This window comes from Oncorhynchus mykiss, chromosome 19 (genome assembly GCF_057628025.1).
Source record: "Oncorhynchus mykiss isolate SJ-2025 chromosome 19, ASM5762802v1, whole genome shotgun sequence".
Lineage (NCBI taxonomy): Eukaryota > Metazoa > Chordata > Actinopteri > Salmoniformes > Salmonidae > Oncorhynchus > Oncorhynchus mykiss.
This window is the reverse complement of record NC_143040.1, coordinates 74,115,529-74,187,617: the sequence shown is the minus strand read 5'-3', so window position 1 is coordinate 74,187,617 and position 72,089 is coordinate 74,115,529.

Below are 72,089 nucleotides of genomic sequence, written 5' to 3'. Positions count from 1 at the left end.
GGACCAGCTAGATCTACTGTCTCTATTACGTTATGAGAGACCAGCCAGATCTACTGTCTCTATTATATTATGACAGACCAGGTAAATCTACTGTATCCATTATATTATGACAGACCAGCCAGATCTACTGTCTCTATTATATTATGGCATACCAGCTAGATCTACTGTCTCTATTATATTATGACAGACCAGCTAGATCTACTGTCTCTATTATATTATGACAGACCAGCTAGATCTACTGTCTCTATTATATTATGACAGACCAGCTAGATCTACTGTCTCTATTATATTATGACAGACCAGCTAGATCTACTGTCTGTATTATATTATGAAAGACCAGCCAGATCTACTGTATCTATTATATTATGACAGACCAGCCAGATCTACTGTCTCTATTATATTATGGCAGACCAGCTAGATCTACTGTCTCTATTATATTATGAGAGACCAGCCAGATCTATTGTCTCTATCATATTATGACAGACCAGCTAGATCTACTGTCTCTATTATATTATGACAGACCAGCTAGATCTACTGTCTCTATTATATTATGACAGACCAGCTAGATCTACTGTCTCTATTATATTATGAGAGACCAGCCAGATCTACTGTCTCTATTATCTTATGACAGACCAGCTAGATCTACTGTCTCTATTATATTATGAGAGACCAGCCAGATCTACTGTCTCTATTATATTATGGCAGACCAGCTAGATCTACTGTCTCTATTATATTATGAGAGACCAGCCAGATCTACTGTCTCTATCATATTATGACAGACCAGCCAGATCTACTGTCTCTATTATATTATGACAGACCAGCTAGATCTACTGTCTCTATTACGTTATGAGAGACCAGCCAGATCTACTGTCTCTATTATATTATGACGGACCAGCTAGATCTACTGTCTCTATTATATTATGACAGACAAGCCAGATCTAATGTCTCTATTATATTATGGCAGACCAGCTAGATCTACTGTCTCTATTATATTATGAGAGACCAGCCAGATCTACTGTCTCTATCATATTATGACAGACCAGCCAGATCTACTGTCTCTATTATATTATGACAGACCAGCTAGATCTACTGTCTCTATTACGTTATGAGAGACCAGCCAGATCTACTGTCTCTATTATATTATGACGGACCAGCTAGATCTACTGTCTCTATTATATTATGACAGACAAGCCAGATCTACTGTCTCTATTATGTTATGACAGACCAGCCAGATCTACTGTCTCTATTATATTATGAGAGACCAGCCAGATCTACTGTCTCTATTATGTTATGAGAGACCAGCCAGATCTACTGTCTCTATTATGTTATGAGAGACCAGATAGATCTACTGTCTCTATTACAATATGAGAGACCAGCCAGATCTACTGTCTCTATTACGTTATGACGGACCAGCTAGATCTACTGTCTCTATTACGTTATGAGAGACCATCCAGATCTACTGTCTCTATTATATTATGACAGACCAGGTAAATCTACTGTATCTATTATATTATGACAGACCAGCCAGATCTACTGTCTCTATTATATTATGGCAGACCAGCTAGATCTACTGTCTCTATTATATTATGACAGACCAGCTAGATCTACTGTCTCTATTATATTATGACAGACCAGCTAGATCTACTGTCTCTATTATATTATGACAGACCAGCTAGATCTACTGTCTCTATTATATTTTGAGAGACCAGCCAGATCTACTGTCTCTATCATATTATGACAGACCAGCCAGATCTACTGTCTCTATTATATTATGACAGACCAGCTATATCTACTGTCTCTATTACGTTATGAGAGACCAGCCAGATCTACTGTCTCTATTATATTATGACGGACCAGCTAGATCTACTGTCTCTATTATATTATGACAGACAAGCCAGATCTACTGTCTCTAATATGTTATGACAGACCAGCCAGATCTACTGTCTCTATTATATTATGAGAGACCAGCCAGATCTACTGTCTCTATTATGTTATGAGAGACCAGCCAGATCTACTGTCTCTATTATGTTATGACAGACCAGCCAGATCTACTGTCTCTATTATGTTATGAGAGACCAGCCAGATCTACTGTCTCTATTACGTTATGAGAGACCAGCTAGATATACTGTCTCTATTATATTATGACAGACCAGTTAGATCTACTGTCTCTATTACGTTATGACAGACCAGCTAGATCTACTGTCTCTATTACGTTATGAGAGACCAGCCAGATCTACTGTCTCTATTACGTTATGAGAGACCAGCCAGATCTACTGTCTCTATTACGTTATGAGAGACCAGCTAGATCTACTGTCTCTATTATATTATGACAGACCAGCTAGATCTACTGTCTCTATTACGTTATGAGAGACCAGTTAGATCTACTGTCTCTATTACGTTATGAGAGACCAGCTAGATCTACTGTCTCTATTACGTTATGAGAGACCAGCTAGATCTACTGTCTCTATTATGTTATGACAGACCAGCTAGATCTACTGTCTCTATTACGTTATGACAGACCAGCTAGATCTACTGTCTATATTATATTATGACGGACCAGATAAATCTACTGTCTCTGTTATATTATGACAGACCAGCTAGATATACTGTCTCTATTATATTATGACAGACCATCTAGATCTACTGTCTCTATTATATTTTGACAGAGCAGCTAGATCTACTGTCTCTATTATATTATGACAGACCAGCTAGATCTAATGTCCCTATTATATTATGACAGACCAGCTAGATCTACTGTCTCTATTATATTATGACAGACCAGCTAGATCTACTGCCTCTATTATATAATGACAGACCAGCTAAATCTACTGTCTCTATTATATTGTGACAGACCAGCTACATCAACTGTCTCTATCATGTTATAACAGACCAGCTAGATCTACTGTCTCTATTATATTATGACAGACCAGCTAGATCTAATGTCTATATTATATTATGAGAGACCAGCTACATATAATGTCTCTATTATATTATGAGAGACCAGCCAGATCTACTGTCTCTATTATAATATGACAGACCATTTAGATCTACTGTCTCTATTATATTATGAAAGACCAGCTAGATCTACTGTCTCTATTATATTTTGACAGACCAGCTAGATCTACTGTCTCTATTAAAATATGACAGACCAGCTAGATCTACTGTCTCTATTATATTATGACAGACCAGCTAGATCTAATGTCTCTATTATATTATGAGAGACCAGCCAGATCTACTGTCTCTATTATATTATGAGAGACCAGCCAGATCTACTGTCTCTATTATAATATGACAGACCATTTAGATCTACTGTCTCTATTATAATATTACAGACCAGCTAGATCTACTGTCTCTATTATAATATTACAGACCAGCTAGATCTACTGTCTCTATTATATTATGACGGACCAGCTAGATCTACTGTCTCTATTATATTATGAGAGACCAGCTAGATCTAATGTCTATATTATAATATGACAGACCAGCTAGATCTACTGTCTCTATTACGTTATGAGAGACCAGCCAGATCTACTGTCTCTATTACGTTATGAGAGACCAGCTAGATCTACTGTCTCTATTACGTTATGAGAGACCAGCTAGATCTACTGTCTCTATTAGAACATGAGAGACCAGCCAGATCTACTGTCTCTATTACGTTATGACGGACCAGCTAGAACTACTGTTTCTATTACCTTATGAGAGACCAGCCAGATCTACTGTCTCTATTATATTATGACAGACCAGGTAAATCTACTGTATCTATTATATTATGACAGACCAGCCAGATCTACTGTCTCTATTATATTATGGCAGACCAGCTAGATCTACTGTCTCTATTATATTATGACAGACCAGCTAGATCTACTGTCTCTATTATATTATGACAGACCAGCTAGATCTACTGTCTCTATTATATTATGACAGACCAGCTAGATCTACTGTCTCTATTATATTATGACAGACCAGCTAGATCTACTGTCTCTATTATATTATGAAAGACCAGCCAGATCTACTGTATCTATTATAATATGACAGACCAGCCAGATCTACTGTCTCTATTATATTATGGCAGACCAGCTAGATCTACTGTCTCTATTATATTATGAGAGACCAGCCAGATCTATTGTCTCTATCATATTATGACAGACCAGCTAGATCTACTGTCTCTATTATATTATGACAGACCAGCTAGATCTACTGTCTCTATTATATTATGACAGACCAGCTAGATCTACTGTCTCTATTATATTATGAGAGACCAGCCAGATCTACTGTCTCTATTATATTATGACAGACCAGCTAGATCTACTGTCTCTATTATATTATGAGAGACCAGCCAGATCTACTGTCTCTATTATATTATGGCAGACCAGCTAGATCTACTGTCTCTATTATATTATGAGAGACCAGCCAGATCTACTGTCTCTATCATATTATGACAGACCAGCCAGATCTACTGTCTCTATTATATTATGACAGACCAGCTAGATCTACTGTCTCTATTACGTTTTGAGGGACAAGACAGATCTACTGTCTCTATTATATTATGACGGACCAGCTAGATCTACTGTCTCTATTATATTATGACAAACAAGCCAGATCTACTGTCTCTATTATGTTATGACAGACCAGCCAGATCTACTGTCTCTATTATATTATGAGAGACCAGCCAGATCTACTGTCTCTATTATGTTATGAGAGACCAGCCAGATCTACTGTCTCTATTATGTTATGACAGACCAGCCAGATCTACTGTCTCTATTATGTTATGAGAGACCAGCCAGATCTACTGTCTCTATTACGTTATGAGAGACCAGCTAGATATACTGTCTCTATTATATTATGACAGACCAGTTAGATCTACTGTCTCTATTACGTTATGACAGACCAGCTAGATCTACTGTCTCTATTACGTTATGAGAGACCAGCCAGATCTACTGTCTCTATTACGTTATGAGAGACCAGCCAGATCTACTGTCTCTATTACGTTATGAGAGACCAGCTAGATCTACTGTCTCTATTATATTATGACAGACCAGCTAGATCTACTGTCTCTATTACGTTATGAGAGACCAGTTAGATCTACTGTCTCTATTACGTTATGAGAGACCAGCTAGATCTACTGTCTCTATTATATTATGACAGACCAGCTATATCTACTGTCTCTATTACGTTATGAGAGACCAGCCAGATCTACAGTCTCTATTACGTTATGAGAGACCAGCCGGATCTACTGTCTCTATTACGTTATGAGAGACCAGCCAGATCTACTGTCTCTATTATGTTATGACAGACCAGCTAGATCTACTGTCTCTATTACGTTATGACAGACCAGCTAGATCTACTGTCTATATTATATTATGACGGACCAGATAGATCTACTGTCTCTGTTATATTATGACAGACCAGCTAGATATACTGTCTCTATTATATTATGACAGACCATCTAGATCTACTGTCTCTATTATATTTTGACAGAGCAGCTAGATCTACTGTCTCTATTATATTATGACAGACCAGCTAGATCTAATGTCCCTATTATATTATGACAGACCAGCTAGATCTACTGTCTCTATTATATTATGACAGACCAGCTAGATCTACTGCCTCTATTATATAATGACAGACCAGCTAAATCTACTGTCTCTATTATATTGTGACAGACCAGCTACATCAAATGTCTCTATCATGTTATAACAGACCAGCTAGATCTACTGTCTCTATTATATTATGACAGACCAGCTAGATCTAATGTCTATATTATATTATGAGAGACCAGCTACATATAATGTCTCTATTATATTATGAGAGACCAGCCAGATCTACTGTCTCTATTATAATATGACAGACCATTTAGATCTACAGTCTCTATTATATTATGACAGACCAGCTAGATCTACTGTCTCTATTATAATATGACAGACCAGCTAGATCTACTGTCTCTATTATATTATGACAGACCAGCTAGATCTAATGTCTCTATTATATTATGAGAGACCAGCCAGATCTACTGTCTCTATTATATTATGAGAGACCAGCCAGATCTACTGTCTCTATTATGTTATGACAGACCAGCTAGATCTACTGTCTCTATTACGTTATGACAGACCAGCTAGATCTACTGTCTATATTATATTATGACGGACCAGATAAATCTACTGTCTCTATTACGTTATGAGAGACCAGTTAGATCTACTGTCTCTATTACGTTATGAGAGACCAGCTAGATCTACTGTCTCTATTATATTATGACAGACCAGCTATATCTACTGTCTCTATTACGTTATGAGAGACCAGCCAGATCTACTGTCTCTATTACGTTATGAGAGACCAGCCGGATCTACTGTCTCTATTACGTTATGAGAGACCAGCCAGATCTACTGTCTCTATTATGTTATGACAGACCAGCTAGATCTACTGTCTCTATTACGTTATGACAGACCAGCTAGATCTACTGTCTATATTACGTTATGAGAGACCAGCCAGATCTACTGTCTCTATTACGTTATGAGAGACCAGCCAGATCTACTGTCTCTATTACGTTATATTACGTTATATTATGACAGACCAGCTAGATCTACTGTCTCTATTATATTATGAAAGACCAGCCAGATCTACTGTATCTATTATAATATGACAGACCAGCCAGATCTACTGTCTCTATTATATTATGGCAGACCAGCTAGATCTACTGTCTCTATTATATTATGAGAGACCAGCCAGATCTATTGTCTCTATCATATTATGACAGACCAGCTAGATCTACTGTCTCTATTATATTATGACAGACCAGCTAGATCTACTGTCTCTATTATATTATGACAGACCAGCTAGATCTACTGTCTCTATTATATTATGAGAGACCAGCCAGATCTACTGTCTCTATTATATTATGACAGACCAGCTAGATCTACTGTCTCTATTACGTTATGAGAGACCAGCTAGATCTACTGTCTCTATTATATTATGACAGACCAGCTATATCTACTGTCTCTATTACGTTATGAGAGACCAGCCAGATCTACTGTCTCTATTACGTTATGAGAGACCAGCCGGATCTACTGTCTCTATTACGTTATGAGAGACCAGCCAGATCTACTGTCTCTATTATGTTATGACAGACCAGCTAGATCTACTGTCTCTATTACGTTATGACAGACCAGCTAGATCTACTGTCTATATTATATTATGACGGACCAGATAGATCTACTGTCTCTGTTATATTATGACAGACCAGCTAGATATACTGTCTCTATTATATTATGACAGACCATCTAGATCTACTGTCTCTATTATAGTTTGACAGAGCAGCTAGATCTACTGTCTCTATTATATTATGACAGACCAGCTAGATCTAATGTCCCTATTATATTATGACAGACCAGCTAGATCTACTGTCTCTATTATATTATGACAGACCAGCTAGATCTACTGCCTCTATTATATAATGACAGACCAGCTAAATCTACTGTCTCTATTATATTGTGACAGACCAGCTACATCAAATGTCTCTATCATGTTATAACAGACCAGCTAGATCTACTGTCTCTATTATATTATGACAGACCAGCTAGATCTAATGTCTATATTATATTATGAGAGACCAGCTACATATAATGTCTCTATTATATTATGAGAGACCAGCCAGATCTACTGTCTCTATTATAATATGACAGACCATTTAGATCTACAGTCTCTATTATATTATGACAGACCAGCTAGATCTACTGTCTCTATTATAATATGACAGACCAGCTAGATCTACTGTCTCTATTATATTATGACAGACCAGCTAGATCTAATGTCTCTATTATATTATGAGAGACCAGCCAGATCTACTGTCTCTATTATATTATGAGAGACCAGCCAGATCTACTGTCTCTATTATGTTATGACAGACCAGCTAGATCTACTGTCTCTATTACGTTATGACAGACCAGCTAGATCTACTGTCTATATTATATTATGACGGACCAGATAAATCTACTGTCTCTATTACGTTATGAGAGACCAGTTAGATCTACTGTCTCTATTACGTTATGAGAGACCAGCTAGATCTACTGTCTCTATTATATTATGACAGACCAGCTATATCTACTGTCTCTATTACGTTATGAGAGACCAGCCAGATCTACTGTCTCTATTACGTTATGAGAGACCAGCCGGATCTACTGTCTCTATTACGTTATGAGAGACCAGCCAGATCTACTGTCTCTATTATGTTATGACAGACCAGCTAGATCTACTGTCTCTATTACGTTATGACAGACCAGCTAGATCTACTGTCTATATTACGTTATGAGAGACCAGCCAGATCTACTGTCTCTATTACGTTATGAGAGACCAGCCAGATCTACTGTCTCTATTACGTTATGAGAGACCAGCTAGATCTACTGTCTCTATTATATTATGACAGACCAGCTAGATCTACTGTCTCTATTACGTTATGAGAGACCAGTTAGATCTACTGTCTCTATTACGTTATGAGAGACCAGCCAGATCTACTGTCTCTATTATGTTATGACAGACCAGCTAGATCTACTGTCTCTATTACGTTATGACAGACCAGCTAGATCTACTGTCTCTATTATATTATGACAGACCAGCTAGATCTACTGTCTCTATTATATTATGACAGACCAGCTAGATCTACTGTCTCTATTATATTATGATTGACCAGCTAGATCTACTGTCTCTATTATATTATGAAAGACCAGCCAGATCTACTGTATCTATTATAATATGACAGACCAGCCAGATCTACTGTCTCTATTATATTATGGCAGACCAGCTAGATCTACTGTCTCTATTATATTATGAGAGACCAGCCAGATCTATTGTCTCTATCATATTATGACAGACCAGCTAGATCTACTGTCTCTATTATATTATGACAGACCAGCTAGATCTACTGTCTCTATTATATTATGACAGACCAGCTAGATCTACTGTCTCTATTATATTATGAGAGACCAGCCAGATCTACTGTCTCTATTATATTATGACAGACCAGCTAGATCTACTGTCTCTATTACGTTATGAGAGACCAGCTAGATCTACTGTCTCTATTATATTATGACAGACCAGCTATATCTACTGTCTCTATTACGTTATGAGAGACCAGCCAGATCTACTGTCTCTATTACGTTATGAGAGACCAGCCAGATCTACTGTCTCTATTACGTTATGACAGACCAGCTAGATCTACTGTCTATATTATATTATGACGGACCAGATAAATCTACTGTCTCTATTACGTTATGAGAGACCAGTTAGATCTACTGTCTCTATTACGTTATGAGAGACCAGCTAGATCTACTGTCTCTATTATATTATGACAGACCAGCTATATCTACTGTCTCTATTACGTTATGAGAGACCAGCCAGATCTACTGTCTCTATTACGTTATGAGAGACCAGCCGGATCTACTGTCTCTATTACGTTATGAGAGACCAGCCAGATCTACTGTCTCTATTATGTTATGACAGACCAGCTAGATCTACTGTCTCTATTACGTTATGACAGACCAGCTAGATCTACTGTCTATATTACGTTATGAGAGACCAGCCAGATCTACTGTCTCTATTACGTTATGAGAGACCAGCCAGATCTACTGTCTCTATTACGTTATGAGAGACCAGCTAGATCTACTGTCTCTATTATATTATGACAGACCAGCTAGATCTACTGTCTCTATTACGTTATGAGAGACCAGTTAGATCTACTGTCTCTATTACGTTATGAGAGACCAGCCAGATCTACTGTCTCTATTATGTTATGACAGACCAGCTAGATCTACTGTCTCTATTACGTTATGACAGACCAGCTAGATCTACTGTCTCTATTATATTATGACAGACCAGCTAGATCTACTGTCTCTATTATATTATGACAGACCAGCTAGATCTACTGTCTCTATTATATTATGACAGACCAGCTAGATCTACTGTCTCTATTATATTATGAAAGACCAGCCAGATCTACTGTATCTATTATAATATGACAGACCAGCCAGATCTACTGTCTCTATTATATTATGGCAGACCAGCTAGATCTACTGTCTCTATTATATTATGAGAGACCAGCCAGATCTATTGTCTCTATCATATTATGACAGACCAGCTAGATCTACTGTCTCTATTATATTATGACAGACCAGCTAGATCTACTGTCTCTATTATATTATGACAGACCAGCTAGATCTACTGTCTCTATTATATTATGAGAGACCAGCCAGATCTACTGTCTCTATTATATTATGACAGACCAGCTAGATCTACTGTCTCTATTACGTTATGAGAGACCAGCTAGATCTACTGTCTCTATTATATTATGACAGACCAGCTATATCTACTGTCTCTATTACGTTATGAGAGACCAGCCAGATCTACTGTCTCTATTACGTTATGAGAGACCAGCCGGATCTACTGTCTCTATTACGTTATGAGAGACCAGCCAGATCTACTGTCTCTATTATGTTATGACAGACCAGCTAGATCTACTGTCTCTATTACGTTATGACAGACCAGCTAGATCTACTGTCTATATTATATTATGACGGACCAGATAGATCTACTGTCTCTGTTATATTATGACAGACCAGCTAGATATACTGTCTCTATTATATTATGACAGACCATCTAGATCTACTGTCTCTATTATATTTTGACAGAGCAGCTAGATCTACTGTCTCTATTATATTATGACAGACCAGCTAGATCTAATGTCCCTATTATATTATGACAGACCAGCTAGATCTACTGTCTCTATTATATTATGACAGACCAGCTAGATCTACTGCCTCTATTATATAATGACAGACCAGCTAAATCTACTGTCTCTATTATATTGTGACAGACCAGCTACATCAAATGTCTCTATCATGTTATAACAGACCAGCTAGATCTACTGTCTCTATTATATTATGACAGACCAGCTAGATCTAATGTCTATATTATATTATGAGAGACCAGCTACATATAATGTCTCTATTATATTATGAGAGACCAGCCAGATCTACTGTCTCTATTATAATATGACAGACCATTTAGATCTACAGTCTCTATTATATTATGACAGACCAGCTAGATCTACTGTCTCTATTATAATATGACAGACCAGCTAGATCTACTGTCTCTATTATATTATGACAGACCAGCTAGATCTAATGTCTCTATTATATTATGAGAGACCAGCCAGATCTACTGTCTCTATTATATTATGAGAGACCAGCCAGATCTACTGTCTCTATTATGTTATGACAGACCAGCTAGATCTACTGTCTCTATTACGTTATGACAGACCAGCTAGATCTACTGTCTATATTATATTATGACGGACCAGATAAATCTACTGTCTCTATTACGTTATGAGAGACCAGTTAGATCTACTGTCTCTATTACGTTATGAGAGACCAGCTAGATCTACTGTCTCTATTATATTATGACAGACCAGCTATATCTACTGTCTCTATTACGTTATGAGAGACCAGCCAGATCTACTGTCTCTATTACGTTATGAGAGACCAGCCGGATCTACTGTCTCTATTACGTTATGAGAGACCAGCCAGATCTACTGTCTCTATTATGTTATGACAGACCAGCTAGATCTACTGTCTCTATTACGTTATGACAGACCAGCTAGATCTACTGTCTATATTACGTTATGAGAGACCAGCCAGATCTACTGTCTCTATTACGTTATGAGAGACCAGCCAGATCTACTGTCTCTATTACGTTATGAGAGACCAGCTAGATCTACTGTCTCTATTATATTATGACAGACCAGCTAGATCTACTGTCTCTATTACGTTATGAGAGACCAGTTAGATCTACTGTCTCTATTACGTTATGAGAGACCAGCCAGATCTACTGTCTCTATTATGTTATGACAGACCAGCTAGATCTACTGTCTCTATTACGTTATGACAGACCAGCTAGATCTACTGTCTATATTATATTATGACGGACCAGATAAATCTACTGTCTCTGTTATATTATGACAGACCAGCTAGATATACTGTCTCTATTATATTATGACAGACCATCTAGATCTACTGTCTCTATTATATTTTGACAGAGCAGCTAGATCTACTGTCTCTATTATATTATGACAGACCAGCTAGATCTAATGTCCCTATTATATTATGACAGACCAGCTAGATCTACTGTCTCTATTATATTATGACAGACCAGCTAGATCTACTGCCTCTATTATATAATGACAGACCAGCTAAATCTACTGTCTCTATTATATTGTGACAGACCAGCTACATCAACTGTCTCTATCATGTTATAACAGACCAGCTAGATCTACTGTCTCTATTATATTATGACAGACCAACTAGATCTAATGTCTATATTATATTATGAGAGACCAGCTACATATAATGTCTCTATTATATTATGAGAGACCAGCCAGATCTACTGTCTCTATTATAATATGACAGACCATTTAGATCTACTGTCTCTATTATATTATGAAAGACCAGCTAGATCTACTGTCTCTATTATATTTTGACAGACCAGCTAGATCTACTGTCTCTATTATAATATGACAGACCAGCTAGATCTACTGTCTCTATTATATTATGACAGACCAGCTAGATCTAATGTCTCTATTATATTATGAGAGACCAGCCAGATCTACTGTCTCTATTATATTATGAGAGACCAGCCAGATCTACTGTCTCTATTATAATATGACAGACCATTTAGATCTACTGTCTCTATTATAATATTACAGACCAGCTAGATCTATTGTCTCTATTATAATATTACAGACCAGCTAGATCTACTGTCTCTATTATATTATGACGGACCAGCTAGATCTACTGTCTCTATTATATTATGAGAGACCAGCTAGATCTAATGTCTATATTATAATATGACAGACCAGCTAGATCTACTGTCTCTATTACGTTATGAGAGACCAGCCAGATCTACTGTCTCTATTACGTTATGAGAGACCAGCTAGATCTACTGTCTCTATTACGTTATGAGAGACCAGCTAGATCTACTGTCTCTATTAGAATATGAGAGACCAGCCAGATCTACTGTCTCTATTACGTTATGACGGACCAGCTAGAACTACTGTTTCTATTACCTTATGAGAGACCAGCCAGATCTACTGTCTCTATTATATTATGACAGACCAGGTAAATCTACTGTATCTATTATATTATGACAGACCAGCCAGATCTACTGTCTCTATTATATTATGGCAGACCAGCTAGATCTACTGTCTCTATTATATTATGACAGACCAGCTAGATCTACTGTCTCTATTATATTATGACAGACCAGCTAGATCTACTGTCTCTATTATATTATGACAGACCAGCTAGATCTACTGTCTCTATTATATTATGACAGACCAGCTAGATCTACTGTCTCTATTATATTATGAAAGACCAGCCAGATCTACTGTATCTATTATAATATGACAGACCAGCCAGATCTACTGTCTCTATTATATTATGGCAGACCAGCTAGATCTACTGTCTCTATTATATTATGAGAGACCAGCCAGATCTATTGTCTCTATCATATTATGACAGACCAGCTAGATCTACTGTCTCTATTATATTATGACAGACCAGCTAGATCTACTGTCTCTATTATATTATGACAGACCAGCTAGATCTACTGTCTCTATTATATTATGAGAGACCAGCCAGATCTACTGTCTCTATTATATTATGACAGACCAGCTAGATCTACTGTCTCTATTATATTATGAGAGACCTGTAACGATTCTCTTCTTGTGAAGTAGAGGCGGACCAAAGCGCAGCGTGGTGGTTGTTCATTGTATTTATTGACGACACTATACATGAACAAACTAACGGAAAAAAAACAAGAAACGTGAGAACTCAAAACAGCCCTGTCTGGTGCAAACACAAAAACAGGAACAATCACCCACAAACACACAGTGAAACCCAGGCTACCTAAATATGGTTCCCAATCAGAGACAATGACGAACACCTGCCTCTGATTGAGAACCATATCAGGCCGATCATAGAACTAGACCAAAACATAGAAAAACAAACATAGACTGCCCACCCAACTCACGCCCTGACAATACTAAATAAATACAAAAACAAAGGAAATAGAGGTCAGAACGTGACAGTACCCCCCCCCAAAGGTGCGGACTCCGGCCGCAAAACCTTGACCTATAGGGGAGGGTCTGGGTGGGCGTCTGTCCGCGGTGGCGGCTCTGGCGCGGGACGCGGACCCCACTTCGCCATTGTCTCAGTCCGCCTTATTGTCCGCCTCCGTGGCTTACTCACCATGCCCACCCCTCTCAATGACCCCACTGGACAGAGGGGCTGCTTGGGACAGAGGGGCAGCTTCTCGGGACAGAGGGACAGCTGCTCGGGACAGAGGGACAGCTGCTCGGGACAGAGGGACAGCTGCTCGGGACAGAGGGACAGCTGCTCGGGACAGAGGGACAGCTGCTCGGGACAGAGGGACAGCTGCTCGGGGCGGAGGGACAGCTGCTCCGGGCGGAGGGGCTCTAGCGGCCCCTGGCTGACTGGCGGCACTGGCGGCCCCTGGCTGACTGGCGGCCCCTGGCTGACTGGCGGCACTGGCGGCCCCTGGTTGACTGGCGGCGCTGGCGCTGGGCTGACTGGCGGCACTGGTGGCCCCTGGTTGACTGGCGGCACTGGCGGCCCCTGGCTGACTGGCGGCACTGGCGGCCCCTGGCTGACTGGCGGCACTGGCGGCCCCTGGCTGACGGGCGGCATTGGCGGCTCCTGGCAGACGGGCGGCACTGGCGGCGCTGGGCAGACGGGCGGCACTGGCGGCGCTGGGCAGACGGGCGGCACTGGCGGCGCTGGGCAGACGGGCGGCACTGGCGGCGCTGGGCAGACGGGCGGCGCTGGCGGCGCTGGGCAGACGGGCGGCGCTGGCGGCGCTGGGCAGACGGGAAGCTCCGATGGCGCCGGGCAGACGCGAAGCTCTGGCAGAGGCGCCGGGCAGACGGGAAGCTCCGGCAGAGGCGCCGGACAGGCGGGAGGCTCCGGCAGAGGCGCCGGACAGGCGGGAGGCTCCGGCAGAGGCGCCGGACAGGCGGGAGGCTCCGGCAGAGGCACCGGACAGGCGGGAGGCTCCGGCAGAGGCGCCGGACAGGCGGGAGGCTCCGGCAGCGGCGCCGGACAGGCGGGAGGCTCCGGCAGAGGCGCCGGACAGGCGGGAGGCTCCGGCAGAGGCGCCGGACAGGCGGGAGGCTCCGGCAGAGGCGCCGGACAGGCGGGAGGCTCCGGCAGAGGCGCCGGACAGGCGGGAGGCTCCGGCAGAGCTGGAGAGGAGGAAGGCTCTGGACGGATGGGCCGGAGAGACAGCCTGGTACGGGGAGCTGCCACCGGAGGGCTGGGGTGTGGAGGTGGTGACGGATAGACCGGGCCGTGCAGGCGCACTGGAGCTCTTGAGCACCGAGCCTGCCCAACCTTACCCGGTTGAATGGTCCCGGTCGCCCTGCCAGTGCGGCGAGGTGGAATAGCCCGCACTGGGCTATGCAGGCTAACCGGGGACACCGTGCGCAAGGCTGGTGCCATGTAAGCCGGCCCAAGGAGACGCACTGGAGACCAGATGCGTAGAGCCGGCTTCATGGCACTTGGCTCGATGCCCACTCTAGCCCGGCCGATACGCGGAGCTGGAATGTACCGCACCGGGCTGTGCACCCGCACTGGGGACACCGTGCGCTCCACAGCATAACACGGTGCCTGCCCGGTCTCTCTAGCCCCCCGGTAACCACAGGAAGTTGGCTCAGGTCTCCTACCTGGCGTAGCCATACTCCCTGTTAGCCCCCCCCCAAGAAATTTTTGGGGCTGACTCCCGGGCTTCCATCCACGACGCCGCGCTGCCTCCTCGTACCAGCGCCTCTCCGCTTTCGCCGCCTCCCGTTCTTCCTTGGGGCGGCGATATTCTCCTGGCTGAGCCCAAGGTCCTTTACCGTCTAATTCGTCCTCCCATGTCCATACCTCCTCGCGCTGCTCCTGCTGCTGCTTTCTCCTTTGCCCATTACCACACCGCTTGGTCCTGTTGTGGTGGGTGATTCTGTAACGATTCTCTTCTTGTGAAGTAGAGGCGGACCAAAGCGCAGCGTGGTGGTTGTTCATTGTATTTATTGACGACACTATACATGAACAAACTAACGGAAAAAAAACAAGAAACGTGAGAACTCAAAACAGCCCTGTCTGGTGCAAACACAAAAACAGGAACAATCACCCACAAACACACAGTGAAACCCAGGCTACCTAAATATGGTTCCCAATCAGAGACAATGACGAACACCTGCCTCTGATTGAGAACCATATCAGGCCGAACATAGAACTAGACCAAAACATAGAAAAACAAACATAGACTGCCCACCCAACTCACGCCCTGACCATACTAAATAAATACAAAAACAAAGGAAATAGAGGTCAGAACGTGACAAGACCAGCCAGATCTACTGTCTCTATTATATTATGGCAGACCAGCTAGATCTACTGTCTCTATTATATTATGAGAGACCAACCAGATCTACTGTCTCTATCATATTATGACAGACCAGCCAGATCTACTGTCTCTATTATATTATGACAGACCAGCTAGATCTACTGTCTCTATTACGTTATGAGGGACCAGACAGATCTACTGTCTCTATTATATTATGACGGACCAGCTAGATCTACTGTCTCTATTATATTATGACAAACAAGCCAGATCTACTGTCTCTATTATGTTATGACAGACCAGCCAGATCTACTGTCTCTATTATATTATGAGAGACCAGCCAGATCTACTGTCTCTATTATGTTATGAGAGACCAGCCAGATCTACTGTCTCTATTATGTTATGACAGACCAGCCAGATCTACTGTCTCTATTATGTTATGAGAGACCAGCCAGATCTACTGTCTCTATTACGTTATGAGAGACCAGCTAGATATACTGTCTCTATTATATTATGACAGACCAGTTAGATCTACTGTCTCTATTACGTTATGACAGACCAGCTAGATCTACTGTCTCTATTACGTTATGAGAGACCAGCCAGATCTACTGTCTCTATTACGTTATGAGAGACCAGCCAGATCTACTGTCTCTATTACGTTATGAGAGACCTGCCGGATCTACTGTCTCTATTACGTTATGAGAGACCAGCCAGATCTACTGTCTCTATTATGTTATGACAGACCAGCTAGATCTACTGTCTCTATTACGTTATGACAGACCAGCTAGATCTACTGTCTATATTACGTTATGAGAGACCAGCCAGATCTACTGTCTCTATTACGTTATGAGAGACCAGCCAGATCTACTGTCTCTATTACGTTATGAGAGACCAGCTAGATCTACTGTCTCTATTATATTATGACAGACCAGCTAGATCTACTGTCTCTATTACGTTATGAGAGACCAGTTAGATCTACTGTCTCTATTACGTTATGAGAGACCAGCCAGATCTACTGTCTCTATTATGTTATGACAGACCAGCTAGATCTACTGTCTCTATTACGTTATGACAGACCAGCTAGATCTACTGTCTATATTATATTATGACGGACCAGATAAATCTACTGTCTCTGTTATATTATGACAGACCAGCTAGATATACTGTCTCTATTATATTATGACAGACCATCTAGATCTACTGTCTCTATTATATTTTGACAGAGCAGCTAGATCTACTGTCTCTATTATATTATGACAGACCAGCTAGATCTAATGTCCCTATTATATTATGACAGACCAGCTAGATCTACTGTCTCTATTATATTATGACAGACCAGCTAGATCTACTGCCTCTATTATATAATGACAGACCAGCTAAATCTACTGTCTCTATTATATTGTGACAGACCAGCTACATCAACTGTCTCTATCATGTTATAACAGACCAGCTAGATCTACTGTCTCTATTATATTATGACAGACCAGCTAGATCTAATGTCTATATTATATTATGAGAGACCAGCTACATATAATGTCTCTATTATATTATGAGAGACCAGCCAGATCTACTGTCTCTATTATAATATGACAGACCATTTAGATCTACTGTCTCTATTATATTATGAAAGACCAGCTAGATCTACTGTCTCTATTATATTTTGACAGACCAGCTAGATCTACTGTCTCTATTATAATATGACAGACCAGCTAGATCTACTGTCTCTATTATATTATGACAGACCAGCTAGATCTAATGTCTCTATTATATTATGAGAGACCAGCCAGATCTACTGTCTCTATTATATTATGAGAGACCAGCCAGATCTACTGTCTCTATTATAATATGACAGACCATTTAGATCTACTGTCTCTATTATAATATTACAGACCAGCTAGATCTATTGTCTCTATTATAATATTACAGACCAGCTAGATCTACTGTCTCTATTATATTATGACGGACCAGCTAGATCTACTGTCTCTATTATATTATGAGAGACCAGCTAGATCTAATGTCTATATTATAATATGACAGACCAGCTAGATCTACTGTCTCTATTACGTTATGAGAGACCAGCCAGATCTACTGTCTCTATTACGTTATGAGAGACCAGCTAGATCTACTGTCTCTATTACGTTATGAGAGACCAGCTAGATCTACTGTCTCTATTAGAATATGAGAGACCAGCCAGATCTACTGTCTCTATTACGTTATGACGGACCAGCTAGAACTACTGTTTCTATTACCTTATGAGAGACCAGCCAGATCTACTGTCTCTATTATATTATGACAGACCAGGTAAATCTACTGTATCTATTATATTATGACAGACCAGCCAGATCTACTGTCTCTATTATATTATGGCAGACCAGCTAGATCTACTGTCTCTATTATATTATGACAGACCAGCTAGATCTACTGTCTCTATTATATTATGACAGACCAGCTAGATCTACTGTCTCTATTATATTATGACAGACCAGCTAGATCTACTGTCTCTATTATATTATGACAGACCAGCTAGATCTACTGTCTCTATTATATTATGAAAGACCAGCCAGATCTACTGTATCTATTATAATATGACAGACCAGCCAGATCTACTGTCTCTATTATATTATGGCAGACCAGCTAGATCTACTGTCTCTATTATATTATGAGAGACCAGCCAGATCTATTGTCTCTATCATATTATGACAGACCAGCTAGATCTACTGTCTCTATTATATTATGACAGACCAGCTAGATCTACTGTCTCTATTATATTATGACAGACCAGCTAGATCTACTGTCTCTATTATATTATGAGAGACCAGCCAGATCTACTGTCTCTATTATATTATGACAGACCAGCTAGATCTACTGTCTCTATTATATTATGAGAGACCTGTAACGATTCTCTTCTTGTGAAGTAGAGGCGGACCAAAGCGCAGCGTGGTGGTTGTTCATTGTATTTATTGACGACACTATACATGAACAAACTAACGGAAAAAAAACAAGAAACGTGAGAACTCAAAACAGCCCTGTCTGGTGCAAACACAAAAACAGGAACAATCACCCACAAACACACAGTGAAACCCAGGCTACCTAAATATGGTTCCCAATCAGAGACAATGACGAACACCTGCCTCTGATTGAGAACCATATCAGGCCGATCATAGAACTAGACCAAAACATAGAAAAACAAACATAGACTGCCCACCCAACTCACGCCCTGACAATACTAAATAAATACAAAAACAAAGGAAATAGAGGTCAGAACGTGACAGTACCCCCCCCCAAAGGTGCGGACTCCGGCCGCAAAACCTTGACCTATAGGGGAGGGTCTGGGTGGGCGTCTGTCCGCGGTGGCGGCTCTGGCGCGGGACGCGGACCCCACTTCGCCATTGTCTCAGTCCGCCTTATTGTCCGCCTCCGTGGCTTACTCACCATGCCCACCCCTCTCAATGACCCCACTGGACAGAGGGGCTGCTTGGGACAGAGGGGCAGCTTCTCGGGACAGAGGGACAGCTGCTCGGGACAGAGGGACAGCTGCTCGGGACAGAGGGACAGCTGCTCGGGACAGAGGGACAGCTGCTCGGGACAGAGGGACAGCTGCTCGGGACAGAGGGACAGCTGCTCGGGGCGGAGGGACAGCTGCTCCGGGCGGAGGGGCTCTAGCGGCCCCTGGCTGACTGGCGGCACTGGCGGCCCCTGGCTGACTGGCGGCCCCTGGCTGACTGGCGGCACTGGCGGCCCCTGGTTGACTGGCGGCGCTGGCGCTGGGCTGACTGGCGGCACTGGTGGCCCCTGGTTGACTGGCGGCACTGGCGGCCCCTGGCTGACTGGCGGCACTGGCGGCCCCTGGCTGACTGGCGGCACTGGCGGCCCCTGGCTGACGGGCGGCATTGGCGGCTCCTGGCAGACGGGCGGCACTGGCGGCGCTGGGCAGACGGGCGGCACTGGCGGCGCTGGGCAGACGGGCGGCACTGGCGGCGCTGGGCAGACGGGCGGCACTGGCGCCGCTGGGCAGACGGGCGGCGCTGGCGGCGCTGGGCAGACGGGCGGCGCTGGCGGCGCTGGGCAGACGGGAAGCTCCGATGGCGCCGGGCAGACGCGAAGCTCTGGCAGAGGCGCCGGGCAGACGGGAAGCTCCGGCAGAGGCGCCGGACAGGCGGGAGGCTCCGGCAGAGGCGCCGGACAGGCGGGAGGCTCCGGCAGAGGCGCCGGACAGGCGGGAGGCTCCGGCAGAGGCGCCGGACAGGCGGGAGGCTCCGGCAGAGGCGCCGGACAGGCGGGAGGCTCCGGCAGCGGCGCCGGACAGGCGGGAGGCTCCGGCAGAGGCGCCGGACAGGCGGGAGGCTCCGGCAGAGGCGCCGGACAGGCGGGAGCCTCCGGCAGAGGCGCCGGACAGGCGGGAGGCTCCGGCAGAGGCGCCGGACAGGCGGGAGGCTCCGGCAGAGCTGGAGAGGAGGAAGGCTCTGGACGGATGGGCCGGAGAGACAGCCTGGTACGGGGAGCTGCCACCGGAGGGCTGGGGTGTGGAGGTGGTGACGGATAGACCGGGCCGTGCAGGCGCACTGGAGCTCTTGAGCACCGAGCCTGCCCAACCTTACCCGGTTGAATGGTCCCGGTCGCCCTGCCAGTGCGGCGAGGTGGAATAGCCCGCACTGGGCTATGCAGGCGAACCGGGGACACCGTGCGCAAGGCTGGTGCCATGTAAGCCGGCCCAAGGAGACGCACTGGAGACCAGATGCGTAGAGCCGGCTTCATGGCACTTGGCTCGATGCCCACTCTAGCCCGGCCGATACGCGGAGCTGGAATGTACCGCACCGGGCTGTGCACCCGCACTGGGGACACCGTGCGCTCCACAGCATAACACGGTGCCTGCCCGGTCTCTCTAGCCCCCCGGTAACCACAGGAAGTTGGCTCAGGTCTCCTACCTGGCGTAGCCATACTCCCTGTTAGCCCCCCCCCAAGAAATTTTTGGGGCTGACTCCCGGGCTTCCATCCACGACGCCGCGCTGCCTCCTCGTACCAGCGCCTCTCCGCTTTCGCCGCCTCCCGTTCTTCCTTGGGGCGGCGATATTCTCCTGGCTGAGCCCAAGGTCCTTTACCGTCTAATTCGTCCTCCCATGTCCATACCTCCTCGCGCTGCTCCTGCTGCTGCTTTCTCCTTTGCCCATTACCACACCGCTTGGTCCTGTTGTGGTGGGTGATTCTGTAACGATTCTCTTCTTGTGAAGTAGAGGCGGACCAAAGCGCAGCGTGGTGGTTGTTCATTGTATTTATTGACGACACTATACATGAACAAACTAACGGAAAAAAAACAAGAAACGTGAGAACTCAAAACAGCCCTGTCTGGTGCAAACACAAAAACAGGAACAATCACCCACAAACACACAGTGAAACCCAGGCTACCTAAATATGGTTCCCAATCAGAGACAATGACGAACACCTGCCTCTGATTGAGAACCATATCAGGCCGAACATAGAACTAGACCAAAACATAGAAAAACAAACATAGACTGCCCACCCAACTCACGCCCTGACCATACTAAATAAATACAAAAACAAAGGAAATAGAGGTCAGAACGTGACAAGACCAGCCAGATCTACTGTCTCTATTATATTATGGCAGACCAGCTAGATCTACTGTCTCTATTATATTATGAGAGACCAGCCAGATCTACTGTCTCTATCATATTATGACAGACCAGCCAGATCTACTGTCTCTATTATATTATGACAGACCAGCTAGATCTACTGTCTCTATTACGTTATGAGGGACCAGACAGATCTACTGTCTCTATTATATTATGACGGACCAGCTAGATCTACTGTCTCTATTATATTATGACAAACAAGCCAGATCTACTGTCTCTATTATGTTATGACAGACCAGCCAGATCTACTGTCTCTATTATATTATGAGAGACCAGCCAGATCTACTGTCTCTATTATGTTATGAGAGACCAGCCAGATCTACTGTCTCTATTATGTTATGACAGACCAGCCAGATCTACTGTCTCTATTATGTTATGAGAGACCAGCCAGATCTACTGTCTCTATTACGTTATGAGAGACCAGCTAGATATACTGTCTCTATTATATTATGACAGACCAGTTAGATCTACTGTCTCTATTACGTTATGACAGACCAGCTAGATCTACTGTCTCTATTACGTTATGAGAGACCAGCCAGATCTACTGTCTCTATTACGTTATGAGAGACCAGCCAGATCTACTGTCTCTATTACGTTATGAGAGACCAGCTAGATCTACTGTCTCTATTATATTATGACAGACCAGCTAGATCTACTGTCTCTATTACGTTATGAGAGACCAGTTAGATCTACTGTCTCTATTACGTTATGAGAGACCAGCTAGATCTACTGTCTCTATTATATTATGACAGACCAGCTATATCTACTGTCTCTATTACGTTATGAGAGACCAGCCAGATCAACTGTCTCTATTATGTTATGAGAGACCAGCCGGATCTACTGTCTCTATTACGTTATGAGAGACCAGCCAGATCTACTGTCTCTATTATGTTATGACAGACCAGCTAGATCTACTGTCTCTATTACGTTATGACAGACCAGCTAGATCTACTGTCTATATTATATTATGACGGACCAGATAGATCTACTGTCTCTGTTATATTATGACAGACCAGCTAGATATACTGTCTCTATTATATTATGACAGACCATCTAGATCTACTGTCTCTATTATATTTTGACAGAGCAGCTAGATCTACTGTCTCTATTATATTATGACAGACCAGCTAGATCTAATGTCCCTATTATATTATGACAGACCAGCTAGATCTACTGTCTCTATTATATTATGACAGACCAGCTAGATCTACTGCCTCTATTATATAATGACAGACCAGCTAAATCTACTGTCTCTATTATATTGTGACAGACCAGCTACATCAAATGTCTCTATCATGTTATAACAGACCAGCTAGATCTACTGTCTCTATTATATTATGACAGACCAGCTAGATCTAATGTCTATATTATATTATGAGAGACCAGCTACATATAATGTCTCTATTATATTATGAGAGACCAGCCAGATCTACTGTCTCTATTATAATATGACAGACCATTTAGATCTACAGTCTCTATTATATTATGACAGACCAGCTAGATCTACTGTCTCTATTATATTTTGACAGACCAGCTAGATCTACTGTCTCTATTACGTTATGACAGACCAGCTAGATCTACTGTCTATATTATATTATGACGGTCCAGATAAATCTACTGTCTCTATTACGTTATGAGAGACCAGTTAGATCTACTGTCTCTATTACGTTATGAGAGACCAGCTAGATCTACTGTCTCTATTATATTATGACAGACCAGCTATATCTACTGTCTCTATTTCGTTATGAGAGACCAGCCAGATCTACTGTCTCTATTACGTTATGAGAGACCAGCCGGATCTACTGTCTCTATTACGTTATGAGAGACCAGCCAGATCTACTGTCTCTATTATGTTATGACAGACCAGCTAGATCTACTGCCTCTATTATATAATGACAGACCAGCTAAATCTACTGTCTCTATTATATTGTGACAGACCAGCTACATCAAATGTCTCTATCATGCTATAACAGACCAGCTAGATCTACTGTCTCTATTATATTATGACAGACCAGCTAGATCTAATGTCTATATTATATTATGAGAGACCAGCTACATATAATGTCTCTATTATATTATGAGAGACCAGCCAGATCTACAATCTCTATTATAATATGACAGACCATTTAGATCTACAGTCTCTATTATATTATGACAGACCAGCTAGATCTACTGTCTCTATTATATTTTGACAGACCAGCTAGATCTACTGTCTCTATTATAATATGACAGACCAGCTAGATCTACTGTCTCTATTATATTATGACAGACCAGCTAGATCTAATGTCTCTATTATATTATGAGAGACCAGCCAGATCTACTGTCTCTATTATATTATGAGAGACCAGCCAGATCTACTGTCACTATTATGTTATGACAGACCAGCTAGATCTACTGTCTCTATTACGTTATGACAGACCAGCTAGATCTACTGTCTATATTATATTATGACGGACCAGATAAATCTACTGTCTCTGTTATATTATGACAGACCAGCTAGATATACTGTCTCTATTATATTATGACAGACCATCTAGATCTACTGTCTCTATTATATTTTGACAGAGCAGCTAGATCTACTGTCTCTATTATATTATGACAGACCAGCTAGATCTACTGTCTCTATTATATTATGACAGACCAGCTAGATCTACTGCCTCTATTATATAATGACAGACCAGCTAAATCTACTGTCTCTATTATATTGTGACAGACCAGCTACATCAACTGTCTCTATCATGTTATAACAGACCAGCTAGATCTACTGTCTCTATTATATTATGACAGACCAGCTAGATCTACTGCCTCTATTATATAATGACAGACCAGCTAAATCTACTGTCTCTATTATATTATGACAGACCAGCTAGATCTACTGCCTCTATTATATAATGATTGACCAGCCAGATCTACTGTCTCTATTATATTATGACAGACCAGCTAGATCTACTGTCTTTATTATATTATGGCAGACCAGCTAGACCTACTGTCTCTATTATATTATGACGGACCAGCTAGATCTACTGTCTCTATTATATTATGAAGGACCAGCTAGATCTACTGTCTATATTATAATATGACAGACGAGCTAGATCTACTGTCTCTATGTCTCTATTATATTATGACAGACCAGCTAGATCTAATGTCTCTATTATATAATGATTGACCAGCCAGATCTACTGTCTCTATTATATTATGACAGACCAGCTAGATCTACTGTCTCTATTATATTATGGCAGACCAGCTAGACCTACTGTCTCTATTATATTATGACGGACCAGCTAGATCTACTGTCTCTATTATATTATGAAGGACCAGCTAGATCTACTGTCTATATTATAATATGACAGACGAGCTAGATCTACTGTCTCTATGTCTCTATTATATTATGGCAGACCAGCTAGACCTACTGTCTCTATTATATTATGACGGACCAGCTAGATCTACTGTCTCTGTTATATGACAGACCAGCTTGATCTACTGTCTCTATTATATTATGACAGACCAGCTAGATCTACTGTCTCTATTATATTGTGACAGACCAGCTACATCAACTGTCTCTATCATGTTATAACAGACCAGCTAGATCTACTGTCTCTGTTATATTATGACAGACCAGCTAGATCTAATGTCTCTATTATATTATGAGAGACCAGCTAGATATAATGTCTCTATTATATTATGAGAGACCAGCCAGATCTACTGTCTCTATTATAATATGACAGACCAGCTAGACCTACTGTCTCTATTATATTATGACGGACCAGCTAGATCTACAGTCTCTGTTATATGACAGACCAGCTAGATCTACTGTCTCTATTATATTATGACAGACCAGCTTGATCTGTCTCTAATATATTATGAGAGACCAGCTAGATCTACTGTCTCTATTATATTATGACAGACCAGCTAGATCTACTGTCTCTATTATAATATGACATACCAGCGAGATCTACTGTCTCTATTATATTATGAGAGACCAGCTAGATATACTGTCTCAATTATATTATGACAGACCAGCTAGATCTGTCTCTAATATATTATGACAGACCAGCTAGTTCTACTGTCTCTATTATATTATGACAGACCACCTTGATCTACTGTCTCTATTATATTATGACATACCAGCTAGATCTACTGTCTCTATTATATTATGAGAGACCAGCTAGATCTACTGTCTCTATTATGTTATTGCAGACCAGCTAGATCTACTGTCTCTATTATATTATGACGGACCAGCTAGATCTACTGTCTCTATTATGTTATTGCAGACCAGCTAGATCTACTGTCTCTATTATATTATGATGGACCAGCTAGATCTACTGTCCCTATTATATTATGACAGACCAGCTAGATTTACAGTCTCTATTATATTTTGACAGACCAGCTAGATCTACTGTCTCTATTATATAATGACAGACCAGCTAGATCTACTGTCTCTATTATAATATGACAGACCAGCTAGATCTACTGTCTCTATTATATTATGAAGGACCAGCTAGATCTACTGTCTATATTATAATATGACAGACCAGCTAGATCTAATGTCTCTATTATATAATGATTGACCAGCCAGATCTACTGTCTCTATTATATTATGACAGACCAGCTAGATCTACTGTCTCTATTATATTATGGCAGACCAGCTAGACCAACTGTCTCTATTATATTATGACGGACCAGCTAGATCTACTGTCTCTATTATATTATGAAGGACCAGCTAGATCTACTGTCTATATTATAATATGACAGACGAGCTAGATCTACTGTCTCTATGTCTCTATTATATTATGACAGACCAGCTAGATCTAATGTCTCTATTATATAATGATTGACCAGCCAGATCTACTGTCTCTATTATATTATGACAGACCAGCTAGATCTACTGTCTCTATTATATTATGGCAGACCAGCTAGACCTACTGTCTCTATTATATTATGACGGACCAGCTAGATCTACTGTCTCTATTATATTATGAAGGACCAGCTAGATCTACTGTCTATATTATGATATGACAGACGAGCTAGATCTACTGTCTCTATGTCTCTATTATATTATGGCAGACCAGCTAGACCTACTGTCTCTATTATATTATGACGGACCAGCTAGATCTACTGTCTCTGTTATATGACAGACAAGCTAGATCTATTGTCTCTATTATATTGTGACAGACCAGCTAGATCTACTGCCTCTATTATATAATGACAGACCAGCTAAATCTACTGTCTCTATTATACTGTGACAGACCAGCTATATCAACTGTCTCTATCATGTTATAACAGACCAGCTAGATCTACTGTCTCTATTATATTATGACAGACCAGCTAGATCTAATGTCTCTATTATATTATCAGAGACCAGTCAGATCTACTGTCTCTATTATATTATGACAGACCAGCTAGATCTACTCTCTCTGTTATATGACAGACCAGCTAGATCTACTGTCTCTATTATATTATGACAGACCAGCTTGATCTACTGTCTCTATTATATTATGGCAGACCATCTAGATCTACTGTCTCTATTATATTATGACAGACCAGCTACATCTACTGCCTCTATTATATAATGAGAGACCAGCTAGATCTACTGTCTCTATTATATTATTGCAGACCAGCCAGATCTACTGTCTCTATTATATTATGACAGACCAGCTTGATCTACTGTCTCTATTATATTATGACAGACCAGCTAGATCTACTGTCTCTATTATATTGTAACAGACCAGCTACATCAACTGTCTCTATCATATTATAACAGACCAGCTAGATCTACTGTCTATATTATATTATGACGGTCCAGATAAATCTACTGTCTCTATTACGTTATGAGAGACCAGTTAGATCTACTGTCTCTATTACGTTATGAGAGACCAGCAAGATCTACTGTCTCTATTATATTATGACAGACCAGCTATATCTACTGTCTCTATTACGTTATGAGAGACCAGCCAGATCTACTGTCTCTATTACGTTATGAGAGACCAGCCGGATCTACTGTCTCTATTACGTTATGAGAGACCAGCCAGATCTACTGTCTCTATTATGTTATGACAGACCAGCTAGATCTACTGCCTCTATTATATAATGACAGACCAGCTAAATCTACTGTCTCTATTATATTGTGACAGACCAGCTACATCAAATGTCTCTATCATGTTATAACAGACCAGCTAGATCTACTGTCTCTATTATATTATGACAGACCAGCTAGATCTAATGTCTATATTATATTATGAGAGACCAGCTACATATAATGTCTCTATTATATTATGAGAGACCAGCCAGATCTACAATCTCTATTATAATATGACAGACCATTTAGATCTACAGTCTCTATTATATTATGACAGACCAGCTAGATCTACTGTCTCTATTATATTTTGACAGACCAGCTAGATCTACTGTCTCTATTATAATATGACAGACCAGCTAGATCTACTGTCTCTATTATATTATGACAGACCAGCTAGATCTAATGTCTCTATTATATTATGAGAGACCAGCCAGATCTACTGTCTCTATTATATTATGAGAGACCAGCCAGATCTACTGTCTCTATTATGTTATGACAGACCAGCTAGATCTACTGTCTCTATTACGTTATGACAGACCAGCTAGATCTACTGTCTATATTATATTATGACGGACCAGATAAATCTACTGTCTCTGTTATATTATGACAGACCAGCTAGATATACTGTCTCTATTATATTATGACAGACCATCTAGATCTACTGTCTCTATTATATTTTGACAGAGCAGCTAGATCTACTGTCTCTATTATATTATGACAGACCAGCTAGATCTACTGTCTCTATTATATTATGACAGACCAGCTAGATCTACTGCCTCTATTATATAATGACAGACCAGCTAAATCTACTGTCTCTATTATATTGTGACAGACCAGCTACATCAACTGTCTCTATCATGTTATAACAGACCAGCTAGATCTACTGTCTCTATTATATTATGACAGACCAGCTAGATCTACTGCCTCTATTATATAATGACAGACCAGCTAAATCTACTGTCTCTATTATATTATGACAGACCAGCTAGATCTACTGCCTCTATTATATAATGATTGACCAGCCAGATCTACTGTCTCTATTATATTATGACAGACCAGCTAGATCTACTGTCTTTATTATATTATGGCAGACCAGCTAGACCTACTGTCTCTATTATATTATGACGGACCAGCTAGATCTACTGTCTCTATTATATTATGAAGGACCAGCTAGATCTACTGTCTATATTATAATATGACAGACGAGCTAGATCTACTGTCTCTATGTCTCTATTATATTATGACAGACCAGCTAGATCTAATGTCTCTATTATATAATGATTGACCAGCCAGATCTACTGTCTCTATTATATTATGACAGACCAGCTAGATCTACTGTCTCTATTATATTATGGCAGACCAGCTAGACCTACTGTCTCTATTATATTATGACGGACCAGCTAGATCTACTGTCTCTATTATATTATGAAGGACCAGCTAGATCTACTGTCTATATTATAATATGACAGACGAGCTAGATCTACTGTCTCTATGTCTCTATTATATTATGGCAGACCAGCTAGACCTACTGTCTCTATTATATTATGACGGACCAGCTAGATCTACTGTCTCTGTTATATGACAGACCAGCTTGATCTACTGTCTCTATTATATTATGACAGACCAGCTAGATCTACTGTCTCTATTATATTGTGACAGACCAGCTACATCAACTGTCTCTATCATGTTATAACAGACCAGCTAGATCTACTGTCTCTGTTATATTATGACAGACCAGCTAGATCTAATGTCTCTATTATATTATGAGAGACCAGCTAGATATAATGTCTCTATTATATTATGAGAGACCAGCCAGATCTACTGTCTCTATTATAATATGACAGACCAGCTAGACCTACTGTCTCTATTATATTATGACGGACCAGCTAGATCTACAGTCTCTGTTATATGACAGACCAGCTAGATCTACTGTCTCTATTATATTATGACAGACCAGCTTGATCTGTCTCTAATATATTATGAGAGACCAGCTAGATCTACTGTCTCTATTATGTTATGACAGACCAGCTTGATCTACTGTCTCTATTATATTATGACAGACCAGCTAGATCTACTGTCTCTATTATAATATGACAGACCAGCTAGATCTACTGTCTCTATTATATTATGAGAGACCAGCTAGATATACTGTCTCAATTATATTATGACAGACCAGCTAGATCTGTCTCTAATATATTATGACAGACCAGCTAGTTCTACTGTCTCTATTATATTATGACAGACCACCTTGATCTACTGTCTCTATTATATTATGACATACCAGCTAGATCTACTGTCTCTATTATATTATGAGAGACCAGCTAGATCTACTCTCTCTATTATGTTATTGCAGACCAGCTAGATCTACTGTCTCTATTATATTATGACGGACCAGCTAGATCTACTGTCTCTATTATGTTATTGCAGACCAGCTAGATCTACTGTCTCTATTATATTATGATGGACCAGCTAGATCTACTGTCCCTATTATATTATGACAGACCAGCTAGATTTACAGTCTCTATTATATTTTGACAGACCAGCTAGATCTACTGTCTCTATTATATAATGACAGACCAGCTAGATCTACTGTCTCTATTATAATATGACAGACCAGCTAGATCTACTGTCTCTATTATATTATGAAGGACCAGCTAGATCTACTGTCTATATTATAATATGACAGACCAGCTAGATCTAATGTCTCTATTATATAATGATTGACCAGCCAGATCTACTGTCTCTATTATATTATGACAGACCAGCTAGATCTACTGTCTCTATTATATTATGGCAGACCAGCTAGACCTACTGTCTCTATTATATTATGACGGACCAGCTAGATCTACTGTCTCTATTATATTATGAAGGACCAGCTAGATCTACTGTCTATATTATAATATGACAGACGAGCTAGATCTACTGTCTCTATGTCTCTATTATATTATGACAGACCAGCTAGACCTACTGTCTCTATTACATTATGACGGACCAGCTAGATCTACTGTCTCTATTATATTATGAAGGACCAGCTAGATCTACTGTCTATATTATAATATGACAGACGAGCTAGATCTACTGTCTCTATGTCTCTATTATATTATGGCAGACCAGCTAGACCTACTGTCTCTATTATATTATGACGGACCAGCTAGATCTACTGTCTCTATTATATGACAGACAAGCTAGATCTATTTTCTCTATTATATTGTGACAGACCAGCTAGATCTACTGCCTCTATTATATAATGACAGACCAGCTAAATCTACTGTCTCTATTATACTGTGACAGACCAGCTATATCAACTGTCTCTATCATGTTATAACAGACCAGCTAGATCTACTGTCTCTATTATATTATGACTGACCAGCTAGATCTAATGTCTCTATTATATTATCAGAGACCAGTCAGATCTACTGTCTCTATTATATTATGACAGACCAGCTAGATCTACTCTCTCTGTTATATGACAGACCAGCTAGATCTACTGTCTCTATTATATTATGACAGACCAGCTTGATCTACTGTCTCTATTATATTATGACAGACCATCTAGATCTACTGTCTCTATTATATTATGACAGACCAGCTAGATCTACTGCCTCTATTATATAATGAGAGACCAGCTAGATCTACTGTCTCTATTATATTATGGCAGACCAGCCAGATCTACTGTCTCTATTATATTATGACAGACCAGCTTGATCTACTGTCTCTATTATATTATGACAGACCAGCTAGATCTACTGTCTCTATTATATTGTAACAGACCAGCTACATCAACTGTCTCTATCATATTATAACAGACCAGCTAGATCTACTGTCTCTATTATATTATGAGAGACCAGCTAGATCTAATATCTCTATTATATTTGACAGACCATCTAGATCTACTGTCTCTATTATAATATGACAGACCAGCTAGATCTAATATCTCTATTATATTATGAAGGACCAGCTAGATCTACTGTCTCTATTATATTATTGCAGACCAGCTAGACCTACTGTCTATATTCTAGACAGATAATAATATGACACCTACTGCCACCTACTGTCTATATTCTATATTCTAATATGACAGATGAGCTAGATCTACTGTCTCTAGATCTACTGTCTCTATGTCTCTATTATGTCGTGCATCCCGCAAAGGCGGAGGTGTTGCTAACATTTACGATAGCAAATTTCAATTTACAAAAAAAAAAATGACGTTTTCGTCTTTTGAGCTTCTAGTCATGAAATCTATGCAGCCTACTCAATCACTTTTTATAGCTACTGTTTACAGGCCTCCTGGGCCATATACAGCGTTCCTCACTGAGTTCCCTGAATTCCTATCGGACCTTGTAGTCATAGCGGATAATATTCTAATCTTTGGTGACTTTAATATTCACATGGAAAAGTCCACAGACCCACTCCAAAAGGCTTTCGGAGCCATCATCGACTCAGTGGGTTTTGTCCAACATGTCTCTGGACCCACTCACTGTCACAGTCATACGCTGGACCTAGTTTTGTCCCATGGAATAAATGTTGTGGATCTTAATGTTTTTCCTCATAATCCTGGACTATCGGACCACCATTTTATTACGTTTGCAATTGCAACAAATAATCTGCTCAGACCCCAACCAAGGATCATCAAAAGTCGTGCTATAAATTCACAGACAACACAAAGATTCCTTGATGTCCTTCCAGATTCCCTCTGTCTACCCAAGGACGCCAGAGGACAAAAATCAGTTAACCACCTAACTGAGGAACTCAACTTAACCTTGCGCAATACCCTAGATGCAGTTGCACCCCTAAAAACTAAAAACATTTCTCATAAGAAACTAGCTCCCTGGTACACAGAAAATACCCGAGCTCTGAAGCAAGCTTCCAGAAAATTGGAACGGAAATGGCGCCACACCAAACTGGAAGTCTTCCGACTAGCTTGGAAAGACAGTACTGTGCAGTACCGAAGAGCCCTTACTGCTGCTCGATCATCCTATTTTTCTAACTTAATTGAGGAAAATAAGAACAATCCGAAATTCCTTTTTGATACTGTCGCAAAGCTAACTAAAAAGCAGCATTCCCCAAGAGAGGATGACTTTCACTTTAGCAGTGATAAATTCATGAACTTCTTTGAGGAAAAGATTATGATTATTAGAAAGCAAATTACGGACTCCTCCTTAAATCTGCGTATTCCTTCAAAGCTCAGTTGTCCTGAGTCTGCACAACTCTGCCAGGACCTAGGATCAAGAGAGATGCTCAAGTGTTTTAGTACTATATCTCTTGACACAATGATGAAAATAATCATGGCCTCTAAACCTTCAAGCTGCATACTGGACCCTATTCCAACTAAACTACTGAAAGAGCTGCTTCCTGTGCTTGGCCCTCCTATGTTGAACATAATAAACGGCTCTCTATCCACCGGATGTGTACCAAACTCACTAAAAGTGGCAGTAATAAAGCCTCTCTTGAAAAAGCCAAACCTTGACCCAGAAAATATAAAAAACTATCGGCCTATATCGAATCTTCCATTCCTCTCACAAATTTTAGAAAAGGCTGTTGCGCAACAACTCACTGCCTTCCTGAAGACAAACAATGTATACGAAATGCTTCAGTCTGGTTTTAGACCCCATCATAGCACTGAGACGGCACTTGTGAAGGTGGTAAATTACATTTTAATGGCATCGGACCGAGGCTCTGCATCTGTCCTCGTGCTCCTAGACCTTAGTGCTGCTTTTGATACCATCGATCACCACATTCTTTTGGAGAGATTGGAAACCCAAATTGGTCTACACGGACAAGTTCTGGCCTGGTTTAGATCTTATCTGTCGGAAAGATATCAGTTTGTCTCTGTGAATGGTTTGTCCTCTGACAAATCAACTGTAAATTTCGGTGTTCCTCAAGGTTCCGTTTTAGGACCACTATTGTTTTCACTATATATTTTACCTCTTGGGGATGTTATTCGAAAACATAATGTTAACTTTCACTGCTATGCGGATGACACACAGCTGTACATTTCAATTAAACCTGGTGAATCCCCAAAATTGCCCTTGCTAGAAGAATGTGTTTCAGACATAAGGAAGTGGATGGCTGCAAACTTTCTACTTTTAAACTCGGACAAAACAGAGATGCTTGTTCTAGGTCCCAAGAAACAAAGAGATCTTCTGTTGAATCTGACAATTAATCTTAATGGTTGTACAGTCGTCTCAAATAAAACTGTGAAGGACCTCGGCGTTACTCTGGACCCTGATCTCTCTTTTGAAGAACATATCAAGACCATTTCAAGGACAGCTTTTTTCCATCTACGTAACATTGCAAAAATCAGAAACTTTCTGTCCAAAAATGATGCAGAAAAATTAATCCATGCTTTTGTCACTTCCAGGTTAGACTACTGCAATGCTCTACTTTCCGGCTACCCGGATAAAGCACTAAATAAACTTCAGTTAGTGCTAAATACGGCTGCTAGAATCCTGACTAGAACCAAAAAATTTGATCATATTACTCCAGTGCTAGCCTCTCTACACTGGCTTCCTGTCAAAGCAAGGGCTGATTTCAAGGTTTTACTGCTAACCTACAAAGCATTACATGGGCTTGCTCCTACCTATCTCTCTGATTTGGTCCTGCCGTACATACCTACACGTACGCTACGGTCACAAGACGCAGGCCTCCTAATTGTCCCTAGAATTTTTAAGCAAACAGCTGGAGGCAGGGCTTTCTCCTATAGAGCTCCATTTTTATGGAACGGTCTGCCTACCCATGTCAGAGACGCAAACTCGGTCTCAACCTTTAAGTCTCTACTGAAGACTCATCTCTTCAGTGGGTCATATGATTGAGTGTAGTCTGGCCCAGGAGTGGGAGGGTGAACGGAAAGGCTCTGGAGCAACGAACCGCCCTTGCTGTCTCTGCCTGGCCGGTTCCCCTCTTTCCACTGGGATTCTCTGCCTCTAACCCTATTACAGGGGCTGAGTCACTGGCTTTAATTGGGGCTCTCTCATGCCGTCCCTGGAGGGGGTGCGTCACCTGAGTGGGTTGAGTCAATGATGTGGTCATCCTGTCTGGGTTGGCGCCCCCCCCCCCCCTCCCCTTGGGTTGTGCCGTGGCGGAGGTCTTTGTGGGCTATACTCAGCCTTGTCTCAGGATGGTAAGTTGGTGGTTGAAGATATCCCTCTAGTGTTGTGGGGGCTGTGCTTTGGCAAAGTGGGTGGGGTTATATCCTTCCTGTTTGGCCCTGTCCGGGGGTGTCCTCGGATGGGGCCACAGTGTCTCCTGACCCCTCCTGTCTCAGCCTCCAGTATTTATGCTGCAGTAGTTTATGTGTCGGGGGGCTAGGGTCAGTTTGTTATATCTGGAGTACTTCTCCTGTCCTATTCGGTGTCCTGTGTGAATCTAAGTGTGCATTCTCTAATTCTCTCCTTCTCTCTTTCTCTCTCTCGGAGGACCTGAGCCCTAGGACCATGCCCCAGGACTACCTGACATGATGACTCCTTGCTGTCCCCAGTCCACCTGGCTGTGCTGCTGCTCCAGTTTCAACTGTTCTGCCTTATTATTATTCAACCATGCTGATCATTTATGAACATTTGAACATCTTGGCCATGTTCTGTTATAATCTCCACCCGGCACAGCCAGAAGAGGACTGACCAATCCTCATATGCTCTCTCTAATTCTCTCTTTCTTTCTCTCTCTCGGAGGACCTGAGCCCTAGGACCATGCCCCAGGAATACCTGACATGATGACTCCTTGCTGTCCCCAGTCCACCTGACTGTGCTGCTGCTCCAGTTTCAACTATTCTGCCTTATTATTATTCGACCATGCTGGTCATTTATGAACATTTGAACATCTTGACCATGTTTTGTTATAATCTCCACCCGGCACAGCCAGAAGAGGACTGGCCACCCCACATAGCCTGGTTCCTCTCTAGGTTTCTTCCTAGGTTTTGGCCTTTCTAGGGAGTTTTTCCTAGCCACCGTGCTTCTTCACCTGCATTGCTTGCTGTTTGGGGTTTTAGGCTGGGTTTCTGTACAGCACTTTGAGATATCAGTTGATGTACGAAGGGCTATATAAAATAAATTTGATTGATTGATATTATGACAGACCAGCTAGATTTAATGTCTCTATTATATTATGAGAGACCAGCCAGATCTACTGTCTCTATTATATTATGACAGACCAGATAGATCTACTGCCTCTATTATATAATGAGAGACCAGCTAGATCTACTGTCTCTATTATATTATGGCAGACCAGCCAGATCTACTGTCTCTATTATATTATGACAGACCAGCTAGATCTACTGTCTCTATTATATTATGACAGACCAGCTAGATCTACTGTCTCTATTATATTATGACAGACCAGCTAGATCTACTGTCTCTATTATATTATGACAGACCATCTAGATCTACTGTCTCTATTATAATATGACAGACCAGCTAGATCTACTGTCTATATTATATTATGACAGACCAGCTAGATCTACTGTCTCTATTATATTATGGCAAACCAGCTAGATCTACTGTTGATATTATATTATGACAGACCAGCCAGATCTACTGTCTCTATTATATTATGACAGACCAGCTAGATCTACTGTCTCTATTACATTATGACAGACCAGCAAGATCTACTGTCTCTATTATATTATGACAGAGCAGCTAGATCTACTGTCTCTATTATATTATGACAGACCAGCTAGATCTACTGCCTCTATTATATAATGACAGACCAGCTAAATCTACTGTCTCTATTATATTGTGACAGACCAGCTATATCAACTGTCTCTATCATGTTATAACAGACCAGCTAGATCTACTGTCTCTATTATATTATGAAAGGCAAGCTAGATCTAATGTCTCTATTATATTATGACAGGCCAGCTAGATCTAATGTCTCTATTATATTATGAGAGACCAGCCAGATCTGCTGTCTCTATTATATTATGACAGACCAGCTAGATCTACTCTCTCTGTTATATGACAGACCAGCTAGATCTACTGTCTCTATTATATTATGACTGACCAGCTTGATCTACTGTCTCTATTATATTATGACAGACCAGCTAGATCTACTGTCTCTATTATATTGTGACAGACCAGCTACATCAACTGTCTCTATCATGTTATAACAGACCAGCTAGATCTACTGTCTCTGTTATATTATGACAGACCAGCTAGATCTAATGTCTCTATTATATTATGAGAGACCAGCTAGATATAATGTCTCTATTATATTATGAGAGACCAGCCAGATCTACTGTCTCTATTATAATATGACAGACCAGCTAGACCTACTGTCTCTATTATATTATGACGGACCAGCTAGATCTACAGTCTCTGTTATATGATAGACCAGCTAGATCTACTGTCTCTATTATATTATGACAGACCAGCTTGATCTGTCTCTAATATATTATGAGAGACCAGCTAGATCTACTGTCTCTATTATATTATGACAGACCAGCTTGATCTACTGTCTCTATTATATTATGACAGACCAGCTAGATCTACTGTCTCTATTATAATATGACAGACCAGCTAGATCTACTGTCTCTATTATATTATGAGAGACCAGCTAGATATACTGTCTCAATTATATTATGACAGACCAGCTAGATCTGTCTCTAATATATTATGACAGACCAGCTAGTTCTACTGTCTCTATTATATTATGACAGACCACCTTGATCTACTGTCTCTATTATATTATGACATACCAGCTAGATCTACTGTCTCTATTATATTATGAGAGACCAGCTAGATCTACTGTCTCTATTATGTTATTGCAGACCAGCTAGATCTACTGTCTCTATTATATTATGACGGACCAGCTAGATCTACTGTCTCTATTATGTTATTGCAGACCAGCTAGATCTACTGTCTCTATTATATTATGACGGACCAGCTAGATCTACTGTCCCTATTATATTATGACAGACCAGCTAGATTTACAGTCTCTATTATATTTTGACAGACCAGCTAGATCTACTGTCTCTATTATATAATGACAGACCAGCTAGATCTACTGTCTCTATTATAATATGACAGAGCAGCTAGACCTACTGTCTCTATTATATTATGAAGGACCAGCTAGATCTACTGTCTATATTATAATATGACAGACCAGCTAGATCTAATGTCTCTATTATATAATGATTGACCAGCCAGATCTACTGTCTCTATTATATTATGACAGACCAGCTAGATCTACTGTCTCTATTATATTATGGCAGACCAGCTAGACCTACTGTCTCTATTATATTATGACGGACCAGCTAGATCTACTGTCTCTATTATATTATGAAGGACCAGCTAGATCTACTGTCTATATTATAATATGACAGACGAGCTAGATCTACTGTCTCTATGTCTCTATTATATTATGACAGACCAGCTAGATCTACTGTCTCTATTATATTATGGCAGACCAGCTAGACCTACTGTCTCTATTATATTATGACGGACCAGCTAGATCTACTGTCTCTGTTATATGACAGACAAGCTGGATCTACTGTCTCTATTATATTATGACAGACCAGCTAGATCTACTGTCTCTATTATATTATGACAGACCAGCTAGATCTACTGTCTCTATTATAATATGACAGACCAGCTAGATCTACTGTCTCTATTATATTATGACAGACCAGCTAGATCTACTGTCTCTATTATATTATGACAGACCAGCTAAATCTACTGTCTCTATTATATTGTGACAGACCAGCTATATCAACTGTCTCTATCATGTTATAACAGACCAGCTAGATCTACTGTCTCTATTATATTATGACAGACCAGCTAGATCTAATGTCTCTATTATATTATCAGAGACCAGCCAGATCTACTGTCTCTATTATATTATGACAGACCAGCTAGATCTACTCTCTCTGTTATATGACAGACCAGCTAGATCTACTGTCTCTATTATATTATGACAGACCAGCTTGATCTACTGTCTCTATTATATTATGACAGACAATCTAGATCTACTCTCTCTATTATAATATGACAGACCATCCAGATTTACTGTCTCTATTATATTTTGACAGAGCAGCTAGATCTACTGTCTCTATTATATTATGACAGACCAGCTAGATCTAATGTCCCTATTATATTATGAGAGACCAGCTAGATATAATGTCTCTATTATATTATGACAGACCAGCTAGATCTACTGTCTCTATTATATTATGACAGACCAGCTAGATCTACTGTCTCTATTATATTATGACAGACCAGATTGATCTACTGTCTCTATTATATTATGACAGACCAGCTAGATCTACTGCCTCTATTATATAATGACAGACCAGCTAGATCTACTGTCTATATTATATTGTGACAGACCAGCTACATCAACTGCCTCTATCATATTATAACAGACCAGCTAGATCTACTGTCTCTATTATATTATGAGAGACCAGCTAGATCTAATATCTCTATTATATTTGACAGACCATCTAGATCTACTGTCTCTATTATAATATGACAGACCAGCTAGATCTAATATCTCTATTATATTATGAAGGACCAGCTAGATCTACTGTCTCTATTATATTATTGCAGACCAGCTAGATCTACTGTCTATATTATAATATGACAGATGAGCTAGATCTACTGTCTCTATGTCTCTATTATATTATGACAGACCAGCCAGATCTACTGTCTCTATTATATTATGACAGACCAGCTAAATCTACTGTCTCTATTATATTGTGACAGACCAGCTATATCAACTGTCTCTATCATGTTATAACAGACCAGCTAGATCTACTGTCTCTCTTATATTATGACAGACCAGCTAGATCTACTGTCTCTATTATATTATGACAGACCAGCTAGATCTACTGTCTCTATTATAATATGACAGACCAGCTAGATCTACTGTCTCTATTATATTATGACAGACCAGCTAGATCTACTGTCTCTATTATATTATGACAGACCAGCTAAATCTACTGTCTCTATTATATTGTGACAGACCAGCTATATCAACTGTCTCTATCATGTTATAACAGACCAGCTAGATCTACTGTCTCTATTATATTATGACAGACCAGCTAGATCTAATGTCTCTATTATATTATCAGAGACCAGCCAGATCTACTGTCTCTATTATATTATGACAGACCAGCTAGATCTACTCTCTCTGTTATATGACAGACCAGCTAGATCTACTGTCTCTATTATATTATGACAGACCAGCTTGATCTACTGTCTCTATTATATTATGACAGACCATCTAGATCTACTCTCTCTATTATAATATGACAGACCATCCAGATTTACTGTCTCTATTATATTTTGACAGAGCAGCTAGATCTACTGTCTCTATTATATTATGACAGACCAGCTAGATCTAATGTCCCTATTATATTATGAGAGACCAGCTAGATATAATGTCTCTATTATATTATGACAGACCAGCTAGATCTACTGTCTCTATTATATTATGACAGACCAGCTAGATCTACTGTCTCTATTATATTATGACAGACCAGATTGATCTACTGTCTCTATTATATTATGACAGACCAGCTAGATCTACTGCCTCTATTATATAATGACAGACCAGCTAGATCTACTGTCTCTATTATATTGTGACAGACCAGCTACATCAACTGCCTCTATCATATTATAACAGACCAGCTAGATCTACTGTCTCTATTATATTATGAGAGACCAGCTAGATCTAATATCTCTATTATATTTGACAGACCATCTAGATCTACTGTCTCTATTATAATATGACAGACCAGCTAGATCTAATATCTCTATTATATTATGAAGGACCAGCTAGATCTACTGTCTCTATTATATTATTGCAGACCAGCTAGATCTACTGTCTATATTATAATATGACAGATGAGCTAGATCTACTGTCTCTATGTCTCTATTATATTATGACAGACCAGCCAGATCTACTGTCTCTATTATATTATGACAGACCAGCTAGGTCTACTGTCTCTTTTATATTATTGCAGACCAGCTAGATCTACTGTCTCTATTATATTATGACAGACCAGCTAGATCTACTGTCTCTGTTATAATATGACAGACCAGCTAGATGTACTGTCTATTTTATATTTTGACAGACCAGCTAGATCTACTGTCTCTATTATATTATGAGAGACCAGCTAGAGCTACTGTCTCTATTATATTTTGACAGACCAGCTAGATCTACTGTCTCTATTATATTATGAAAGACCAGCTAGATCTACTGTCTCTATTATATTTTGACAGACCAGCTAGATCTGTCTCTATTATATTTTGACAGACCAGCTAGATCTACTGTCTATATTATATTGTGACAGACCAGCTACATCAACTGCCTCTATCATATTATAACAGACCAGCTAGATCTACTGTCTCTATTATATTATGAGAGACCAGCTAGATCTAATATCTCTATTATATTTGACAGACCATCTAGATCTACTGTCTCTATTATAATATGACAGACCAGCTAGATCTAATATCTCTATTATATTATGAAGGACCAGCTAGATCTACTGTCTCTATTATATTATTGCAGACCAGCTAGATCTACTGTCTATATTATAATATGACAGATGAGCTAGATCTACTGTCTCTATGTCTCTATTATATTATGACAGACCAGCCAGATCTACTGTCTCTATTATATTATGACAGACCAGCTAAATCTACTGTCTCTATTATATTGTGACAGACCAGCTATATCAACTGTCTCTATCATGTTATAACAGACCAGCTAGATCTACTGTCTCTCTTATATTATGACAGACCAGCTAGATCTACTGTCTCTATTATATTATGACAGACCAGCTAGATCTACTGTCTCTATTATAATATGACAGACCAGCTAGATCTACTGTCTCTATTATATTATGACAGACCAGCTAGATCTACTGTCTCTATTATATTATGACAGACCAGCTAAATCTACTGTCTCTATTATATTGTGACAGACCAGCTATATCAACTGTCTCTATCATGTTATAACAGACCAGCTAGATCTACTGTCTCTATTATATTATGACAGACCAGCTAGATCTAATGTCTCTATTATATTATCAGAGACCAGCCAGATCTACTGTCTCTATTATATTATGACAGACCAGCTAGATCTACTCTCTCTGTTATATGACAGACCAGCTAGATCTACTGTCTCTATTATATTATGACAGACCAGCTTGATCTACTGTCTCTATTATATTATGACAGACCATCTAGATCTACTCTCTCTATTATAATATGACAGACCATCCAGATTTACTGTCTCTATTATATTTTGACAGAGCAGCTAGATCTACTGTCTCTATTATATTATGACAGACCAGCTAGATCTAATGTCCCTATTATATTATGAGAGACCAGCTAGATATAATGTCTCTATTATATTATGACAGACCAGCTAGATCTACTGTCTCTATTATATTATGACAGACCAGCTAGATCTACTGTCTCTATTATATTATGACAGACCAGATTGATCTACTGTCTCTATTATATTATGACAGACCAGCTAGATCTACTGCCTCTATTATATAATGACAGACCAGCTAGATCTACTGTCTCTATTATATTGTGACAGACCAGCTACATCAACTGCCTCTATCATATTATAACAGACCAGCTAGATCTACTGTCTCTATTATATTATGAGAGACCAGCTAGATCTAATATCTCTATTATATTTGACAGACCATCTAGATCTACTGTCTCTATTATAATATGACAGACCAGCTAGATCTAATATCTCTATTATATTATGAAGGACCAGCTAGATCTACTGTCTCTATTATATTATTGCAGACCAGCTAGATCTACTGTCTATATTATAATATGACAGATGAGCTAGATCTACTGTCTCTATGTCTCTATTATATTATGACAGACCAGCCAGATCTACTGTCTCTATTATATTATGACAGACCAGCTAGGTCTACTGTCTCTTTTATATTATTGCAGACCAGCTAGATCTACTGTCTCTATTATATTATGACAGACCAGCTAGATCTACTGTCTCTGTTATAATATGACAGACCAGCTAGATGTACTGTCTATTTTATATTTTGACAGACCAGCTAGATCTACTGTCTCTATTATATTATGAGAGACCAGCTAGAGCTACTGTCTCTATTATATTTTGACAGACCAGCTAGATCTACTGTCTCTATTATATTATGAAAGACCAGCTAGATCTACTGTCTCTATTATATTTTGACAGACCAGCTAGATCTGTCTCTATTATATTTTGACAGACCAGCTAGATCTACTGTCTCTATTATATTAAGACAGACCAGCTTGATCTAATGTCTCTATTATTTTATGACAGAAAAGCTAGATCTACTCTCTCTATTATATTATGACAGACCAGCTAGATATACTGTCTCCATTATATTATGACAGACCATCTAGATCTACTGTCTCTATTATAATATGACAGACCAGCTAGATATACTGTCTCCATTATATTATGACAGACCAGCCAGATCTACTGTCTATATTATATTATGACAGACCAGCTAGATCTACTGTCTCTATTATATTATGGCAAACCAGCTAGATCTACTGTCGATATTATAATATGACAGACGAGCTAGATCTACTGTCTCTATTATATTATGAGAGACCAGCTAGATCTAATATCTCTATTATATTATGAGAGACCAGCTAGATCTACTGTCTCAATTATTTTATGAAAGACCAGCTTGATCTACTGTCTCTATTATAATGACAGACCAGCTAGATCTACTGTCTCTGTTAAAATATGACAGACCAGCTAGATCTACTGTCTATTTTATATTTTGACAGACCAGCTAGATCTACTGTCTCTATTATATTATGAAAGACCAGCTAGATCTACTGTCTCTGTTATATTTTGACAGACCAGCTAGATCTACTGTCTCTATTATATTATGGCAGACCAGCCAGATCTACTGTCTCTATTATATTATGACAGACCAGCTAGATCTACTGTCTCTATTATATTATGACAGACCAGCTTGATCTACTGTCTCTATTATATTATGACAGACCAGCTAGATCTACTGCCTCTATTATATAATGACAGACCATCTAGATCTACTGTCTACCGGTTTTCCCCATTAAGCAGCGGGTCGGAGTCAGAGGCCGAGTCTTCTCTGGTCTCTACTCCTCCCGTTAGGGGGTCTGAGACGCCGAAGCTTCCCACCATTAGCTCTGACAAATTGAAAACTCTAGTCATTGGCGACTCCATTACCCGCAGTATTAGACTTAAAACGAATCATCCAGCGATCATACACTGTTTACCGGGGGGCAGGGCTACCGACGTTAAGGCTAATCTGAAGATGGTGCTGGCTAAAGCTAAAACTGGCGAGTGTAGAGAGTATAGAGATATTGTTATCCACGTTGGCACCAACGATGTTAGGATGAAACAGTCAGAGATCACCAAGCGCAACATAGCTTCTGCGTGTAAATCAGCTAGAAAGATGTGTCAGCATCGAGTAATTGTCTCTGGCCCCCTCCCAGTTAGGGGGAGTGATGAGCTCTACAGCAGAGTCTCACAACTCAATCGCTGGTTGAAAACTGTTTTCTGCCCCTCCCAAAAGATAGAATTTGTAGATAATTGGCCCTCTTTCTGGGACTCACCCACAAACAGGACCAAGCCTGGCCTGCTGAGGAGTGACGGACTCCATCCTAGCTGGAGGGGTGCTCTCATTTTATCTACCAACATAGACAGGGCTCTAACTCCTCTAGCTCCACAATGAAATAGGGTGCAGGCCAGGCAGCAGGCTGTTAGCCAGCCTGCCAGCATAGTGGAGTCTGCCACTAGCACAGTCAGTGTAGTCAGCTCAGCTATCACCATTGAGACCGTGTCTGTGCCTCGACCTAGGTTGGGCAAAACTAAACATGGCGGTGTTCGCCTTAGCAATCTCACTAGGATAAAGACCACCTCCATTCCTGTCATTATTGAAAGAGATCATGATACCTCACATCTCAAAATAGGGCTACTTAATGTTAGATCCCTTACTTCAAAGGCAATTATAGTCAATGAACTAATCACTGATCATAATCTTGATGTGATTGGCCTGACTGAAACATGGCTTAAGCCTGATGAATTTACTGTGTTAAATGAGGCCTCACCTCCTGGCTACACTAGTGACCATATCCCCCGTGCATCCCGCAAAGGCGGAGGTGTTGCTAACATTTACGATAGCAAATTTCAATTTACAAAAAAAAAAATGACGTTTTCGTCTTTTGAGCTTCTAGTCATGAAATCTATGCAGCCTACTCAATCACTTTTTATAGCTACTGTTTACAGGCCTCCTGGGCCATATACAGCGTTCCTCACTGAGTTCCCTGAATTCCTATCGGACCTTGTAGTCATAGCGGATAATATTCTAATCTTTGGTGACTTTAATATTCACATGGAAAAGTCCACAGACCCACTCCAAAAGGCTTTCGGAGCCATCATCGACTCAGTGGGTTTTGTCCAACATGTCTCTGGACCCACTCACTGTCACAGTCATACGCTGGACCTAGTTTTGTCCCATGGAATAAATGTTGTGGATCTTAATGTTTTTCCTCATAATCCTGGACTATCGGACCACCATTTTATTACGTTTGCAATTGCAACAAATAATCTGCTCAGACCCCAACCAAGGATCATCAAAAGTCGTGCTATAAATTCACAGACAACACAAAGATTCCTTGATGTCCTTCCAGATTCCCTCTGTCTACCCAAGGACGCCAGAGGACAAAAATCAGTTAACCACCTAACTGAGGAACTCAACTTAACCTTGCGCAATACCCTAGATGCAGTTGCACCCCTAAAAACTAAAAACATTTCTCATAAGAAACTAGCTCCCTGGTACACAGAAAATACCCGAGCTCTGAAGCAAGCTTCCAGAAAATTGGAACGGAAATGGCGCCACACCAAACTGGAAGTCTTCCGACTAGCTTGGAAAGACAGTACTGTGCAGTACCGAAGAGCCCTTACTGCTGCTCGATCATCCTATTTTTCTAACTTAATTGAGGAAAATAAGAACAATCCGAAATTCCTTTTTGATACTGTCGCAAAGCTAACTAAAAAGCAGCATTCCCCAAGAGAGGATGACTTTCACTTTAGCAGTGATAAATTCATGAACTTCTTTGAGGAAAAGATTATGATTATTAGAAAGCAAATTACGGACTCCTCCTTAAATCTGCGTATTCCTTCAAAGCTCAGTTGTCCTGAGTCTGCACAACTCTGCCAGGACCTAGGATCAAGAGAGATGCTCAAGTGTTTTAGTACTATATCTCTTGACACAATGATGAAAATAATCATGGCCTCTAAACCTTCAAGCTGCATACTGGACCCTATTCCAACTAAACTACTGAAAGAGCTGCTTCCTGTGCTTGGCCCTCCTATGTTGAACATAATAAACGGCTCTCTATCCACCGGATGTGTACCAAACTCACTAAAAGTGGCAGTAATAAAGCCTCTCTTGAAAAAGCCAAACCTTGACCCAGAAAATATAAAAAACTATCGGCCTATATCGAATCTTCCATTCCTCTCACAAATTTTAGAAAAGGCTGTTGCGCAACAACTCACTGCCTTCCTGAAGACAAACAATGTATACGAAATGCTTCAGTCTGGTTTTAGACCCCATCATAGCACTGAGACGGCACTTGTGAAGGTGGTAAATTACATTTTAATGGCATCGGACCGAGGCTCTGCATCTGTCCTCGTGCTCCTAGACCTTAGTGCTGCTTTTGATACCATCGATCACCACATTCTTTTGGAGAGATTGGAAACCCAAATTGGTCTACACGGACAAGTTCTGGCCTGGTTTAGATCTTATCTGTCGGAAAGATATCAGTTTGTCTCTGTGAATGGTTTGTCCTCTGACAAATCAACTGTAAATTTCGGTGTTCCTCAAGGTTCCGTTTTAGGACCACTATTGTTTTCACTATATATTTTACCTCTTGGGGATGTTATTCGAAAACATAATGTTAACTTTCACTGCTATGCGGATGACACACAGCTGTACATTTCAATTAAACCTGGTGAATCCCCAAAATTGCCCTTGCTAGAAGAATGTGTTTCAGACATAAGGAAGTGGATGGCTGCAAACTTTCTACTTTTAAACTCGGACAAAACAGAGATGCTTGTTCTAGGTCCCAAGAAACAAAGAGATCTTCTGTTGAATCTGACAATTAATCTTAATGGTTGTACAGTCGTCTCAAATAAAACTGTGAAGGACCTCGGCGTTACTCTGGACCCTGATCTCTCTTTTGAAGAACATATCAAGACCATTTCAAGGACAGCTTTTTTCCATCTACGTAACATTGCAAAAATCAGAAACTTTCTGTCCAAAAATGATGCAGAAAAATTAATCCATGCTTTTGTCACTTCCAGGTTAGACTACTGCAATGCTCTACTTTCCGGCTACCCGGATAAAGCACTAAATAAACTTCAGTTAGTGCTAAATACGGCTGCTAGAATCCTGACTAGAACCAAAAAATTTGATCATATTACTCCAGTGCTAGCCTCTCTACACTGGCTTCCTGTCAAAGCAAGGGCTGATTTCAAGGTTTTACTGCTAACCTACAAAGCATTACATGGGCTTGCTCCTACCTATCTCTCTGATTTGGTCCTGCCGTACATACCTACACGTACGCTACGGTCACAAGACGCAGGCCTCCTAATTGTCCCTAGAATTTTTAAGCAAACAGCTGGAGGCAGGGCTTTCTCCTATAGAGCTCCATTTTTATGGAACGGTCTGCCTACCCATGTCAGAGACGCAAACTCGGTCTCAACCTTTAAGTCTCTACTGAAGACTCATCTCTTCAGTGGGTCATATGATTGAGTGTAGTCTGGCCCAGGAGTGGGAGGGTGAACGGAAAGGCTCTGGAGCAACGAACCGCCCTTGCTGTCTCTGCCTGGCCGGTTCCCCTCTTTCCACTGGGATTCTCTGCCTCTAACCCTATTACAGGGGCTGAGTCACTGGCTTTAATTGGGGCTCTCTCATGCCGTCCCTGGAGGGGGTGCGTCACCTGAGTGGGTTGAGTCAATGATGTGGTCATCCTGTCTGGGTTGGCGCCCCCCCCCCCCCTCCCCTTGGGTTGTGCCGTGGCGGAGGTCTTTGTGGGCTATACTCAGCCTTGTCTCAGGATGGTAAGTTGGTGGTTGAAGATATCCCTCTAGTGTTGTGGGGGCTGTGCTTTGGCAAAGTGGGTGGGGTTATATCCTTCCTGTTTGGCCCTGTCCGGGGGTGTCCTCGGATGGGGCCACAGTGTCTCCTGACCCCTCCTGTCTCAGCCTCCAGTATTTATGCTGCAGTAGTTTATGTGTCGGGGGGCTAGGGTCAGTTTGTTATATCTGGAGTACTTCTCCTGTCCTATTCGGTGTCCTGTGTGAATCTAAGTGTGCATTCTCTAATTCTCTCCTTCTCTCTTTCTCTCTCTCGGAGGACCTGAGCCCTAGGACCATGCCCCAGGACTACCTGACATGATGACTCCTTGCTGTCCCCAGTCCACCTGACTGTGCTGCTGCTCCAGTTTCAACTATTCTGCCTTATTATTATTCGACCATGCTGGTCATTTATGAACATTTGAACATCTTGACCATGTTTTGTTATAATCTCCACCCGGCACAGCCAGAAGAGGACTGGCCATCCCACATATGCTCTCTCTAATTCTCTCTTTCTTTCTCTCTCTCGGAGGACCTGAACCATAGGACCATGCCCCAGGAATACCTGACATGATGACTCCTTGCTGTCCCCAGTCCACCTGACTGTGCTGCTGCTCCAGTTTCAACTATTCTGCCTTATTATTATTCGACCATGCTGGTCATTTATGAACATTTGAACATCTTGACCATGTTTTGTTATAATCTCCACCCGGCACAGCCAGAAGAGGACTGGCCACCCCACATAGCCTGGTTCCTCTCTAGGTTTCTTCCTAGGTTTTGGCCTTTCTAGGGAGTTTTTCCTAGCCACCGTGCTTCTACACCTGCATTGCTTGCTGTTTGGGGTTTTAGGCTGGGTTTCTGTACAGCACTTTGAGATATCAGCTGATGTACGAAGGGCTATATAAATCAATTTGATTTGATTTGATTTGATACTGTCTCTATTATATTGTGACAGACCAGCTACATCAACTGTCTCTATCATATTATAACAGACCAGCTAGATCTACTGTCTCTATTATATTATGAGAGACCAGCTAGATCTAATATCTCTATTATATTTGACAGACCATCTAGATCTACTGTCTCTATTATAATATGACAGACCAGCTAGTTCTAATATCTCTATTATATTATGGCAGACCAGCTAGATCTACTGTCTCTATTATATTATGACAGACCAGCTAGATCTACTGTCTCTGTTATAATATGACAGACCAGCTAGATCTACTGTCTCTGTTATAATATGACAGACCAGCTAGATCTACTGTCTATTTTATATTTTGACAGACCAGATAGATCTACTGTCTCTATTATATTATGAGAGACCAGCTAGATCTACTGTCTCTATTATATTTTGACAGACCAGCTAGATCTGTCTCTATTATATTATGAGAGACCAGCAAGATCTACTGTCTCTATTATATTTTGACAGACCAGCTAGATCTGCCTCTATTATATTTTGACAGACCAGCTAGATCTACTGTCTCTATTATATTAAGACAGACCAGCTTGATCTAATGTCTCTATTATATTATGACAGACCAGCTAGATATACTGTCTCTATTATATTATGACAGACCATCTAGATCTACTGTCTCTATTATAATATGACAGACCAGCTAGATCTACTGTCTCTATTATAATATGACAGACCAGCTAGATCTACTGTCTATATTATAATATGATAGACCAGCTAGATCTACTGTCTCTATTATATCATGACAGACCAGCAAGATCTACTGTCTCTATTATATTATGAGAGACCAGCCAGATCTACTGTCTATATTATATTATGACAGACCAGCTAGATCTACTGTCTCTATTATATTATGGCAAACCAACTAGATCTACTGTCGATATTATAATATGACAGACGAGCTAGATCTACTGTCTCTATTATGTTATGAGAGACCAGCTAGATCTAGTATCTCTATTATATTATGAGAGACCAGCTAGATCTACTGTCTCAATTATTTTATGAAAGACCAGCTTGATCTACTGTCTCTATTATAATGACAGACCAGCTAGATCTACTGTCTCTAGTAAAATATGACAGACCAGATAGCTCTACTGTCTATTTTATATTTTGACAGACCATCTAGATCTACTGTCTCTATTATATTATGAGAGACCATCTAGATCTACTGTCGATATTATAATATGACAGACGAGCTAGATCTACTGTCTCTGTTAAAATATGACAGACCAGCTAGATCTACTGTCTATTTTATATTTTGACAGACCAGCTAGATCTACTGTCTCTATTATATTATGACAGACCAGCTAAATCTACTGTCTCTATTATATTGTGACAGACCAGCTATATCAACTGTCTCTATCATGTTATAACAGACCAGCTAGATCTACTGTCTCTATTATATTATGACAGACCAGCTAGATCTAATGTCTCTATTATATTATCAGAGACCAGCCAGATCTACTGTCTCTATTATATTATGACAGACCAGCTAGATCTACTCTCTCTGTTATATGACAGACCAGCTAGATCTACTGTCTCTATTATATTATGACAGACCAGCTTGATCTACTGTCTCTATTATATTATGACAGACCATCTAGATCTACTCTCTCTATTATAATATGACAGACCATCCAGATTTACTGTCTCTATTATATTTTGACAGAGCAGCTAGATCTACTGTCTCTATTATATTATGACAGACCAGCTAGATCTAATGTCCCTATTATATTATGAGAGACCAGCTAGATATAATGTCTCTATTATATTATGACAGACCAGCTAGATCTACTGTCTCTATTATATTATGACAGACCAGCTAGATCTACTGTCTCTATTATATTATGACAGACCAGATTGATCTACTGTCTCTATTATATTATGACAGACCAGCTAGATCTACTGCCTCTATTATATAATGACAGACCAGCTAGATCTACTGTCTCTATTATATTGTGACAGACCAGCTACATCAACTGCCTCTATCATATTATAACAGACCAGCTAGATCTACTGTCTCTATTATATTATGAGAGACCAGCTAGATCTAATATCTCTATTATATTTGACAGACCATCTAGATCTACTGTCTCTATTATAATATGACAGACCAGCTAGATCTAATATCTCTATTATATTATGAAGGACCAGCTAGATCTACTGTCTCTATTATATTATTGCAGACCAGCTAGATCTACTGTCTATATTATAATATGACAGATGAGCTAGATCTACTGTCTCTATGTCTCTATTATATTATGACAGACCAGCCAGATCTACTGTCTCTATTATATTATGACAGACCAGCTAGGTCTACTGTCTCTTTTATATTATTGCAGACCAGCTAGATCTACTGTCTCTATTATATTATGACAGACCAGCTAGATCTACTGTCTCTGTTATAATATGACAGACCAGCTAGATGTACTGTCTATTTTATATTTTGACAGACCAGCTAGATCTACTGTCTCTATTATATTATGAGAGACCAGCTAGAGCTACTGTCTCTATTATATTTTGACAGACCAGCTAGATCTACTGTCTCTATTATATTATGAAAGACCAGCTAGATCTACTGTCTCTATTATATTTTGACAGACCAGCTAGATCTGTCTCTATTATATTTTGACAGACCAGCTAGATCTACTGTCTCTATTATATTAAGACAGACCAGCTTGATCTAATGTCTCTATTATTTTATGACAGAAAAGCTAGATCTACTCTCTCTATTATATTATGACAGACCAGCTAGATATACTGTCTCCATTATATTATGACAGACCATCTAGATCTACTGTCTCTATTATAATATGACAGACCAGCTAGATCTACTGTCTCTATTATAATATGACAGACCAGCTAGATCTACTGTCTATATTATAATATGACAGACCAGCCAGATCTACTGTCTATATTATATTATGACAGACCAGCTAGATCTACTGTCTCTATTATATTATGGCAAACCAGCTAGATCTACTGTCGATATTATAATATGACAGACGAGCTAGATCTACTGTCTCTATTATATTATGAGAGACCAGCTAGATCTAATATCTCTATTATATTATGAGAGACCAGCTAGATCTACTGTCTCAATTATTTTATGAAAGACCAGCTTGATCTACTGTCTCTATTATAATGACAGACCAGCTAGATCTACTGTCTCTGTTAAAATATGACAGACCAGCTAGATCTACTGTCTATTTTATATTTTGACAGACCAGCTAGATCTACTGTCTCTATTATATTATGAAAGACCAGCTAGATCTACTGTCTCTGTTATATTTTGACAGACCAGCTAGATCTACTGTCTCTATTATATTATGGCAGACCAGCCAGATCTACTGTCTCTATTATATTATGACAGACCAGCTAGATCTACTGTCTCTATTATATTATGACAGACCAGCTTGATCTACTGTCTCTATTATATTATGACAGACCAGCTAGATCTACTGCCTCTATTATATAATGACAGACCATCTAGATCTACTGTCTACCGGTTTTCCCCATTAAGCAGCGGGTCGGAGTCAGAGGCCGAGTCTTCTCTGGTCTCTACTCCTCCCGTTAGGGGGTCTGAGACGCCGAAGCTTCCCACCATTAGCTCTGACAAATTGAAAACTCTAGTCATTGGCGACTCCATTACCCGCAGTATTAGACTTAAAACGAATCATCCAGCGATCATACACTGTTTACCGGGGGGCAGGGCTACCGACGTTAAGGCTAATCTGAAGATGGTGCTGGCTAAAGCTAAAACTGGCGAGTGTAGAGAGTATAGAGATATTGTTATCCACGTTGGCACCAACGATGTTAGGATGAAACAGTCAGAGATCACCAAGCGCAACATAGCTTCTGCGTGTAAATCAGCTAGAAAGATGTGTCAGCATCGAGTAATTGTCTCTGGCCCCCTCCCAGTTAGGGGGAGTGATGAGCTCTACAGCAGAGTCTCACAACTCAATCGCTGGTTGAAAACTGTTTTCTGCCCCTCCCAAAAGATAGAATTTGTAGATAATTGGCTCTCTTTCTGGGACTCACCCACAAACAGGACCAAGCCTGGCCTGCTGAGGAGTGACGGACTCCATCCTAGCTGGAGGGGTGCTCTCATTTTATCTACCAACATAGACAGGGCTCTAACTCCTCTAGCTCCACAATGAAATAGGGTGCAGGCCAGGCAGCAGGCTGTTAGCCAGCCTGCCAGCATAGTGGAGTCTGCCACTAGCACAGTCAGTGTAGTCAGCTCAGCTATCACCATTGAGACCGTGTCTGTGCCTCGACCTAGGTTGGGCAAAACTAAACATGGCGGTGTTCGCCTTAGCAATCTCACTAGGATAAAGACCACCTCCATTCCTGTCATTATTGAAAGAGATCATGATACCTCACATCTCAAAATAGGGCTACTTAATGTTAGATCCCTTACTTCAAAGGCAATTATAGTCAATGAACTAATCACTGATCATAATCTTGATGTGATTGGCCTGACTGAAACATGGCTTAAGCCTGATGAATTTACTGTGTTAAATGAGGCCTCACCTCCTGGCTACACTAGTGACCATATCCCCCGTGCATCCCGCAAAGGCGGAGGTGTTGCTAACATTTACGATAGCAAATTTCAATTTACAAAAAAAAAAATGACGTTTTCGTCTTTTGAGCTTCTAGTCATGAAATCTATGCAGCCTACTCAATCACTTTTTATAGCTACTGTTTACAGGCCTCCTGGGCCATATACAGCGTTCCTCACTGAGTTCCCTGAATTCCTATCGGACCTTGTAGTCATAGCGGATAATATTCTAATCTTTGGTGACTTTAATATTCACATGGAAAAGTCCACAGACCCACTCCAAAAGGCTTTCGGAGCCATCATCGACTCAGTGGGTTTTGTCCAACATGTCTCTGGACCCACTCACTGTCACAGTCATACGCTGGACCTAGTTTTGTCCCATGGAATAAATGTTGTGGATCTTAATGTTTTTCCTCATAATCCTGGACTATCGGACCACCATTTTATTACGTTTGCAATTGCAACAAATAATCTGCTCAGACCCCAACCAAGGATCATCAAAAGTCGTGCTATAAATTCACAGACAACACAAAGATTCCTTGATGTCCTTCCAGATTCCCTCTGTCTACCCAAGGACGCCAGAGGACAAAAATCAGTTAACCACCTAACTGAGGAACTCAACTTAACCTTGCGCAATACCCTAGATGCAGTTGCACCCCTAAAAACTAAAAACATTTCTCATAAGAAACTAGCTCCCTGGTACACAGAAAATACCCGAGCTCTGAAGCAAGCTTCCAGAAAATTGGAACGGAAATGGCGCCACACCAAACTGGAAGTCTTCCGACTAGCTTGGAAAGACAGTACTGTGCAGTACCGAAGAGCCCTTACTGCTGCTCGATCATCCTATTTTTCTAACTTAATTGAGGAAAATAAGAACAATCCGAAATTCCTTTTTGATACTGTCGCAAAGCTAACTAAAAAGCAGCATTCCCCAAGAGAGGATGACTTTCACTTTAGCAGTGATAAATTCATGAACTTCTTTGAGGAAAAGATTATGATTATTAGAAAGCAAATTACGGACTCCTCCTTAAATCTGCGTATTCCTTCAAAGCTCAGTTGTCCTGAGTCTGCACAACTCTGCCAGGACCTAGGATCAAGAGAGATGCTCAAGTGTTTTAGTACTATATCTCTTGACACAATGATGAAAATAATCATGGCCTCTAAACCTTCAAGCTGCATACTGGACCCTATTCCAACTAAACTACTGAAAGAGCTGCTTCCTGTGCTTGGCCCTCCTATGTTGAACATAATAAACGGCTCTCTATCCACCGGATGTGTACCAAACTCACTAAAAGTGGCAGTAATAAAGCCTCTCTTGAAAAAGCCAAACCTTGACCCAGAAAATATAAAAAACTATCGGCCTATATCGAATCTTCCATTCCTCTCACAAATTTTAGAAAAGGCTGTTGCGCAACAACTCACTGCCTTCCTGAAGACAAACAATGTATACGAAATGCTTCAGTCTGGTTTTAGACCCCATCATAGCACTGAGACGGCACTTGTGAAGGTGGTAAATTACATTTTAATGGCATCGGACCGAGGCTCTGCATCTGTCCTCGTGCTCCTAGACCTTAGTGCTGCTTTTGATACCATCGATCACCACATTCTTTTGGAGAGATTGGAAACCCAAATTGGTCTACACGGACAAGTTCTGGCCTGGTTTAGATCTTATCTGTCGGAAAGATATCAGTTTGTCTCTGTGAATGGTTTGTCCTCTGACAAATCAACTGTAAATTTCGGTGTTCCTCAAGGTTCCGTTTTAGGACCACTATTGTTTTCACTATATATTTTACCTCTTGGGGATGTTATTCGAAAACATAATGTTAACTTTCACTGCTATGCGGATGACACACAGCTGTACATTTCAATTAAACCTGGTGAATCCCCAAAATTGCCCTTGCTAGAAGAATGTGTTTCAGACATAAGGAAGTGGATGGCTGCAAACTTTCTACTTTTAAACTCGGACAAAACAGAGATGCTTGTTCTAGGTCCCAAGAAACAAAGAGATCTTCTGTTGAATCTGACAATTAATCTTAATGGTTGTACAGTCGTCTCAAATAAAACTGTGAAGGACCTCGGCGTTACTCTGGACCCTGATCTCTCTTTTGAAGAACATATCAAGACCATTTCAAGGACAGCTTTTTTCCATCTACGTAACATTGCAAAAATCAGAAACTTTCTGTCCAAAAATGATGCAGAAAAATTAATCCATGCTTTTGTCACTTCCAGGTTAGACTACTGCAATGCTCTACTTTCCGGCTACCCGGATAAAGCACTAAATAAACTTCAGTTAGTGCTAAATACGGCTGCTAGAATCCTGACTAGAACCAAAAAATTTGATCATATTACTCCAGTGCTAGCCTCTCTACACTGGCTTCCTGTCAAAGCAAGGGCTGATTTCAAGGTTTTACTGCTAACCTACAAAGCATTACATGGGCTTGCTCCTACCTATCTCTCTGATTTGGTCCTGCCGTACATACCTACACGTACGCTACGGTCACAAGACGCAGGCCTCCTAATTGTCCCTAGAATTTTTAAGCAAACAGCTGGAGGCAGGGCTTTCTCCTATAGAGCTCCATTTTTATGGAACGGTCTGCCTACCCATGTCAGAGACGCAAACTCGGTCTCAACCTTTAAGTCTCTACTGAAGACTCATCTCTTCAGTGGGTCATATGATTGAGTGTAGTCTGGCCCAGGAGTGGGAGGGTGAACGGAAAGGCTCTGGAGCAACGAACCGCCCTTGCTGTCTCTGCCTGGCCGGTTCCCCTCTTTCCACTGGGATTCTCTGCCTCTAACCCTATTACAGGGGCTGAGTCACTGGCTTTAATTGGGGCTCTCTCATGCCGTCCCTGGAGGGGGTGCGTCACCTGAGTGGGTTGAGTCAATGATGTGGTCATCCTGTCTGGGTTGGCGCCCCCCCCCCCCCTCCCCTTGGGTTGTGCCGTGGCGGAGGTCTTTGTGGGCTATACTCAGCCTTGTCTCAGGATGGTAAGTTGGTGGTTGAAGATATCCCTCTAGTGTTGTGGGGGCTGTGCTTTGGCAAAGTGGGTGGGGTTATATCCTTCCTGTTTGGCCCTGTCCGGGGGTGTCCTCGGATGGGGCCACAGTGTCTCCTGACCCCTCCTGTCTCAGCCTCCAGTATTTATGCTGCAGTAGTTTATGTGTCGGGGGGCTAGGGTCAGTTTGTTATATCTGGAGTACTTCTCCTGTCCTATTCGGTGTCCTGTGTGAATCTAAGTGTGCATTCTCTAATTCTCTCCTTCTCTCTTTCTCTCTCTCGGAGGACCTGAGCCCTAGGACCATGCCCCAGGACTACCTGACATGATGACTCCTTGCTGTCCCCAGTCCACCTGACTGTGCTGCTGCTCCAGTTTCAACTATTCTGCCTTATTATTATTCGACCATGCTGGTCATTTATGAACATTTGAACATCTTGACCATGTTTTGTTATAATCTCCACCCGGCACAGCCAGAAGAGGACTGGCCATCCCACATATGCTCTCTCTAATTCTCTCTTTCTTTCTCTCTCTCAGAGGACCTGAACCATAGGACCATGCCCCAGGAATACCTGACATGATGACTCCTTGCTGTCCCCAGTCCACCTGACTGTGCTGCTGCTCCAGTTTCAACTATTCTGCCTTATTATTATTCGACCATGCTGGTCATTTATGAACATTTGAACATCTTGACCATGTTTTGTTATAATCTCCACCCGGCACAGCCAGAAGAGGACTGGCCACCCCACATAGCCTGGTTCCTCTCTAGGTTTCTTCCTAGGTTTTGGCCTTTCTAGGGAGTTTTTCCTAGCCACCGTGCTTCTACACCTGCATTGCTTGCTGTTTGGGGTTTTAGGCTGGGTTTCTGTACAGCACTTTGAGATATCAGCTGATGTACGAAGGGCTATATAAATCAATTTGATTTGATTTGATTTGATACTGTCTCTATTATATTGTGACAGACCAGCTACATCAACTGTCTCTATCATATTATAACAGACCAGCTAGATCTACTGTCTCTATTATATTATGAGAGACCAGCTAGATCTAATATCTCTATTATATTTGACAGACCATCTAGATCTACTGTCTCTATTATAATATGACAGACCAGCTAGTTCTAATATCTCTATTATATTATGGCAGACCAGCTAGATCTACTGTCTCTATTATATTATGACAGACCAGCTAGATCTACTGTCTCTGTTATAATATGACAGACCAGCTAGATCTACTGTCTCTGTTATAATATGACAGACCAGCTAGATCTACTGTCTATTTTATATTTTGACAGACCAGATAGATCTACTGTCTCTATTATATTATGAGAGACCAGCTAGATCTACTGTCTCTATTATATTTTGACAGACCAGCTAGATCTGTCTCTATTATATTATGAGAGACCAGCAAGATCTACTGTCTCTATTATATTTTGACAGACCAGCTAGATCTGCCTCTATTATATTTTGACAGACCAGCTAGATCTACTGTCTCTATTATATTAAGACAGACCAGCTTGATCTAATGTCTCTATTATATTATGACAGACCAGCTAGATATACTGTCTCTATTATATTATGACAGACCATCTAGATCTACTGTCTCTATTATAATATGACAGACCAGCTAGATCTACTGTCTCTATTATAATATGACAGACCAGCTAGATCTACTGTCTATATTATAATATGATAGACCAGCTAGATCTACTGTCTCTATTATATCATGACAGACCAGCAAGATCTACTGTCTCTATTATATTATGAGAGACCAGCCAGATCTACTGTCTATATTATATTATGACAGACCAGCTAGATCTACTGTCTCTATTATATTATGGCAAACCAACTAGATCTACTGTCGATATTATAATATGACAGACGAGCTAGATCTACTGTCTCTATTATGTTATGAGAGACCAGCTAGATCTAGTATCTCTATTATATTATGAGAGACCAGCTAGATCTACTGTCTCAATTATTTTATGAAAGACCAGCTTGATCTACTGTCTCTATTATAATGACAGACCAGCTAGATCTACTGTCTCTGTTAAAATATGACAGACCAGATAGCTCTACTGTCTATTTTATATTTTGACAGACCATCTAGATCTACTGTCTCTATTATATTATGAGAGACCATCTAGATCTACTGTCGATATTATAATATGACAGACGAGCTAGATCTACTGTCTCTGTTAAAATATGACAGACCAGCTAGATCTACTGTCTATTTTATATTTTGACAGACCAGCTAGATCTACTGTCTCTATTATATTATGAGAGACCATCTAGATCTACTGTCTCTATTATATTTTGACTGACCAGCTAGATCTACTGTCTCTATTATATTATGAAAGACCAGCTAGATCTACTGTCTCTATTATATTTTGACAGACCAGCTAGATATACTGTCTCCATTATATTATGACAAACCATTGAGATCTACTGTCTCTATTATAATATGACAGACCAGCTAGATCTACTGTCTCTATTATATTATGACAGACCAGCTAGATCTGTCTCTATTATATTATGACAGACCAGCTAGATCTACTGTCTCTATTATATTATGATGGACCAGCTAGATCTACTGTCTCTATTACATTATGACAGACCAGCTAGATCTACTGTCTCTATTATAATATGACAGACCAGCTAGATCTACTGTCTCTATTATATTATGACAGATCAGCTAGATATAATTTCTCTATTATATTATGACAGACCAGCTAGATCTACTGTCTCTATTATATTATGACAGACCAGCTTGATCTACTGCCTCTATTATATTGTGACAGACCAGCTAGATCTACTGTCTCAATTATATTATGACAGACCAGCTTGAGCTACTGTCTCTATTATGACAGACCATTGAGATCTTCTGTCTCTATTATAATATGACAGACCAGCTAGATCTACTGTCTCTATTATATTATGATGGACCAGCTAGATCTACTGTCTCTATTACATTATGACAGACCAGCTAGATCTACTGTCTCTATTATAATATGACAGACCAGCTAGATCTACTGTCTCTATTATATCATGACAGACCAGCAAGATCTACTGTCTCTATTATATTATGAGAGACCAGCCAGATCTACTGTCTATATTATGTTATGACAGACCAGCTAGATCTACTGTCTCTATTATATTATGGCAAACCAACTAGATCTACTGTCGATATTATAATATGACAGACGAGCTAGATCTACTGTCTCTATTATGTTATGAGAGACCAGCTAGATCTAGTATCTCTATTATATTATGAGAGACCAGCTAGATCTACTGTCTCAATTATTTTATGAAAGACCAGCTTGATCTACTGTCTCTATTATATTATGACCGACCAGCTTGATCTACTGCCTCTATTATATTGTGACAGACCAGCTAGATCTACTGTCTCAATTATATTATGACAGACCAGCTTGAGCTACTGTCTCTATTATAATATGACAGACCAGCTAGATCTACTGTCTCAATTATATTATGACAGACCAGCTAAATCTACTGTCTCTATTATAATATGACAGACCAGCTAGATCTACTGTCTCTATTATAATATGACAGACCAGCTAGTTCTAATATCTCTATTATATTATGGCAGACCAGCTAGATCTACTGTCTCTATTATATTATGACAGACCAGCTAGATCTACTGTCTCTGTTATAATATGACAGACCAGCTAGATCTACTGTCTCTGTTATAATATGACAGACCAGCTAGATCTACTGTCTATTTTATATTTTGACAGACCAGATAGATCTACTGTCTCTATTATATTATGAGAGACCAGCTAGATCTACTGTCTCTATTATATTTTGACAGACCAGCTAGATCTGTCTCTATTATATTATGAGAGACCAGCAAGATCTACTGTCTCTATTATATTTTGACAGACCAGCTAGATCTGCCTCTATTATATTTTGACAGACCAGCTAGATCTACTGTCTCTATTATATTAAGACAGACCAGCTTGATCTAATGTCTCTATTATATTATGACAGACCAGCTTGATCTACTGTCTCCATTATAATATGACAGACCAGCTAGATCTACTGTCTCTATTATATTATGACAGACCAGCTAGATATACTGTCTCTATTATATTATGACAGACCATCTAGATCTACTGTCTCTATTATAATATGACAGACCAGCTAGATCTACTGTCTCTATTATAATATGACAGACCAGCTAGATCTACTGTCTATATTATAATATGATAGACCAGCTAGATCTACTGTCTCTATTATATCATGACAGACCAGCAAGATCTACTGTCTCTATTATATTATGAGAGACCAGCCAGATCTACTGTCTATATTATATTATAACAGACCAGCTAGATCTACTGTCTCTATTATATTATGGCAAACCAACTAGATCTACTGTCGATATTATAATATGACAGACGAGCTAGATCTACTGTCTCTATTATGTTATGAGAGACCAGCTAGATCTAGTATCTCTATTATATTATGAGAGACCAGCTAGATCTACTGTCTCAATTATTTTATGAAAGACCAGCTTGATCTACTGTCTCTATTATAATGACAGACCAGCTAGATCTACTGTCTCTGTTAAAATATGACAGACCAGATAGCTCTACTGTCTATTTTATATTTTGACAGACCATCTAGATCTACTGTCTCTATTATATTATGAGAGACCATCTAGATCTACTGTCAATATTATAATATGACAGACGAGCTAGATCTACTGTCTCTGTTAAAATATGACAGACCAGCTAGATCTACTGTCTATTTTATATTTTGACAGACCAGCTAGATCTACTGTCTCTATTATATTATGAGAGACCATCTAGATCTACTGTCTCTATTATATTTTGACTGACCAGCTAGATCTACTGTCTCTATTATATTATGAAAGACCAGCTAGATCTACTGTCTCTATTATATTTTGACAGACCAGCTAGATCTACTGTCTCCATTATATTATGACAAACCATTGAGATCTACTGTCTCTATTATAATATGACAGACCAGCTAGATCTACTGTCTCTATTATATTATGACAGACCAGCTAGATCTGTCTCTATTATATTATGACAGACCAGCTAGATCTACTGTCTCTATTATATTATGATGGACCAGCTAGATCTACTGTCTCTATTACATTATGACAGACCAGCTAGATCTACTGTCTCTATTATAATATGACAGACCAGCTAGATCTACTGTCTCTATTATATTATGACAGATCAGCTAGATATAATTTCTCTATTATATTATGACAGACCAGCTAGATCTACTGTCTCTATTATATTATGACAGACCAGCTTGATCTACTGCCTCTATTATATTGTGACAGACCAGCTAGATCTACTGTCTCAATTATATTATGACAGACCAGCTTGAGCTACTGTCTCTATTATGACAGACCATTGAGATCTTCTGTCTCTATTATAATATGACAGACCAGCTAGATCTACTGTCTCTATTATATTATGATGGACCAGCTAGATCTACTGTCTCTATTACATTATGACAGACCAGCTAGATCTACTGTCTCTATTATAATATGACAGACCAGCTAGATCTACTGTCTCTATTATATCATGACAGACCAGCAAGATCTACTGTCTCTATTATATTATGAGAGACCAGCCAGATCTACTGTCTATATTATGTTATGACAGACCAGCTAGATCTACTGTCTCTATTATATTATGGCAAACCAACTAGATCTACTGTCGATATTATAATATGACAGACGAGCTAGATCTACTGTCTCTATTATGTTATGAGAGACCAGCTAGATCTAGTATCTCTATTATATTATGAGAGACCAGCTAGATCTACTGTCTCAATTATTTTATGAAAGACCAGCTTGATCTACTGTCTCTATTATATTATGACCGACCAGCTTGATCTACTGCCTCTATTATATTGTGACAGACCAGCTAGATCTACTGTCTCAATTATATTATGACAGACCAGCTTGAGCTACTGTCTCTATTATAATATGACAGACCAGCTAGATCTACTGTCTCAATTATATTATGACAGACCAGCTAAATCTACTGTCTCTATTATAATATGACAGACCAGCTAGATCTACTGTCTCTATTATATTATGACAGACCATCGAGATCTACTGTCTCTATTTATTTATTTTTATTTATTTTTATTTTACCTTTATTTAACCAGGCAAGTCAGTTAAGAACAAATTCTTATTTTCAATGACGGCCTGGGAACAGTGGGTTAACTGCCTGTTCAGGGGCAGAACGACAGATTGACGACAGACCTTGTCAGCTCGGGGGTTTGAACTCACAACCTTCCGGTTACTAGTCCAACGCTCTAACCACTAGGCTACCCTGCCGCCTCTATTAAAATATGACAGACCAGCTAGATCTACTGTCTCTATTATATTATGACAGACCAGCTAGATCTACTGTCTCTATTATATTATGACAGACCAGCTAGATCTACTGTCTCTATTATATTATAACAGACCAGCTAGATCTACTGTCTCTATTATAATATGACAGACCAGCTAGATCTACTGTCTCTATTATATTATAACAGACCAGCTAGATCTACTGTCTCTATTATAATATGACAGACCAGCTAGATCTACTGTCTCTATTATATTATGACAGACCAGCTAGATCTACTGTCTCTATTACATTATGACAGACCAGCTAGATCTACTGTCTCTATTATAATATGACAGACCAGCTAGATCTACTGTCTCTATTATATTATGACAGACCAGCTAGATCTACTGTCTCTATTATATTATAACAGACCAGCTAGATCTACTGTCTCTATTATAATATGACAGACCAGCTAGATCTGTCTCTATTATATTATGACAGACCAGCTAGATCTACTGTCTCTATTACATTATGACAGACCAGCTAGATCTACTGTCTCTATTATAATATGACAGACCAGCTAGATCTACTGTTTCCATTATATTATGACAGACCAGCTAGATATAATTTCTCTATTATATTATGACAGACCAGCTACATCTACTGTCTCTATTATATTATGACAGACCAGCTTGATCTACTGTCTCTATTATATTGTGACAGATCAGCTAGATCTACTGTCTCTATTATATTATGACAAACCATCGAGATCTACTGTCTCTATTATAATATGACAGACCAGCTAGATCTACTGTCTCTATTATATTATGACAGACCAGCTAGATCTGTCTCTATTATATTCTGACAGACCAGCTAGATCTACTGTCTCTATTATATTCTGACAGACCAGCTAGATCTACTGTCTCTATTATATTATGACGGACCAGCTAGATCTACTGTCTCTATTACATTATGACAGACCAGCTAGATCTACTGTCTCTATTATAATATGACAGACCAGCTAGATCTACTGTCTCTATTATATTATGACAAACCAGCTAGATATAGTTTCTCTATTATATTATGACAGACCAGCTAGATCGACTGTCTCTATTATATTATGACAGACCAGCTTGATCTACTGCCTCTATTATATTGTGACAGAACAGCTAGATCTACTGTCTCAATTATATTATGACAGACCAGCTTGAGCTACTGTCTCTATTATGACAGACCATTGAGATCTTCTGTCTCTATTATAATATGACAGACCAGCTAGATCTACTGTCTCTATTATATTATGATGGACCAGCTAGATCTACTGTCTCTATTACATTATGACAGACCAGCTAGATCTACTGTCTCTATTATAATATGACAGACCAGCTAGATCTACTGTCTCTATTATATTATGACAGACCAGCTAGATATAATTTCTCTATTATATTATGACAGACCAGCTAGATCTACTGTCTCTATTATATTATGACAGACCAGCTTGATCTACTGCCTCTATTATATTGTGACAGACCAGCTAGATCTACTGTCTCAATTATATTATGACAGAGCAGCTTGAGCTACTGTCTCTATTATGACAGACCATTGAGATCTTCTGTCTCTATTATAATATGACAGACCAGCTAGATCTACTGTCTCTATTATATTATGACAGACCAGCTAAATCTACTGTCTCTATTATAATATGACAGACCAGCTAGATCTACTGTCTCTATTATATTATGACAGACCATCGAGATCTACTGTCTCTATTAAAATATGACAGACCAGCTAGATCTACTGTCTCTATTATATTATGACAGACCAGCTAGATCTACTGTCTCTATTATATTATGACAGACCAGCTAGATCTACTGTCTCTATTATATTATAACAGACCAGCTAGATCTACTGTCTCTATTATAATATGACAGACCAGCTAGATCTACTGTCTCTATTATATTATGACAGACCAGCTAGATCTACTGTCTCTATTACATTATGACAGACCAGCTAGATCTACTGTCTCTATTATAATATGACAGACCAGCTAGATCTACTGTCTCTATTATATTATGACAGACCAGCTAGATCTACTGTCTCTATTATATTATAACAGACCAGCTAGATCTACTGTCTCTATTATAATATGACAGACCAGCTAGATCTGTCTCTATTATATTATGACAGACCAGCTAGATCTACTGTCTCTATTACATTATGACAGACCAGCTAGATCTACTGTCTCTATTATAATATGACAGACCAGCTAGATCTACTGTTTCCATTATATTATGACAGACCAGCTAGATATAATTTCTCTATTATATTATGACAGACCAGCTAGATCTACTGTCTCTATTATATTATGACAGACCAGCTAGATCTACTGTCTCTATTATATTATGACAGACCAGCTAGATCTACTGTCTCTATTACATTATGACAGACCAGCTAGATCTACTGTCTCTATTATAATATGACAGACCAGCTAGATCTACTGTCTCTATTATATTATGACAGACCAGCTAGATCTACTGTCTCTATTATATTATAACAGACCAGCTAGATCTACTGTCTCTATTATAATATGACAGACCAGCTAGATCTGTCTCTATTATATTATGACAGACCAGCTAGATCTACTGTCTCTATTACATTATGACAGACCAGCTAGATCTACTGTCTCTATTATAATATGACAGACCAGCTAGATCTACTGTTTCCATTATATTATGACAGACCAGCTAGATATAATTTCTCTATTATATTATGACAGACCAGCTAGATCTACTGTCTCTATTATATTATGACAGACCAGCTTGATCTACTGTCTCTATTATATTGTGACAGATCAGCTAGATCTACTGTCTCTATTATATTATGACAAACCATCGAGATCTACTGTCTCTATTATAATATGACAGACCAGCTAGATCTACTGTCTCTATTATATTATGACAGACCAGCTAGATCTGTCTCTATTATATTCTGACAGACCAGCTAGATCTACTGTCTCTATTATATTCTGACAGACCAGCTAGATCTACTGTCTCTATTATATTATGACGGACCAGCTAGATCTACTGTCTCTTTTACATTATGACAGACCAGCTAGATCTACTGTCTCTATTATAATATGACAGACCAGCTAGATCTACTGTCTCTATTATATTATGACAAACCAGCTAGATATAATTTCTCTATTATATTATGACAGACCAGCTAGATCGACTGTCTCTATTATATTATGACAGACCAGCTTGATCTACTGCCTCTATTATATTGTGACAGAACAGCTAGATCTACTGTCTCAATTATATTATGACAGACCAGCTTGAGCTACTGTCTCTATTATGACAGACCATTGAGATCTTCTGTCTCTATTATAATATGACAGACCAGCTAGATCTACTGTCTCTATTATATTATGATGGACCAGCTAGATCTACTGTCTCTATTACATTATGACAGACCAGCTAGATCTACTGTCTCTATTATAATATGACAGACCAGCTAGATCTACTGTCTCTATTATATTATGACAGACCAGCTAGATATAATTTCTCTATTATATTATGACAGACCAGCTAGATCTACTGTCTCTATTATATTATGACAGACCAGCTTGATCTACTGCCTCTATTATATTGTGACAGACCAGCTAGATCTACTGTCTCAATTATATTATGACAGAGCAGCTTGAGCTACTGTCTCTATTATGACAGACCATTGAGATCTTCTGTCTCTATTATAATATGACAGACCAGCTAGATCTACTGTCTCTATTATATTATGACAGACCAGCTAAATCTACTGTCTCTATTATAATATGACAGACCAGCTAGATCTACTGTCTCTATTATATTATGACAGACCAGCTAGATCTACTGTCTCTATTATATTATGACAGACCAGCTAGATCTACTGTCTCTATTATATTATAACAGACCAGCTAGATCTACTGTCTCTATTATAATATGACAGACCAGCTAGATCTACTGTCTCTATTATATTATAACAGACCAGCTAGATCTACTGTCTCTATTATAATATGACAGACCAGCTAGATCTACTGTCTCTATTATATTATGACAGACCAGCTAGATCTACTGTCTCTATTACATTATGACAGACCAGCTAGATCTACTGTCTCTATTATAATATGACAGACCAGCTAGATCTACTGTCTCTATTATATTATGACAGACCAGCTAGATCTACTGTCTCTATTATATTATAACAGACCAGCTAGATCTACTGTCTCTATTATAATATGACAGACCAGCTAGATCTGTCTCTATTATATTATGACAGACCAGCTAGATCTACTGTCTCTATTACATTATGACAGACCAGCTAGATCTATTGTCTCTATTATAATATGACAGACCAGCTAGATCTACTGTTTCCATTATATTATGACAGACCAGCTAGATATAATTTCTCTATTATATTATGACAGACCAGCTAGATCTACTGTCTCTATTATATTATGACAGACCAGCTAGATCTACTGTCTCTATTATATTATGACGGACCAGCTAGATCTACTGTCTCTATTACATTATGACAGACCAGCTAGATCTACTGTCTCTATTATAATATGACAGACCAGCTAGATCTACTGTCTCTATTATATTATGACAAACCAGCTAGATATAATTTCTCTATTATGTTATGACAGACCAGCTAGATCGACTGTCTCTATTATATTATGACAGACCAGCTTGATCTACTGCCTCTATTATATTGTGACAGAACAGCTAGATCTACTGTCTCAATTATATTATGACAGACCAGCTTGAGCTACTGTCTCTATTATGACAGACCATTGAGATCTTCTGTCTCTATTATAATATGACAGACCAGCTAGATCTACTGTCTCTATTATATTATGATGGACCAGCTAGATCTACTGTCTCTATTACATTATGACAGACCAGCTAGATCTACTGTCTCTATTATAATATGACAGACCAGCTAGATCTACTGTCTCTATTATATTATGACAGACCAGCTAGATATAATTTCTCTATTATATTATGACAGACCAGCTAGATCTACTGTCTCTATTATAATATGACAGACCAGCTAGATCTGTCTCTATTACATTATGACAGACCAGCTAGATCTACTGTCTCTATTATAATATGACAGACCAGCTAGATCTACTGTTTCCATTATATTATGACAGACCAGCTAGATATAATTTCTCTATTATATTATGACAGACCAGCTAGATCTACTGTCTCTATTATATTATGACAGACCAGCTTGATCTACTGTCTCTATTATATTGTGACAGATCAGCTAGATCTACTGTCTCTATTATATTATGACAAACCATCGAGATCTACTGTCTCTATTATAATATGACAGACCAGCTAGATCTACTGTCTCTATTATATTATGAAAGACCAGCTAGATCTGTCTCTATTATATTCTGACAGACCAGCTAGATCTACTGTCTCTATTATATTCTGACAGACCAGCTAGATATAATTTCTCTATTATATTATGACAGACCAGCTAGATCGACTGTCTCTATTATATTATGACAGACCAGCTTGATCTACTGCCTCTATTATATTGTGACAGAACAGCTAGATCTACTGTCTCAATTATATTATGACAGACCAGCTTGAGCTACTGTCTCTATTATGACAGACCATTGAGATCTTCTGTCTCTATTATAATATGACAGACCAGCTAGATCTACTGTCTCTATTATATTATGATGGACCAGCTAGATCTACTGTCTCTATTATAATATGACAGACCAGCTAGATCTACTGTCTCTATTATATTATGACAAACCAGCTAGATATAATTTCTCTATTATATTATGACAGACCAGCTAGATCGACTGTCTCTATTATATTATGACAGACCAGCTTGATCTACTGCCTCTATTATATTGTGACAGAACAGCTAGATCTACTGTCTCAATTATATTATGACAGACCAGCTTGAGCTACTGTCTCTATTATGACAGACCATTGAGATCTTCTGTCTCTATTATAATATGACAGACCAGCTAGATCTACTGTCTCTATTATATTATGATGGACCAGCTAGATCTACTGTCTCTATTACATTATGACAGACCAGCTAGATCTACTGTCTCTATTATAATATGACAGACCAGCTAGATCTACTGTCTCTATTATATTATGACAGACCAGCTAGATATAATTTCTCTATTATATTATGACAGACCAGCTAGATCTACTGTCTCTATTATATTATGACAGACCAGCTTGATCTACTGCCTCTATTATATTGTGACAGACCAGCTAGATCTACTGTCTCAATTATATTATGACAGAGCAGCTTGAGCTACTGTCTCTATTATGACAGACCATTGAGATCTTCTGTCTCTATTATAATATGACAGACCAGCTAGATCTACTGTCTCTATTATATTATGACAGACCAGCTAAATCTACTGTCTCTATTATAATATGACAGACCAGCTAGATCTACTGTCTCTATTATATTATGACAGACCATCGAGATCTACTGTCTCTATTAAAATATGACAGACCAGCTAGATCTACTGTCTCTATTATATTATGACAGACCAGCTAGATCTACTGTCTCTATTATATTATGACAGACCAGCTAGATCTACTGTCTCTATTATATTATAACAGACCAGCTAGATCTACTGTCTCTATTATAATATGACAGACCAGCTAGATCTACTGTCTCTATTATATTATGACAGACCAGCTAGATCTACTGTCTCTATTATAATATGACAGACCAGCTAGATCTACTGTCTCTATTATATTATGACAGACCAGCTTGATCTACTGTCTCTATTATATTGTTACAGATCAGCTAGATCTACTGTCTCTATTATATTATGACAAACCATCGAGATCTACTGTCTCTATTATAATATGACAGACCAGCTAGATCTACTGTCTCTATTATATTATGACAGACCAGCTAGATCTGTCTCTATTATATTCTGACAGACCAGCTAGATCTACTGTCTCTATTATATTCTGACAGACCAGCTAGATCTACTGTCTCTATTATATTATGACGGACCAGCTAGATCTACTGTCTCTATTACATTATGACAGACCAGCTAGATCTACTGTCTCTATTATAATATGACAGACCAGCTAGATCTACTGTCTCTATTATATTATGACAAACCAGCTAGATATAATTTCTCTATTATATTATGACAGACCAGCTAGATCGACTGTCTCTATTATATTATGACAGACCAGCTTGATCTACTGCCTCTATTATATTGTGACAGAACAGCTAGATCTACTGTCTCAATTATATTATGACAGACCAGCTTGAGCTACTGTCTCTATTATGACAGACCATTGAGATCTTCTGTCTCTATTATAATATGACAGACCAGCTAGATCTACTGTCTCTATTATATTATGATGGACCAGCTAGATCTACTGTCTCTATTACATTATGACAGACCAGCTAGATCTACTGTCTCTATTATAATATGACAGACCAGCTAGATCTACTGTCTCTATTATATTATGACAGACCAGCTAGATATAATTTCTCTATTATATTATGACAGACCAGCTAGATCTACTGTCTCTATTATATTATGACAGACCAGCTTGATCTACTGCCTCTATTATATTGTGACAGACCAGCTAGATCTACTGTCTCAATTATATTATGACAGAGCAGCTTGAGCTACTGTCTCTATTATGACAGACCATTGAGATCTTCTGTCTCTATTATAATATGACAGACCAGCTAGATCTACTGTCTCTATTATATTATGACAGACCAGCTAAATCTACTGTCTCTATTATAATATGACAGACCAGCTAGATCTACTGTCTCTATTATATTATGACAGACCATCGAGATCTACTGTCTCTATTAAAATATGACAGACCAGCTAGATCTACTGTCTCTATTATATTATGACAGACCAGCTAGATCTACTGTCTCTATTATATTATGACAGACCAGCTAGATCTACTGTCTCTATTATATTATAACAGACCAGCTAGATCTACTGTCTCTATTATAATATGACAGATCAGCTAGATCTACTGTCTCTATTATATTATGACAGACCAGCTAGATCTACTGTCTCTATTACATTATGACAGACCAGCTAGATCTACTGTCTCTATTATAATATGACAGACCAGCTAGATCTACTGTCTCTATTATATTATGACAGACCAGCTAGATCTACTGTCTCTATTATATTATAACAGACCAGCTAGATCTACTGTCTCTATTATAATATGACAGACCAGCTAGATCTGTCTCTATTATATTATGACAGACCAGCTAGATCTACTGTCTCTATTACATTATGACAGACCAGCTAGATCTACTGTCTCTATTATAATATGACAGACCAGCTAGATCTACTGTTTCCATTATATTATGACAGACCAGCTAGATATAATTTCTCTATTATATTATGACAGACCAGCTAGATCTACTGTCTCTATTATATTATGACAGACCAGCTTGATCTACTGTCTCTATTATATTGTTACAGATCAGCTAGATCTACTGTCTCTATTATATTATGACAAACCATCGAGATCTACTGTCTCTATTATAATATGACAGACCAGCTAGATCTACTGTCTCTATTATATTATGACAGACCAGCTAGATCTGTCTCTATTATATTCTGACAGACCAGCTAGATCTACTGTCTCTATTATATTCTGACAGACCAGCTAGATCTACTGTCTCTATTATATTATGACGGACCAGCTAGATCTACTGTCTCTATTACATTATGACAGACCAGCTAGATCTACTGTCTCTATTATAATATGACAGACCAGCTAGATCTACTGTCTCTATTATATTATGACAAACCAGCTAGATATAATTTCTCTATTATATTATGACAGACCAGCTAGATCGACTGTCTCTATTATATTATGACAG